General features: G+C 42.3%; 2 protein-coding genes across 6 annotated transcripts in view; both read right to left on the bottom strand.

Annotated features, from left to right (window-relative positions):
• STX17 (syntaxin 17) overlaps positions 1-1,534 on the bottom strand; it is a 62,450-nt gene extending 60,916 nt beyond the window's left edge. For all 5 annotated transcript variants that reach the window (XR_005835220.1, XR_005835219.1, XR_005835218.1 and 2 more), the window contains exon 1: positions 1,466-1,534. The gene's annotated coding sequence lies outside the window, so the exon portion shown is untranslated. The remainder of the gene's footprint in view (positions 1-1,465) is intronic.
• Positions 1,535-39,516: 37,982 nt separating this feature from the next.
• Positions 39,517-70,980, bottom strand: NR4A3 (nuclear receptor subfamily 4 group A member 3). The gene is made up of 7 exons (XM_040631663.1): positions 70,959-70,980; positions 68,690-69,684; positions 64,805-64,934; positions 64,168-64,340; positions 54,008-54,207; positions 51,795-51,973; positions 39,517-42,775 (listed from the first exon to the last, which is right to left on the bottom strand). Exons 2-7 carry the CDS (start codon positions 69,680-69,682, stop codon positions 42,528-42,530), a joined length of 1,923 nt encoding a protein of 640 aa, XP_040487597.1. The 5' UTR covers positions 69,683-69,684; positions 70,959-70,980; the 3' UTR covers positions 39,517-42,527.
• Between the last annotated feature and the right edge of the window lie 1,109 nt (positions 70,981-72,089).

The following is a 72,089-nucleotide window of genomic DNA, read 5'->3' as shown; positions in this document are numbered from 1 at the left end:
CCACCTTAACCAAGTGATCAGTAGTAATATCAAAAGCAATGTGTCATGAACCCCTCATATGATGAACTGAGAAGGGTACATCCACTTCTGTGGTATCAACAAAAAAAGGATAACCTTAATCTAATCACAAGAAAACATCAGAAAAAACCTAACTGAGGGACACACTACAAAATAATTGACCAGGATTCTTCTAAAGTGTCAAAGGTGAGATAAGAGAAGAAAAAACTAAGGAGCCATGCCAAATTAAATGCAAGGTGGGATCCTACATTGGATCCTGGAACAGAAAGAAAAGGACATCAGTATAAAAAATTAAGAAATCTGAAAAAAGGTGGTAGTTTACTTAATAGAATTGTAACACTGATACTTTAACTTTTGATAATTGTACTACAGTTATATAAGGTGTTAACATTAAAGGAAGCTGTAGAGAACTCTATTACCTTTGCAACTTCTCTGTAATTGTAAAATTATTTCAAAATAAAAAGGCTTTCTAAAAATGTCTGAACTGATGTTTCCCAGAAGACAGCTGAAACATTTTGAAGAACTGCACTAACACTTGCGCGGGCCGGGGTGCCAGGTGCTCTACAAACTACCTACCCTTCAGTGCTTACAACTACTATCAGCTGAGTACCATTAATACTCCCGGTTCCCCTGAGGAAAAGTACTGGGAGGTTCACTACATTACTTAGGTTACTTATAAATAAAAAGCCCCACTTCTCAGAAAAAGTCCAAAACAGCCAGCAACCTTCCACTCCCCCAAAAGCGATGAACAACACCATCCATTAGCCTAGAGACCCCGCAAGTCCTCCCAGTGGTGGCCCCGAATGTCCTCAGGCACGTCTCCCTGTGCTTCTCACTGGGGGACGGGGCACGGATTTTGGAAAGAAAAGTCATGGCCCCCGGTCCTCCCATATGGTCTCCTCTCTAAACCCTCCGATTCCTAATTTATCTAGGAGGGAGTCCAGATGCGGGACCTTCCAGACCCACCTCCCGGTCGGCCTGACTGGAGGCTCCGACCTCTGGCTCCCGGTCCTGCCCTCACTGCCCCCGAACTTCGCGTCACCCCTCGCAGTGTCGCCCACGGCGCCCCTGGGCCACAAGCACCAGACGCCCCCACCAGAGAACGGATGCACGGGCGGTCTCGGGACCAAGCGGCCGGGCGACCCTGACGCCCTAGGGCACACACAGCGTCACGGGCAGGGCAGGTGCAGGAAACTTTCCCACCCCGCGACCCTGGGAGGCCGCCGCGCTCGCCCTGTCGGCGGCCTCCCAGCACCCGCTTCGAAAAGGGCTTCCAAAAACGAAACCGTCACTTCTTGGAGCCGGTAGGAGCCCTCAAAGCGCTCGCACTCCGGACCTGATGCCGGGCTTCCCACCGGGCGCTTGTCCCGCGCGCGGGCTCAGCGCCCAGCCCACGAAGCCCGTCAGGGCCTGACGCCCCCGAGGCAACCTCCCGCAAACCCCTTACCTCCCGCCGGGGCGCTCGAGGCCGCTTGGTGTGCACGGCGCAGGCGCGGGCGCGACGGGGCGGGGCGTCATGAGGGGGCTGGCCGGACTGGACCACGCCCCCTCCCGGCCCTTTTGGGCCCTACGGGGTGTGGTACCGACGCTGTGACGGCTTCCCGCCGCGGGAATGATTTAAGAAAGTGGTCGTGGTTTGTGTTGTGGGGTTGCAACACTGGAGCTAGGAGGAGAGAGACCCACAAATACCTTTTAGGTCTCTGCGTTGTGTTTTCAGTACGACATAATTCACACATACATAGCTTTCTACGTTTTGCAAAGTTTTTCTGTCCATTTTTCTGTTTTAACAGGAATTTTATTGGCGGGCTGGCCATGTGTTCTAAGCTTTTTACACATGTAGAAACTGAAGCTCCAAAAGGTTGTGCTTTCTCCCATTCGTCCCCCAAAACCCTGTGAGGTGGACAGGACACAAGTCTTAGAACTGTAACAGGCACAGAAATATAAGCTCAGACAAGTTGTGATTTCCCTCCCCGCCAAAGCTGAGGGAGTCCTTCATGCCACTGTCTTTATCCCGATTTTATTGATAATGACGCTGAGGTTAAACAAAGAGTTTTAAGTGACTCACTGCAGTTCAGCCAGTTAGTAACAGAGTTGGAACTCCACTGGGTTTCCTAATTTCCCTCTCAAGCTCTTCCAGTTACCAGCTGCTACCAATGACCCAGCAGATGGCTGGCTTTGAAGCCCTGTCTGGGTCATATGACCTCATTTCCAGCCCCACCCTCTCTTATGTGTTTGTGAATGTGCAGATGACTTGTTTAGAATGTATCCCCTGACAATATTATCCTCAGAAATCATAAGGATGTTCAAGCCACAGCTCAGGAAACTCAGGTCTTAAGGTCTCCCAATGGAGTGGGAGTAGAGGTAGAAATTGTAGACAAAAGAAGACTAGGGGCCTGTGAGAATGTCTTGAAAAGCAAAAAGCAATTTCTAAACTAAAGCAAAAAAAAATCTAAGCAATTTGGAGATTCTTTGTGGGTATAATGAATGCTGATGTTTGTTTTACTCTAGGAATGAAAGGCTTGTAAATTTTTAATTTTAAGAAGAAATATTAAAGTATTAAGCCATACCATGGGAAAATGTTTTTCATGCAAGGGTCAGTTAAACAAGATCTTCTGAAATGAAGGTCATTCAAAGTAAGTTCTGAAAACCTGCCTCAACTACAATCGGGAGATGTGGCACTCAAGGACTCTAAATTTGAACCTAGCCTTCTGGGCTATTATCTGTATGTTTGCTATCATTTAGGTGTGTCAAGGTAGCAGGATAAAGCTTTTTAACGTAACAGTTTGTTAGCTTGATTTATAATCTCTAAATATTTAAACATACAGTGTGTGGAACTCTTTGTTTTCATGCCTGGGGGCCCTGAAGTTGTCAGGGCAGGCCTGCTGCTACCAGCCAACATTTTCCCCAGGTCCTAACTGAAATAGGAAGGCAAAACTAAATAAAACAGTAAATATATATATTTGAAAGAAAAAGAAGAAAAAATCTTTTCAGATATTAGGATTGCTTACTTGGAAAACCCAAAGGAATGAATTGAAACTGAAACGAGGTTCAATAAGGTAGCTAGAGAAATAGCTTTTCTAAATTGCCAATTTAAAAATGTAGTGGGAGAAAAGACCACATTCAAAAATAGTAGAATCAAGTTTGTGTTTATAAGGAATTACAGGACCTATTTGAAGAATTAAGAATAATAGCTAAATGGGGTGAGGGCAGAGGGAAGAATTATAAAGGGGCATGAGGAAATTTTGGGGGCGATGGATATGTTCATTATTTTTATTGTGGTACTAGTTGCATGGGTTTATGCATATACCAAAACTTACCAAATTGTACATTTTATTTTTTAATGCATTTTTTAAAGATTTGTTTATTTATTTGAGAGAGCAAGAGAGAATGCACGTGCAAGCAGGGGAGCAGAGGGAGAGGAAGAAAGAGAATTGTTAGGTTTTTTTCTCGTCGCCAATGAAATCAAGACAGCAAGGCAAACATGGTTCAAGGGATGAACTTTATTGCAAGCACCCTCGGGCAAGGTTCCACGACTCAGGAAAGAGTGCTGAGTCGGGGAAGTAGTGCCCAGGGCAAGGCAGTGAGGGTTTTTATTGGGTACTGCTGGGGGTGGGGAAAGTCGGTAGGATGGGTTTCGGCTTCCCGCCTAGGTTTTGGTTTAAATCTTGGCAGGAGAGTCGGTTATCTTGGCGGGAGAGTCGGCCATCTTGGGTGTCTTGGCCTCTTTTTCTCAGCCAGCCCAACAAGAATCTCAAGCAGACTCCTTACTGAGCATGGGGCTTGATCCCACAACCCTGAGATCAAGACCTGAGCCGAAACCAAGAGTCAGATGCTTAACCAACTGAGCCACCCAGGCACCCCCCGAATTGTACACTTTAAATATGTGTATATGTGTTTTTTGAACATCAGTCATACCTGAATAAAGCTGTTTCTTGAGAAAACGTATATATTATTATTTGCTTAGAATCTAGCACAATTCTTGGAACACGAAAACATTTAAAAGACCAAGAAAATAATAATATATTCACTATATGAATTAAGAAATACTTTTTTTAGTATCATAGAGCAAGTATATGGAGAACCTGAGAATCAAATTTAGATTTGGCACAATAATATAGACTTCTGAGGTTATCTTCCCAGCCTGGTCCTTTTCTGGGAACTGCCTCTCCCTGCCAGATCTGCGTGCTGTCAGTTATGAGCCTCTGGCAGCCATCTTGTACAAGCCTGAATGCATGCCCCTGACCATAGGATATTGGTCCAGGAGCAGACACCTGACTCAAACTGGAACAATAAGATACCTTTCCCAGTAATTTGGGATTGGGGCTAGGATTCTAGCCTCAGGCTGACTGGTTTTTTGAAGGGAGAAGATGCTCATAAGAGAGCTCTTAGTGACCCTGTTTTTCACTCCATAAACTGGTAGATCAGAGGAAGCCATGCTGCTCTTAGATCCTATTTGTAATTGTGGAGAGATGAGTATAGGTATGTCCTAGTTCATGGTGTTAAAACACCTTTTTTGTTTTTTTGGGGGGGAGGGTATTTTTTTTTTTTTTACTACAGGTTATGTTCAAAAAACATTTTTAAAAAGATTTTATTTATTTATTTAAGAGAGAGAGAGAAAGCCAGCACGAGTCTGGGAAGGGGCAGATGAGAGGAAGAAGCAGACTCGCTGCTGAGCAGGGAGCAAGATGCAGGGCTAGCCGGGATCATGACCTGAGCTGAAGGCAGATGCTTAACCTACTGAGCCACCCAGGTATCCGTCAAAAAACATTTAAAAGCCCCTATCCTCACTAGGTTCTTTCTTGATCCATGAATTATTAAAACATCTACTGCAGTTCTGAATGTATTCTATTTCTTTGTGCATTCTATCATTCCAACCATCTTGGGAACTGAGATGAAGAATGGTTAAAAATAAAGTGAAAATAGTGGTTACCTTTGGGATGGCATTAATTGGGAGAGGGCATAAAGGAGCTTTCTAGGGTGCTGGAAATGTTCTATATATTGACATGGTGTGATTACATATGTGAAAATTCATCAAGCTGTATACCTAAGACCTATATACTTTATCTCACAATAAAAAAGGAAAATAAAGAGCTAGCAATTCTTGATTTAAAACAAACAAAACCTCTTAGTAAATAAGGAAATAGATACTTCCTTAATATTATTTCTATTACCTTTCTCTGAGATAGTGGTGAATTAGCAACAGTAATCCCTACTCTTGTTAAAGCCCTTCATCCATTTGAAAATAAAATAGCCACGAAAGAGTTAGAGAGGGGAGGGAGGTGAAAATGTTTAGATGCACAAAAAAGAAAGAGTTTGGAGCACATTCAAATTCCTGGTTCCAGTTAACTTTAGTACCTCTCTACTTTCTGCGTTACTAACCCCTACCACCACCACCACCACCACCACACATGTGCACACACACACATACACACACACCACATCACCAGTTTATTCATGTATATTACAGTTTTAGAGACTTTGTATCAAACCAAAAGGAGTAAACTCTGTGGGCATACAGTAACTCTGGAATTCTCCACTCATCAACCATTCACCAATTAGGAATTTGATAATCATTTCACATGTAGAGTATCTTAAATGGCCAGACATCTACCTAGAAACTCCCCTACCCACACCACTTTCTGTTCTTTTAGTTACCTTAATTATTCTCAAAACTTGGTGTGACCAAGAATTATTGCATAAGACTTTAATTCCTCATAGCCACATCTCTCGCTCCAAAGATGCAAATTTCTATTGTAATGACAATGGTGATATCAATAGAGATGTTAAAAGGATTTAAGTTCCCTGGTTAGCTTTCTATAAAAGACCAACCCTAAAGGCCCTGTTGGGAACCCTGTCAGAACCTCTCTCACTCTAGAGCTTTTTCTGTATCTTCACTTAATAAACCAATATCGCTTTACTCATAAAAAAACAAAAAACAAACAAAAAACCTCAGTAAACATACTTAGCATTAGAATCATTAAATGTTATTTAAACTTTGGCAATTTGCAAGGCACCTGGAATTTTATAGTACTTTAGTTATTATTATCATGAATGTCGGTTAATATCACATGATAGATGGAATCCTTGAGTGGCTCAGTCCTTTAAGCATCTGACTCTTGATTTCAGCTCGGGTCATGATCTCAGGGTTGTGAGATTGAGCCCTGCGTGGGCTCTGCACTGGGTGTGGAGCCCGCTTAAGATTCTCTCTCTCTCTCTCTTCCCCCCTTCTACCCTTTCCTCCATCTCTCTCCCTCTCAGAAATAAATAAATAAATAAATAAATAAATAAATAAATAAATACCATATGACAGATATACAGATAAGCAAATTGATAGTAATTCGGCACAGGTGCAGCCTTGCCTTCTATCTCCCATTACTCCCCTTCACATCTGGTGCTCTAATCAAATTTAACTCCTTGGTATTCTTCATCCCAGTCCTTTCCCCAATCCTTTCATGTGTCTTTCATGTGAAGTATTCTCCACCAGTTGCCCCTCCTTCTTTGCACATCCAAATCCTACTCATCTTTACATGTTCACCCCAAATATGGCCTCTCCCCATATTTCTAGAATTTTTAAATTTAATGCCGGCCTCCTCCAAATACCTACCTTATAATCTGGTCTCTTTTTTTTGACACATCACTGTCTACATTTTATTACAGTAATTTAGTATCTGTCTTGTTACCATCCTCAATGCTTTTCAGCCTTTTCCTTGTTGTGGCACAAATAGAAAATGATGATATTTATAAAGCAAAACTAAGAAAGTTGCTCTTAGCTTCTGCCGCTTGGCCCCGCTGCGCTGGGAGCTGGGCAAGTTAATGCCTCTCCATGCCTCTAACACATTCAAGCACAGGGGTTGAGACATTGGCTTGTACTGTCCCATGTTAGGATATAAGCCCCCGGGTTCCACATTTGAGTGAAATCATTTGGTATTTGTCTCGGTTTGACTTATTTCACTTAGCACAATACCCTCTAGGTCTAAAACAAACGAATAAACAGACAGCCCTACAGAAATAGAGAACAAACTGACGTTTGCCAGAAGGAAAGGGAGGGTGGGGGATGGACGAAATGGGTGAAGAGGAGTGGGAGGTACAGAGTTCCAGGTACGGAATGAGTAAGCCACTGGGACAAAAAGCGCAGCATAGAGAATATAGTCAGTGACACCGCAGCAGTGCTGTATGGTGACAGATGGTAGCTGCACTGTGGTGAGCAGAGCATAATCTACAGAGATGTTGAATCACTGTGTTATGTACACCTGAAGCTAATGTAACATTGTGTGTCAACTATATTCATATTAAGATTTTTTTTCTTAAAGAATGTAAGCTCCCTGAGGGCAGGATCCATGTTTTGCTTATCTCTGTATCTACCCATAGATTCCAGTTCAATGCCTTGTACCTATAAGTGAAAAATTGAATGAATGACAGCGCTATTTGAGTTTGCTTTTACAGACTTCTGAGGGCTTCTAGTTTCAGCTCCATCATGTAAAGAACTTGAAAGTCATCACTTCCATCCTTACAACAAGAACAAAACGGAACAAACTTAAGCACCAGTGACTTTTCTTGGACCCATCAGGGAATTGAGGTTGCAGGGCAAACTGCCCTCCAAAATCTGGAGAGACAGGTCACTACGGAGAATCACAGCCACATCAGTTTACCTGAAACAGAGCCTCTGGAACATCTGAAGCTGGCAGGAACATCTAAATCGTAACTCTGACACGTTGTACGTAGTGACGTGTGGACTTGCGTGACAGTGAGAAACTCCTGGGGCTGCAGTCCTTGGGGGGACCCCACATTTCCATGGATTTTACCTCTATGAACCTCACCAAGCTCCGAAGCCAAGAAAAAACTCCTCATGTTTCTGGCAGAGGACAGGGAAAATAAACCATTTTGAAACACACCCAGGGCCTTCTCCATAACAAAGGCCACCTCTGCAAAGGAAAAGATTTAGCCAGAGATTTATGGAGGGGTGGGTGGAGATGAGAAGTTACCTAACTCTCCCCTCTTAACCTTCCTGTCTCTCCTAAGGGGGGAGGTAGGGGAAAGGTTGAGAAAAACTTGTGAAAGTCATAGCCCAAGGGCATACGCCCATCAGAAGACTGAAACTTAATCATGGGATTATAGGATGTTGCCTTTCCCCTACACTTTACCACCACCCTACCACTCCAATATAATCAGTGGATTATAGTTTAAAAGAGCTGCAGGGTGCAATACCTATATAAGAAGTTTTTAGGAAAATTTTAAAAACAAAAATACCAGAAAAAATTGAAGCCTCTGATACCTACTGGTACAGCAGACATTAAACATAGCTTAGTCCTAGGAGATTAACACTAAACTTCACAGTAAAAGCCTATTCCCCTCAGTTCCTACTACCTGATACATCATGTCTGGCTTTCATCAAAAAATTACAAGGGCTATTCATTGGCAAGAGAGAAACATAATCTATGGAGACAAAGCAAGGATCGGAACCAGACTCAGATATGACACAGATTCTGTAATGATCAGATAGGGAATTTAAAATAAGTATGATTAATATGGCAAGGGGCTTAATGGAAAAAGCTGACAACATGCAAGAACAGATGGGTAATGTAACCAGAGAGATGGAAACTCTAAGAAAGAATCAAAAGAAAATGCCAGGAATAAAAAACACTGCAATGAAGATGATGAATGCCTTTGATGGGCTTGTCAGTAGACTGGACATGGTCCCAAGGAAAGAATCAGTGAGTATGAAGATACATCAATAGAAACTTCCCAAACTGAAATGCAAAGAAAAAAACAGAAAAAAAAAAAAAAAAAGAACAGGATAAATCTGTGGGGCAATTTCAAAAGATGTAACATACGCTAGTTGAAATACCAGAAGAAAAAGAGAAAGAGGATGAAGCAGAAGAGATATTTGAAGTAATAATGGCTTTTTCCAAAATTAATGACAGACACCAAACCACAGATGCAGGAAGCTCAGAGAAAACCAAACAAAATAAATGCCAAAAAAAAATCTATACCTAGGTATATCATGGTCAAACTCGGAAAAAAAAAAAAAAAAGATAATGAAAAAATCTTGAAAGAAGCCAGAGCGAAAAAAACACGTGGCCTGTCGAAAACTATTCTGTGATATTCTGTGAAGGGGAGGTGTATGCAAAATGACCTCCAAAGGCAGAAGGAGCCTAAGACAAAAGAAAAAGGCCAAGTCCAGCGTCATGAAAAATGCTTTATTAAAGGGACTTAAAACAGAAGCCTGATTGGGTGCCCACAAGACAACTATATCTCTACAACTCCACCTCCCTTCAAACCTTGCAGAGCCCTACAGGCTGGGAGTCGAGTACTGTTGGAAACTACCCAAGGGGTGGACGTATAAGAATAAGTGTGTCCCGGACATCTGGGTGGCTCAGGCCGTTGAGCAGCCAACTGTTGATTCCGGCTCAGGTCATGATCTCAGGGTCATGGGATCAAGCCCTGAGTTGGGCTCTGCGCTCAGTGTGGAATCTGCTCGAGATTCTCTCTCTCCATCTCCTTCTGCCCCTCTCTCCAATTGCAATAAATAAATAAATAAATAAATAAATAAATAAATAAATAAAAAGAATAGGTGTGTGTTAAAGTCCTATCTCCAGGCTGTGGTTAAACAAAAAGAAAGAATATGTTGGGGGGTGGGGAGATTGTACTCCAGAAGGTTTCAGGGCACAGGACAGGCATCATGGAGGATTTGTACAAGATGCTGTTAGTCTGCTTCACACAAGGACCAAGGATAAGAATTACATCAGAATTCTCATCAAAAACCATGCAAGCAAGAAAAGAGTAGAGAGAAATATTTAAAATGTTGGAGAAAAAGAAAGAACCAATAAAGCACAAACCTAGAATTCGCTATTCAGCAAAATTATCCTTTACAAGTGAAGAAAAAATACTTTCTCAGATCCCCCCCATCAAAAAAAAAAAAAAGAGGGAATTCAGTTCCAGTAGATCCGCTCTGCAAGAAATGTTAAAAGAAGTTCTTCAGGGTGAAGGGGAATGATACAGATCTTAAATTTGGATCTACATAAAGAAAGAAGAGCCCAGGAGAAGGAATAAGTGAAATTAAAATAAAATCTTTTAGTTTTCTTATTCTTCATTGAGCTAATAGTTCAAAGTAAAAGTAATAATGTATTAGGTAAAATAAATGGTGGCACTAACTTAAGGGATAGGAGGGAGGAGTTGGGAAAAGGCCCGTTGGAAGCTGGCTGCACTACACATAAAGTGCATAGTGTTATTTGAAGGTATACTTAGGGGTGCCTGGCTGGCTCAGTTGGAAGAGCGTGTGCCTCTTGACCTCAGGGTCGTGAGTTCGAGACCCACGTGTGACCATGCGTTCAAGCCCCATGTGGGGCCATAGAGATTACTTTAAAAAATAAAACTTAAAAAAAAAATGAAACTCTATAAACTCTAGCATAATCACTAAAAAAATCTAAAAAGAAGTAGAATTGATATACTAGAGAAGGCAAAAAGGGGGTGGGGAGAAATAAGTGCAATAAATAGAAAATAGTTACAAACATAGTATGTGTTAAACCGACTGTATCAGTAACCACTTTAACGTGAATGCTCTGGCTACACCATTTTTTTGGTCAGCGTGATTATCAATGCGAACAAAAAACAAGACCCAAGTATATGTTTTCTACACAAAACCCATCTTAAAAATAAAGACACTGAAAGGTTAAAAGTAAAGGGATGGAGAAAGATAGACCATGCTAACATTAATCAAAAGAAAGCAGAAATGGCTGTATTAATTTTGGACAAAGCAGATTTCAGGACAAGGAAAATTAGTAGCAATAAAGAGGGGCACATTACATCATGATAAAGAGGTTAATTTTCCAAGAAGACATAACAATCCTTAATGCGTGCCCCTAACAACACAGCAGCAAAGCACGTGAGGCTAAACCTGATAGACCGCCAGGAGAAAGAGTGCCTTGCAAAGAGAGCATGAGAGCAACATGAGTTAAGTTCACGGAAGTTGCCATTTCTTCCAGGCGCAGCAGGGTCGTCATAGAAGAACTAAGAGAATTTAACAATAGGGCAAAATGATTTCCAAGATACCAAATATTTCTAGATTCCTGTTGGAGAAGCTGCCGGAGCTCTCTTTTACAGGATTATAGAATCTGTCTTCAATCCTTTGACAACTGACACTCTCCCCAGTAAACCTTTTAATCCCCCAACTAGTGAAATACATTTAAGGAATTGGAAATCGACAGAATTCACAAAGAGTCCCACCCTCCCTCTTCTCTACCCAGCAAGCCCCCAAATACCATTGTCATAGCCCTTAGGGGATTTTTTCTCTTCTGTAGGCCTCAATGGATTGCAGGGGCTTTTGAGTGGTATTTGTATTTCCTCTAGCCAAAGACACATTAACTTTAATATTTCTTTGACAGATTATTTCCAAAGAAAGAAATTTTGCTTCCCCCATGGAAATAAATTGATGGGTTCAGCAACTCATTTTGCTTGCATAAGTGAACACTTTGGAAGAGAAATGTTTAAAACCTGAGTGTATGGTTTTTTAAACATGGAAAAAATTTCCTGAATCCCTGTACTTCAACCTTAAAGGACATGATTGCTAAGATTTTCTTTCTTTATTCATTTAGGGAGAGAGGGGCGCATGCTTGAAGAGTGGGGAGGACAGAGGGGGAGGGAGAGTGGGAAGGGGAAGGAGAGAATCTCAAGAAGACTCCCCGCTGAGCGTGAGTAGGTGTGGGGCTTGACAGAGGGCTGGACGCAGGGCTCGACCTCACAACTCTGTGGTCATGACCTAGGCAGAAACCAAGAGTCCGGTGCTTAACTGACTGAGCCTCCCTGGTGCTCCCGTGATTGCTAAGTTTAAATCTTTCCAACACGTGGTTTAGTGCTTTTCCATTCATTTTTTCAGTCAATCTATAGGGCCAACAAGCCAGCTACTATGCCTAGTCCTGGTGATTGAGGGTTTAAAATTCCGTTCTTGTCTTCTAGGGGCTCATAGTCTGGAAGGAAAGACAGACATGTCAATAAATATAATTGACAAGCACTCTTGTTAGCTATCCTTAAAAAGTGCTATAGAAAGAAGCACAGAGATGATGACTTCAGAGTTTGGTCAATACATAGAAATTAACGACGAAGGGAGGAAAATGCATTCTGAACAGAAAGAACAATGTAAGAGACACAAAGAAGGCAACAGAGGTATATTCAGGTTTCCAGAGTAGTGGGGTCAGGTAAGCAGACAGAAGGTTGCCTAAGGGCAGGATGACTAACTTACCTCAGATGTATTTACCAAAATTCATGTTGACCATGTTCCTATTTGTTTCAGATCTGGTCATGGCACTATTTTTGAACCCATGTTGTGGTCCCTCCATCTAAGAAACACATCGTAGCAGATTCATACACCCCTACCAGTTCCTCCTGGGGGCTTCTGAGGCCTTCCAAAGTTTAAATTTCCAGCCACCTAGCCCACCATTTTCTGACGCTCTACCAGGTTCCTGTAATTCCCTAATATCTCATCCACTTTCTTGTTTCTGTGTCTTTGCTGAAGCTGTTCCCCCCTGTGGAATGCTTTCTGCCTCCTTTCTGTTGATCAAAATTTTACTCCTTCCCGAAGATCCATCCCAGATCCTTTCTCTCCCGCAAACCCTTCCCTTCTTTCCCCAGCCTGTGCTCCTACAGTATCTTCATTTAATTTTGCTCTGCCGTAGAGTTGTTCACATGTCTGTCTTTCCAACTAGAGCACAAGGTATTGAGGGCAGGGGCCTTGTGTTATTTATGGCGTGCTCACAGCTGGTGGCCTGGAATGTAGTGCTGGATAAATACTTGTTCTAGATGATGTCATTTGTGTCATTGGCTTTGCAATCCCATTGGTTTCTTTTCCAGTTTCACAACTGAGTTTCCCCAGCTGGGCACACCTTCTGAGGCTCAGTTTGTCAGTGAGGGTGAGGTCAGAGGAAAAATAAGAAAACCACCTGATGTGGGGTGCCTGGGTGGCTCAGTCGGTGGAGGGTCTGACTCTTCATTTCGGTTCAGGCGGTGATCTCAGGGTCATGAGATAGAGCCCTGCAGCAGGCTCCACACTCAGCGTGGAGTCTGCTTGTCCCTCTCCCTCCCCCTTAGCTCCTCCCCCTCTGCTGGCTTGCTCACATGTGTGCAAAGTACCTTTCTCTCTCTCAAATAAAGAAAATCTTAAAAAAAGAAAAAGAAGAAGAAACCACCTGATGCATAGATTCCCAACCCTGATGGCACAACAAAGCCACCTGGAGACCTTTAAAAATAGATAGTCGTCTGGGCTCCACCTTCAGAGATCCTGATTTAATTGTTCCTAAGAGAAAACCAGGCATTTAATTCTAAAGTGCAGTCCGTTTTAAGAGACACAGACCTAAAGGGGTAGAAAATACTCACCAGGCTCTATATATGAATTGGAATAATTTCAAATTCACTAACTCAAGAGGTGATGCTCTCCCCCAGGAAAACATAGATAAAACAATGGAAGCCACACAGTTTGGGTAAAATGGACCTTTTTTCCAGGGAAAGCTTTGCCACAAGGAGTCTGAGTTTTGCTGTGGGAGGAATTACACATTGGGCATGATGCTGGCCTTCATGTCCCTACTCAGCATGTCTAGAGAACCCCATTATGCTCCCTGCACCCCCACATCTTTGATAGAAAGTTATAGGAAGCCATAAAATGAGCTGAAATCACAGCACCAAGTGCCAAATCATCAAATGAGTTATGAAAGCATGAGAGTTCCCAATTCTCTTGAGGGTCTCCAACATGGGTATCCCTTATGGCACTCAGTGGAATGGAGGAAAGAGCCAGACACCAAGGGACGGACCCCATGTTGCACAACTCTAAGGGCACTATGTCCATTGTATTCCATGTGAAGCGTGCCCCTTGGAATTGTGTAATACTACATCTTGTTACAGGGATTTTCCTGTACTCAGACCAGGAGATTTCAGGTAGTGGCCTCCATCTTGGTTCTGTTCCCTAGCCACCTTCTGTCTTGATCTGTCACTCTGAGCCATGGTGAGGAATGAAAAGCCTCCTAGCCAAAATACCTCTCCTGGAGTCTTTTCCTACCTGATGAGGTCTTCATCAGAAATTCCTCTAACTGGCAGCTCTTGTCTAACCTATGTGTCATCCCATCCTGCTGAACTCCAGCCAAAATTGGTCCCTAAATCAGTCAGTGCAACAGAGTTTCAGAAAGAGTGTCAATTCCTTCTTAGCTTCTCCAGCCTTTTTCTTTTCCCTCATTAGTCAAAGTGTCCACAGAGAAGGAAAGTATATATTTTATTTCTAGATCTTGGCTGGGTTTTTTGTTTTTTATTTTTTGTTTTGGTGGGGGCAGGGAGGAAGGGAATTAAATTTAACAATCTAAAGGCAAAGGAAAGGTAAATTGAAGCAGTATTTTCTATAGAAAAGCATCCCAGCACGTGGCAGAGAGGAGGGATCTAAAAGTGATAGTTTGAATTGTTCTTGGAGGGTGGGGAAGTGAGTATGGTGGTGGTGATGGCTGGTGTAATCTACTGAACAGCTTTCATTTTTTACATTTTTAGGAAGTGTGGAGTGAGCAGCAGGGGCTTTAAGATCAGGAGATGATTATTTTTCTTTAAGTGAAATTGTTGTGAGAATGAGAAAGAAACAGGAATTTAGCATGAGAAAGTGTTTTATAAACTGTAATGCGCTATATACAATATACGGGGTTACTATGAAGTGTCACAAGAGATGTGCAAACAAGAACTCCCCCAGGATCTGAAGGAGAGGAAGAGACCACCTCTCACTGTAGAGATTGGGAGGAAATGGCATATACTACTCAATAAACATGCACATCTACAGGATTGGTTTCAGCATTGTAGAGGAGGGATTGTGATCCCTACTTGGACCACAAAGCAAGCTGGTTGTGAGGACAGTTTAAAATTGTTGTGTCTGCACTTCCTAGAGCACTATACAAATGCAAAGTAATGTTACTATAGTGTCTAAGAATAAGCATATAATATAATAAGTATATATGATTATATATAAAATAATAAGTATATAGAGTTATAATAGTGTGGCTATTGTGGGTGATGGAGATATTATTATTATTATTATTATTATTATTATCGACTTTGAAGATGTTGGTCAGCATTCAACAGGTAGAGCTGGCAGGGAAGGCCTTTCAAGAACAGAGATGAGGACTAGAGAGGTTTCCACCAACTTTCTTGCCTGATTGGGAGTTCCTCTGTATATTGTCTTTGAGCCTCTGTTAATACCCACTCTGTCACAAAGGCCTGTGACCATGCCGGTAACACAGTATTGAATAAGAAATGCTGTCTGCCTTCAGGGAGCTAGCCTGAAGCTCATTTGATTTTGAGGATGGCGCCCCCAAAATATCAGATCAAGAAGTTAATAGTTAATTGATAGGTAATGGCGAGCTCCTAAACTTTTCGGAGCAGAGGAGTGACATGGTCTGAATCGTATTTCAAGTACTCCTGGTAGATTACGTAATTCTACTTGTAACCAGCTCCATTTATCACCAGGAAATATTTTAGGTTAACTGCTCATTAAGCTCCTCCACCCTCAGGGATTAGAACATAGAATGTTGCCCCTCTCTAAGTAGACTTTTTTTTTTTTTTACTTTATGAACCTTGGAACTGATTGTTTCTTTTCATTGGCTGTTAGAAAGCCTAAGTCAAATTTAGCAAGTATACAGGACTTCAAAGCATGAATGTGAAAACTCACTTTATTTTTATTTTACTTTTTAAATAGATTTCACACCCAATGTGGGGCTTGAACTCACAACCTTGAGATCAAAAGTCACATGTTCTACCAACTGAGTTAGCCAGGCGCCCCGTGAAAGCTCACTTTAGTCCTGGCTTACTTTCCCCAAGTTCATTTTCTTTTTAATCTTTCCCTTGCTTTTAAAAACTCTCGTTGAATTATATATAGTTTTGTAAGTCATTTTTAATCCTTCCTGGATAAGGTTAAATTATAAAGAAACGTGATTTCTTATTTTAAAAAATTTCTTATTCAATTAACTTCTAGTGACAATTATTTGAAATGTCCCCTGGGAAAATTTGCATAGATAAGGCACATTGGGAAAGTAACATTACAGGAGTTACTTTCTGACACTGCTGATCTCCTAACTTTCAAAATTTGGGTAAAGTCATGTGTATCATTGTTATGAATATAATGTGAATCTATGGGTAACTGAAAATTTTTGCATTTAGAGTTGAACTTTGAATTTTGTTTTCAAAAGAATTTAAGCAGAGATACAAACTTAAAACTATCTAAATTTTTTTCCTATGTGTTTTAAAAATTCTATTTAAGTTTAAATAAAAGAACTAAGATTTATAGCCTATGAGAGCTTTGAAGATAAAATCTGTTATCCAATTTAAAAAATCGTACATATAAAAATACATTTGAAGTGGAATGAAATCTGTTCTGTTACTAAAAGATATCTGTAATGCTCAGGTTACAACGCTGTATCAGAAAAAAAGGAAAGTATAGAAAAGTCTATAGTCATCCTATATTCAATCTCCCTTATCATTTTATTTTTTTTATTTTATTATTTTTTAAAGATTTTATTTATTTATTCGACAGAGATAGAGGCAGCCAGTGAGAGAGGGAACACAAGCAGGAGGAGTGGGAGAGGAAGAAGCAGGCTCACAGCAGAGGAGCCTGATGTGGGGCTCGATCCCATAACGCCAGGATCACGCCCTGAGCTGAAGGCAGACACTTAACCGCTGTGCCACCCAGGCGCCCCTCCCTTATCATTTTAAACATGCATTTTTAAACATTGAAAGCAGGATGATCTTTAAGAATTTGAAAGTACTAAGGACATTTTCTTCTATTAAAAAATTCCTGTCTAAAGATTGCTTTCAGGTCCAATTTACAAGACGCCCAGCTTAATCAATTCCCTTGGTTTCTGTGTATACCCTCCCTCTTGACCTTCTTCACTTCCCTGCCCCCTCATCTAATTGACTAGGTGATCAAAGTCCATCCTTTTTTGTTTCCAATAGACTAGACCATTTCTGAAAAAGTTAAAAAACCATTCTCTAAAGGGGAGTGACTTCCTACCTGGTAAGACAGAAAGTAAACTTCAGAAGGGAATTCTGAAAGAGGAATTCGGAGGTAGAAGCAATCATGTTAGAACTAAAATGTTGCCTCTGAGGTGACTCTAGGAGGCAGAGTGGGTACATGGTCAAGGTAGACTCACTACAGAGTTTTACTACGACTTCTCACGAGGGGCACCTGTGTGGCTCAGGCAGTTGGGTGTCGGACTCTTGATTTCGGCTGGGGGCATGATCTCTAGGTTGCGAGATCGAGCCCTGAGTGGGGCTCTGCAACCTGCGTGGAGTCTGCTTGTCCCTCTCCCTCTGCTCCTCCCTCTGTGCTCTCTCTTTCTCTCTCTCTCATAAATAAATACAAAATCTTAAAAGAAAAAAAAAAGACTTCTCATGAACAAATAATTGCTACTACATTAACTGATTTGGAAAGTAGAAAGAAAATTAAATGCCATCCAGTTGATTTTACAATTTAAATTTGGATTTGTTTTCATTGATTTAAATATGATTTACATTTAAATCTGATAAACCAATAAACAAATATGCCTGCTAATAACCCAGCCTAGAAAATAAAGGATGAACCGGATGAATGGCAATTCATGTGTAGTGAATTCATGTTGCTTCCTAGGGATCACTTCATTCTTTGCAATGCTCAATAATCTGCCTAAACTTTTCCAGAGGTTTACATTAGACTTACTTACTTGCCCTTTCTTTTCAGGCTCAAATCATTTCTCAACTTAGAAATGTATAACAGGTACTTGTTTCTAGTGCGTAAGCATCTCTTCTCATTTCTGTGATGGCTCAAAATGTCCCAGAAGTTGACAAACAGAATCTGTGTTTCTTGTACATTATGGGACCGAATTTATCTGAGTCTAGAGATTTGAAGTCATGCAGAGTGGTTAAGGGCACTCTTTCTTCCTCATATATCTTGAGCCACAGTTCTCTACTGTGGTGCTTTGTCTGACCCTTTTGAGTTCCTGTTATGCTTCCATTTGCACCAGAAGAAAATGGAAATTAAGTTGAAATTGAATATAAAATGTGAGAACTAGGAAAGCTATTAGATCAAGTCCAGATAAAGGAACAAGTGCGGGATTTAATCTGTCTTGCTCCTTATGGAGATAAGTACATTGGGCTACGTCAAAGCAAATGTTATTGAACCCTTGAATCCTGTGCTAATTCCCCTAGTTCTGCGTCTATGCTTATGTGCAGCAGACTTTTGGTAATAATTTGGTTTTCTGTGTAGATCTGTCTATAGATGAAGAATATATTAGCCCCTAGATATAAGTTAGTAAATGGGCTTCCTAAAATAAAAAATACAAATAAATAAATAAATAAAGGAGATTTCTGGTTTATACACCAGAGCTTGTAAGTAGGTGTCCCTTTGAGAGAGTGATAGAGAGAGAGAGGAAGAGATCCACTCTCACCATATTGCTAAATCAGGTCCCAAAGGTGTAGTCAGTCTCTGAAACATGGAGATCACACCAGGAGTATGGCCCCTTTGGGGTCTCTCTGGGCACCTGGCAACTCTTCACCATGAGGTACTTTGATTTCATCTTGCTGCTAGCTGTCCAAAAACACCTGCTCTGTGAAGACAGTCTGCCTCTTGGTTTGTAAGGCCAGAAATAAACATAACTACTTCTCAAGAGGCAACTACTGACCAGAATAGGTCTTTTCTTCCTAAGAGCAAAAGCTGCAATCCTCCCACCTGTTCAAACACCTTCTGAAATGTTCTATGGAACAAATATTGTTGTTTTTCCTTTAGACATATGACATGAAAACCCATTTTTATAGCCATACAGTGAAACATGGAGTTGTATGGAAATCTTCTGGAATAAAGAAAGATTATAAAATATTCCCTTCCAAACCTTATGGCGATTCTTCAAATGATGGTGTCTCATCTGAGAGTTGGATACATGCTCCAAGGCCTGAACTGTGGGCCTTTGCAACAACTAAGAAGAAGAATTGAAAATGCCTGAAAGCTCTGACACCTGCTTTTAAAAAAGGCTTGCAAAATGTAATCATTGAAAAATACGATTTGGAACTTCATCATGATTAAGGGAGCCTCTGAAAAAAAGTTGCTTGGCAATTTTGAATTATCTGTTTAATGGACTTTAACATGATTTTGTATTTGACTTAAAATGTATGCACCTCTATCCGGTTTGACAGCTTAAGTACCAAGCCCCAGCCAGATCAAATCTGAAGTGACAAAGACAGTGCTTCTTAAATAAGAGCAACTCGGAACTGCCATCCCAAATCACTACCATCTCTCCTGGCAAGATTAGATATGTACCAACTCTCGTCTAATGAGCGAGTCACCTCAAGCTTGGAAACGACCAGTTTGGATCACCCATCAAGCACAAGGTAAAACCAGAAAAGGGTCCCAGAATTCTGTTCTTTGGCCGGCCCGGAGAGCTGGAGCATCTTATCGAGGTGATGTAGTCAACCCCTGGATACCTTCAAGAAGAGAGCATGGCTCTGGTTTCCTCTCTGTCTCTTTAGTCCAGCTCAAAATAACCAAGCATCTGACCTCTAAAGAGGAGCTTCTGTTCACGCTTCATACTTGCTTTTGCTTTGTATTTCTTCTTTGTCTCATTCAGGTCCCTGACTTTGGGTCTGCTTCTGGCCCTTTGGAAACTGGTATTTGAACTTGGTCTCTGTTGTTTTAGACCCTGGGTTTCCCGAACAGATGCCAGTTTGGTTTATTCCTCGGGCTCCCTGTGCTCTGGGCTACGCTAGTGCTCGCCCTTCCCGCATGGTATACTTGGCTGGCTGGCTGTTCTCTGTGTGTGCAGGGGTGTATGCGAGCGTATGGGGGCCGGGGATAGGGTATATCCGCAGTTTGGATAATCACTCACTAAAATGGGGGGGGGTAATCTAAATGGAGACAAGGGGAGCTGGGAAGTAATGCATTTGCTACTCCTGATTTACGATCCTGAGGTTTGACGTAAATTCTTAATTAGGTGTTTACTTTCCTGCCAAGAATTTTATCTCAGCTTTCAGATTTTGCTGCCACCTGGTGCTAAAATGTTCCAGGTAGTGATGACTAAATAGTTTGACAGACTCCAGAAAGTATAACCTAGATTCAGAGATAATGCAAATTAGGATACTGGATACTTAACATAATAAATAAAAGATACAGCATTAAAAAAACATAATATAATAAGAAGAGAATGTAGCATACCTGTTACAATAAATTTATAAGAAGTAATAATAGTAAAGTACTAAGTAGTTCTAAGATATCACCATCTCTTAGAAGTATGGTCCCCATTTGAGCTCTCATTCCTGAATGTGACAGAATACATATTAACAACAAATAATTTCTCTCAGTTAATGCTCCCGCCTCCCAATTGCCAACAGTTTGCTACCTACTCCTTATAAGTTAAGATTGGCTAATTCTGTCCAAGTTTTATTTATTTATTTTAAAAGTATTTTGTTTTTAAGTAATCTCTACACCCAACATGGGGCTTGAACTCAGAACTTTGAGATCAAGAGTTGCATGCTTTACTGACTGAGCCAGCCAAGTGCCCCATCTGAGGTTTATTTCTATTTCACAGAAAATATTTTTCCTTTTATGGTCTTCATCGGTCTGCTCTTTCTCCCTGTTCTTCATCCTGCCATTGATCTCCACTGGGTCTCCAAGCAGAATATGTTTCTATTGCTTCTGGCTTTTCCAAAATCATGTTTTGTCTGTATTCTTCCGCTCACTGGGTTGGAAGAGATTTTTCCTTCCAGGTGATAACACATCATACAGCCACTCTTTCCTAATCTGAACTTTTCAAGAAATTCTGTCCTAGTGGACTCCCACATGGAGCAAGACTTTGCTCGTTTAGCTTTGGAGTCTCAGGTGTAGAGGGTGTACGAAGAACTCCCCCAAACGCAGGCAAGAAGAGCAGTTCAGTAGTGCCATCCACATATGGCAGAATTTATTTTCCAAAGATGACCAAAACGATAACTCCCATCCCACCTGTTCTCCTTTACAACGTGACTTTGACACTCCTCCCATGGAGAAGTGGAATCTACGTTTCCTTCACTAGAAGCTGAGTGGGTTTGTGTCTTTGGAAGAAGTGACACCATGTGACTTCTAAGATTAGATTATAGAAAGTGATTAAGTCTCTGTCTGGTCCTCTTGGGATACTCACTTTTGGAACTCGGCCACTAAGAGGAGGAAGTGCCAGCTCTCCCCTGCAGAGATACCACATGGGGAGGTCACTTGTACTTTTTCCAGCGGTCAGCCCTAGTGAGGTCGCAGCCACATCCAGCATCAACTGTGAAGATACCGCCACATGATTCCAAATGCCTAGATGAGGCCCCAGACATCAGAGAGCAGAAACAAGCCATCCCTGCTATGCTCTGTCCAAATTCCTGACCCACAGATGCCATGAGCATAATACAATCGCTGTTTTTCTGCCGCTAAATTTGTGTGTGAGGCAGGCGGGAGTTGTTACGCAGCGATGCTGATGGAAACAGTAACCCATTCAGTGTGTTCCTCACAAGCGGTGAGCAAGTCCCCCGAGATGAGGGTAGACCCCAGCCCTCCTCTGTCTCATACGTTGAGTTGCTTGTCATCCTCAATGTCTCCCTCACCCAGAGCTGGACCAGACTTTCTCTCTTCTGGTTTTCAGAGTCTTGCTTCTGGCGTCTCAGTGACCTCCCCTTTAATTTCAGACACAGTTTCTCTAGTTCTTCCAGGAGATCTGGGACTTCATTGCAAATATTTCTGTCTCACTCATTTCTGGCACATTTCTCACATTGTCTGTTCTTGGTTCCTCGTTCCATCATCTACCCCTGTAACCCACAGATTCTTGGGTTGAGTAGCAGTGGGAATTATACACCTAAAGAGACTCCAACCTACTCATAGGAGTGTGGCCTCATCTGCTGGTTCCTACTAGCCAATGATATCATTGACGGCCCAATGTCAGCATTTCCTTGATTATTCGAAAATGTACTGTGTCATTACTATATGCCAAGCATTGTGCTAAACCCTCCACACACTTCTTTCAATCATCTCAACGACTTCATAGAGTAACAACTGTCATCCCTCCCATTTTAAAATAAAGAAAATGAAGAACAGAGAAGTTAGGTAATTTGTTGAAGGCAACACAGCCTATAAATGGGAGAGGGGATTCAGATGAAGGTGGTCTAATCCCAGACCCAGAGCCCAAGCACTTAACCACATGTTCCATGTACAGGAGATTAAACAACCGGTGTGCACCAAACCGAGCCCAACTTTTAAAAGACTATTCCAGGGGGAGGTGAAGATCTTGTTTACATGTCCCTCCTGCTTTTCTTTTCCTCACAGCTTCCCCTTTCTGCACATAAAGGCACGTACATCTCTACAAGAATAAGCAACTGTTTCTAGGTAAGGAACATCCAGCTTAATTCTATACAGAGAAAATAAACATGTCTCCCAAAGAAGCAACAAAGTCTGTAGATGCACAATTTGGGCTGCTAAAAGCTAGCCAGGACAGTTTGTATTATACCGTAGTCACTTGGGTTTCTTGGCTAAAATATCTGCATTCAGGTTACATTACGGGTCTTCCCAAGAACAGTAAGAGGAAACTTGTTTTATATTTGAGTAGCTAAAGGGCCAATTCAGGGCTTTATCCTCTGAAACAAAGGATAACCTGCCTCAAAGTGTCTTCTTGCAGGGCAGAAACCGCTTACAGCAATATAAGAACAGTGTTTTGCATTGGTTTTTTACCAATATAACAGGATTGTAGCAGGCTTCCTGGGAGCAGTCGTAGCTCTGGCTGGAGAACTGCTACTGAGATTGTACTCAGCATTTTGACACAGTCCTGGTATAGACCTACCTCTTCCGTGCATGGATGAGAAACAGATATTTTGCTGAGAATTTGTGTATTCAGGGGAGAGGCTTTGTATTGTAAAAACATATTTTAAGCCTTAATAAAATCCCCTTTCAAGATCTCTGTTCTTTTCCCAATTCTCCATCATGGCCAGCAATTTTCTTTACTCTTCAAAAAGCTTCCCCCTCCCTCCAGAATTGTTCTCCTAAATTCTTCAGCCTCTCATCCCAAGCCGGCACCTCACCCCCATGTCATAGCTCCTTCTCCAATTTGCATCCTTAGACTCATCTCAGCACTCAGAAAAGGAATCTCTTCTGTAGGAGAGGGAAGAGTGTGGCATACAAAAAGTGTAATTTTTCTCTGTCACAAATGATTTTTTTTACAAATATCCCTGTAACAAGAGCCTCTATACATCAATTTTTAAATTGGTTTTAACATCTTTTTTAAAATTATGAAGTAAACCACACATGCAAAAGAATAAACAAAGTATATATACATGTTAAAGAATAAAAAATAAGAACACTAATAAACCCCAGCATACTGGATTACGCTAGGTCAGCTTGGTTAAGCCGGGAACCATGTCCCAGTATTCCCTTTACTCTGTGACTCATGGTTAGAGTTGGCCTAAAGAGAAACTTGCACAAATATGGAAAGTGGAAGTGGAGGTGCAGGTCCGTTCTCTGAAGTCATTGTAGTCGGATGTGGTAATAGACAGAAGCATAGGTTCCCAGCGAGTCATAGCTTGCCCTTGCTCTCCTCCACTCTGCCAAGAGCTCTTCTTTCTAACTGCTTGCCCGGCTACAGTTCCAGATGTGGTTTCTTTGCTGAAGCAAAACAACATACACTCTGGCAGCTCTGGATATGACAAGTGCTTTTTTCTCAATGCCCGTTAGTAAAGACCACCGGAAGCTGTTGTCTGACTCAGCAGATCCAAAGGTTCTTGAAGTTCTTAACAGAGAGAGATGCATTGTAGAGCATTTGGCAAGACTTTGTGGGTGAATCATAGCACAGATCTTTAGAGATTTTGAAACAAAATTATGTCATCCTCTCCCAATTACTATTCTTTTGAGAAACAGCTTCTGGCGTAGTATCAGGCCCTACTGGAGACTCAACACGTAGCTATAGGATACCATGCAACCTGAGCTGCTCATCACAAAATGAGTGATGTCGGACCCAATAAGCTCTAACGTTGGGTGTGCACAGTATCACTTCATCATCAGGTGGGAGTGATATGTAAGAGATCAGGCTCAAGCAGGTCCCGGAGACATAAGAAATTGCATCCGTAAGTGGCCCAGATTCCCGAGGAACCCACTTTTGCTACATCGCCTCTCCTCTCTCAATGTACATCTATGGCCTCATGGGGGAGTTTTTAGGATCAGTTGATTGAGGAAGGAAAATATTGGTTTGGGTTTACAGATATTTCTACCAAAAATGCTAGCAGAAGTTGAAGTTGTGTGTCTGCAGCACTACAGCCCCACTCAGGTGTGGCCACGAAGGACGGTGTTGAAGAGAACTTCTTTAAATGGGCAAAACAGTGTACCTGGTTGATTAATTTGCCTGGAAGGAAAAAATGACCGAGGTATGGATCTGTATTAATTCATGAGCAAAGGCTATCAGTTTGGCTGATTGGTTATGGACTTGGAAGGAAGATGATGGAACAATCAGAGGCAATGAGTTTTGGAGAAGCGATATGAAGACAGACCTCTTTGAGTGAATTTAGAATATGATATGTGTGTCCCAGGTGAATGCTCAGGAAAGGCCAATCTTACCAGAGAAGGATCTTAATAATCAAGTAGACAGGATGACCTGTGTTATGGATGTCAGAAAGAATCTTTTCCCGTCACTTCTGTCCTTGCCCAGTGCTCTCATAAATAAAGTGGTCGTAGTTGCAGGGATAGAGGTCATCCAGAAATATGGACTTTCTGTCACCAAAGCCAGTATGGTTATTTCCATTCCTGAGTCCCCACCTGCCTACAACAAAGACCAATACCAACTGGTGATATGGCACTATTTCTCAGGTCACCCAGCATCAGGCTGATTTCATTGGACCATTTCCACCATAGAAGAGAAATGTGTTGTTCTTACTAGAATACTTACTTTGGATATGGATTTGCCTTCCCTTTCTGCAGTGTTTCTTCCAAAACCACTCATCTATGGACTTGCAGAATGCTTTATTCACCATAATGGTATCCTATCAGCCTTGGTTCTGACCAGGAAACTCATTTTACAGAGAATGAATGCAGTACTAGTCTTCCCATCGCCTTGGAAGCAAGTGACCTGGTTGAATTATGTAATAGCTTTTTCAAGGCTCAGTTTAGTGCTGGATGGGTGACAAAACTTTGCTCCTCAGATAGATGAAGTAGACCTTTGTGTACCCTTTTATTAGGAGAAGGTCAACAAGTTTTCGGTTGTATGAAGGATAATTTAATCATGTTATGCAAAAGCATGGTCTTGTTGCTGTTTTTATCTGGAAATTAATACAGTTAAAGAAGTTTGTGTGGATATCAAGTTGATGGGACTGTGCTGGAAAGTGATATGTCAACTTGGCCAAACTGAGAACCGTATTTCCTAGAATTTCATTTTTTGTATGATTCTGAGTTGGCCAAGCGAAGAACCTGTGCTAGGTTTCAAAGGCAGAAGTGAAGTCGTGACCAGTACTCTCTGAGGGTTATTGGGGTCAGGTGTGGTGATGGACACATACAGAGGTGCTTAGTGAGCCCACCTTGTTCTTTCTCATTGGCATTTAAACATGTCTTTGCCATCTTCAACAATCTCTCTGTTGACCTCATGTCCCCTTCCACACTAACCCCTCTTTACTGCTGGCTGTATCCATTTTTACCATTCTCCTCAATTCTCTGCCACTGGTCTGGCAGATCCTTCTCCTTAAAACTTTCACTGTTCTTCTCCCTATACTCATTCTTGCCGGATTTCTATTACTATTATATGCTGATGGTGCTCAAGAATATACCTATCAAGATGTCTCCTCTGAGTTTCATATCTGCATACCCAGTGGTCTACTCAGCACCGCCACCTGGACGATAGACAGGCATCTACAAGTCAGGATGCCCATAACTAAACTTACCACAGTTCCCCTCAGAACTATACCTGCTCCATTTCTCAGTGAAAAGCACCATCACTCTGGTGTCCAAGCCAGAAACCTGGTTCGAAAGCTTCCCACTTTCCTCCTTCCTTCTGCCACTCTCGTTGTTTGGGTTTCCTTTATCTTTTGCCTGGATTACTGCAATAGTCATTCTTCTTGAAGTTGTCTTCACAACTTCTAATTAAATTACACAACTAGAATGTACCATCTACATGCTAGGGTTTATCTTCAGTGTAGAGCCATATTAACCCTGAAAATGTGGGGCAATAAATCCATTTATGAGAGGCTGTAGCCAATAGTGAGCTAAGGTGGACAAAAGGAAAACTTGCTTATACAACAGTGGACATCTTCAGTGTGTTAGATGTGGTGGAAATGTTGTTCATTCCATAAATAATTACTAACTTTTTACCATGGCCAGGAACGTGGAGGAAACTGCAGGAAAAGGAGGAAACTGCTAGGAAACTGCAGGAGAAGTTCCCAAGGCATTGATTCATTGTAGCCTTTTCCTAGGTCCTATGCTATGTGACTTGCAGGGAATACAAAGATGAACAAGTCATAGGCCCTGTTCTTAAGGGACTCTCAAGTTCCTCTAGTCACTATTGATGTCAAATGATATCTCAAACGGCCCCATCTACTGCTGAGCTCCTCTCACAGACAGTGTTGCAGTAAAGTTCCTTCCAGGATCTGTTATTTTTCAGAGAATAGATTGAGTCCAGAAGAAAACAAAAAGTCAGTATAGAGACATATGTAGACTGTTGTCTAGATGCAAGGACTCTTTTCTGGTGACACATAGGGACCACCACCTTGGGATCTGAATTAAATTGTGAGCGATCTCAGTAATGAATTCAGTCTTGTGATCATCCCATTCCCAGAACCTCTGGCTTAATTATGAGAAGAAAACCTATTTATTCAGGGACATCACCACTTTGGGACAAATTCCTGGAAGTCATCAGAAAAGCAAAGGAAAGATCTTTCTCAGAGTCTCTTCTCTGGATTTCTCAGAAAGAAATGTTTCATGTTTGGCCTGTCAAGTGCTTTTAATTTCAGCCCATGGATTTGCCCTCTATTTAATCGTCTTTGAATTTAGGTCTCCCTGTCCATCCAGGGGCGCAAGTCTTCCATGGAAGAGTAAGTCAACCTTTGTCATGTCTTCCTCAGATATCATCTTTCCTGAGTGTGTTCTTCATATTGTTAGCTACAAAATCATAAAAATAATAATGCATTTATTTTACATTTTATAAAACTCTTAATGGGTTTTAGTCCACTTAATTCTAGTAGCAATCCAGAGAGGCAGAGCAATGAGGAATCCAAGGCTAAGAGAAAAGTCACTTATCAAAGATCACACAGCTGTTAGACCACACACCTCACATTCTTTTTTTTTTTTTAAGATATTATTTATTTATTTGACAGAGAGAGAGATAGCCAGTGAGAGAGAGAACACAAGCCGGGGGAGTGGGAGAGAAAGAAGCAGGCTCCCAGTGGAGCACGGAGCCTGATGTGGGGCTCAATCCCAGGACCCTGGGATCACGCCCTGAGGCGAAGGCAGGTGCTTAATGACTGAGTCACCCAGGCACCCCAGGGACCCAGATATTCTAACTCATAATCTCTTTTCACTGCTGCTCTTATATCCACCCAGTAGCTGAAGTCATTTCTAGCTCTGCTCCATTTCAAAATTATTTTTAATAAAACTGCATTGATATAGGAGCCAAGTAACAGTGAGGTCCCTTCTGGAGACTAGCTTTGCTGTGGGGATGGGTCCAGCCCCCCGCCACCCTAAGCCAGGGCCCTGGGGGTCTACCAAGAGCAAGGAAATGCAGGAGAAAGTCACCTGAGGCAGAGTCCTCAACCTTAGCTACACATAGAAAACACCTGGGGAGCTTTAAAAAATACTGAAACCTGGGTTTTAGCCCCAGAGACTTTTATTTAATTGGTCTTGGGGGCAGCCTGGCAACTGAGATGTTTAAAAAACTCCCCAGGTGATACTAATATGCAGCTAAGCTCGAGAACTATTGCCTGAGGGCTTCCTCAGATTTCCTTGTTCCTTATAGGGCTTGTGGACGCATTCTCTCTTTCCTAAATGCTTATCGTGCCAATCATATATAGTCCTCAGATAAAATCTAGAAACTACAGACTAATCTTTGGATTAGTATCACAATTATTTAACAGAGAAAAAAATACTGTTAATAATTTGCTGTGTATCTTTCCAGACTTTTTTCTACGTGGAGACAAATACTCCTTATTCTTTTTGTAAAAATCAAAATGTCATACATACAGACTGCTGTCATTTTTTTCATATTAATAAATTCAAATCTATACCATTTCCATAGGATGTATAGCATTCCATCATTTGGTGGTGCCTCATTTAGTGTTTAAGAACAAATGGAAGTTTTCTTTTTATCTCCATATCCCTTTCCTTTCAGACAAGGTGACATTTGAAATCTTAGAGCATCATAAGAATGATCAAATTTTCTTGGTTCTTTTGGCTTCTGAGTCAACTCCAATTTATCTGGAAGAATTACAATTAATCAAATAGTCTGCCAACATGGAAAAGTTTTTTTGGAGGGATGCTTGGAAATGATTATTAACACTTAAGCCCCAATAATCTTAAAGAAACTCTGCACTCTACAAACCCCCAAGTTCTGTCACGTCTTCAGTTGTTTGGGGTCTTTTCTCGTATTGTGAAAGCCTAGCCGACTATCTGGGTAAGCTTGGGGAGGAGTCTATGAAATAATGCTAAAAATAATTACAACTAGCATTTGTCTAGCACTTTAGAGTGGCTAATTCTAACATTAAAATAAGAACTAATTACCATTTGTTGAATATCCTTATTGACAGTCAATGAGCCAGGCACTGGACTAGACACTTAATATAGTCTTCTGTTTGATAGACATCTTCTATTTCTTGTGAGGTCTAGACAGTGACATCATTATCTCCATTTTACAGATAAGACATCTAAGTTTCAATGGATTGCCTGAGTTCACATTTTATTTATTTATTTATTTTTTAAATAATGATTTTTTATTATATTATGTTAGTCACCATACAGTACATCCCCGGTTTTCGATGTAAGGCTCGATGATTCATTAGTTGTGTATAACACCCAGTGCACCGTGCAATATGTGCCCTCCTTACTACCCATCACCGGCCTATCCCATTCCCCCACCCCCCTCCCCTCTGTAGCCCTCAGTTTGTTTCTCATAGTCCATAGTCTCTCATGTTTCATTCCCCCTTCTGATTACCCCCCCTTTCTTTATCCCTTTCTTCCCCTACTGATCATTCTAGTTCTTATGTTCCATAGATGAGAGAAATCATATGATAGTTGTCTTTCTCTGCTTGACTTATTTCACTTAGCATTATCTCCTCCAGTGCCGTCCATGTTGTAGCAAATGTTGAGAACTCGTTCTTTCTGATTGCTGAGTAATATTCCACTGTATATATGGACCACAACTTCTTAATCCAGTCATCTGTTGAAGGGCATCTCGGCTCCTTCCACGATTTAGCTATTGTGGACATTGCTGCTATGAACATTGGGGTGCATATGGCCACATTTTAAAACTTCACTGTGTCTGAGATATCACCTCACACCTCTTAGAATGGCTAAAATTAACAACACAGGAACCAAGAGGTGTTGGTGAGGATGTGGAGAAAGGGGAACCCTCTTGCACTGTTGATGGGAATGCAAATTGGTGCAGCCACTCTGGAAAACAGTATGGAGTTTCCTCAAAACAAAACAAAAACAAAACAAAAAGTTAAAAATAGAACTACCCTATGACCCAGCAATTGCACAACCAGATATTTACCCGAAGGACACAAAAATACTAATTTTGAAGGGATACATGCACCCCGATGTTTATAGCAGCATTATCAACAATAGCCAAATTATGGAAACAGCCTAAGCATCCATCGACCGATGAATGGATAAAGAAGACGCGGTGTGTATATAAGAAATAAAATCATCATATCATGGTTTTACTCAGCATTATATCTCAGAGCCTATCTCAGTGCCTTGCACTGTGCCTAGCGGAGAGCAGGACCTCAGTACATAGCTGATGGATGAAGGAATCACATGCTGTTTCAATATATCTTTTTATTTATTTATTTATTTATTTATTTATTTATTTTATGTTCAGTTAGCCAACATATAACACATCATCAGTTTTTTGGTTTTTTTGTTGTTTTTTAAAGATTTTATTTATCCATCTGAGAGAAAGAGAGCAAGATCACAAGAAGGGGGGAGGGGTAGAGGGAGAAGCAAGCACCACTGAGCAGGGAGCTCGATGCAGGACTCAATTCCAGGACCCTCGGATCATGACCTGAGCTGAAGGCAGACACCCAACCCACTGAACCACCAGGCGCCCAGTACATCATTAGTTTTTGATGTAGTGTTCATACTGCTTCTGACTAATGCAGAAATGCTCTCCCCGGAGGAGATTTTCTTTCTTTTTATTTTTCTTCCAAGTTTTTATTTAAATTCTAGTTAGTTAACATAAAATATAATATTAGTTTCAGGTGTCAGATTTACTGATTCATCACTTACATACAACACCCAGTGCTCATCACAAGTGCCCTCCTTAATACCCATCATCCATTTAACTCACTCCCCCCAGCAACCCTCAGTTTGTTCCCTATAGTTAAGAGTCTGTTTTATTGTTTGCCTCTTTTATCCTCCACTATGTTCAACATTTTGTTTCTTAAATTCCATATATGAGTGAAATCATACACTATTTGTTTTTCTCTGACTTATTTTGCCTAGCATAAATACTCTCTAGCTTCATCCACGTCGTTGCAAATGGCAAAATTTCATTCCTTTTTGCAGCTGAGTAATATTCCATTGCATATATACCACAACTTCTTTATCCATTCATCAGTTGATGGACATTTGGGCTCTTTCCATAATTGGGCTATTGTAAATAATGCTGCTATAAACATTGGGGTGCAGGTATCCCTTCGGATCAGTATTTTTGTATCCTTTGGGTAAACAGAGGAGATTTTCTTCCTGGGCTTTCATTCTCCAGCAATGATTCCTCACATAGTGATTTGGTAGATCATAGAAATGTGCCTGCATTCTTGTCATTCTCTAGGGCAATTGTTCTCAAAGTGTGGTCCCTAGACCAATAGCATTGGTGTCACAGATCCCCACTCCAGACTGCTGAATCAGAATTTCTGGACACAAGTCTCAGGAAACTGTGTTTTAATCAGATTTCCAGATGATTCCAATGAGCACTGAAGATGAACATTAAATTTTGAGAATCTTGGAGAAGAAATGAATCCTTTCCTGTTTTGAGACTCACAATACTAGTTTATCTTGGATGATTGCATGGATGGAGGAGCGATTTATAGAGATTGGGAAGACAGGAAGGGCATGTTTGCTTGGAAATCATGAGCTTGAGTTTGTTAAATTTGAAATACTTGTGAGATATCCAAGAAAAGATATCTGGAGGCATCTGGAGCCTCCAGGTCTGGAGCTCATGGGGAAGGACTGAGTTAGACATATAGATTTGGGAGTGGTAGTTGAGGTATGAATAGAACCACTCAAAATAGTGCGAGACATTAGAGAAGAGGGGGATGTTCTGAGGAATAGCATTATTTAAGGAGAGTAGGGGAGAGGTGCTCAGACAAAGAAGAATCTGAAGACGTTCTTCCTTGTGAGTGACTTGCATTGGACCATTTGTCTCATCTTCCCCTCTGAATTACAAGCTCTTTAAAAGCAAGGACTGTGTAAACTTTAATAGGTCCCTCAAACAAAAGTACATTGCTGCACAGCCCGTGAATAATTAGTAAATTCCTACCAGGATTCCGCTTTGCAGTAATCCAATGTGATCAGAGTCTCCAGCAAGATGTTTCCCCCAAAAGCACTTATATAATTTCCCAATGGACAGTGTGGCAGATTAAAAATAAGTGAATAAATAAAGGGCATCACGCGTAATCCACTGATATCCATGCTAATCACATTAATCAGAGTGAATTAATTACACCTGAAAACAGATGCAAAGTTAAATTCCTTAGAAAATCAATTCATTAAACTCATATTGGAATGCACAGTCAACAACCCCCATGTTTAGAAACTATTCAGCATGATTTGTGGCAACTTCTGATTTACTAACAAAACTGCTTAAAACATTTTTAAAGGCAATTACAATTACTGTCTGGTATTTGATGGAAAGAAATCTAGTCAGCATTGTCCCTCGTGTGTCAACTGTCACAATTTTCTAAAAATTTTGGGGCAAAAAATAGGCAGGCTCTACTATTTGCTAGCCTCGATTAGGGTTAATTCAATGTGTGTCTGCAAATAATAGTGTTTAATGTAATCTCTCTAATTACAGATAAAATGCATTTTCAGTCATGCTCATCACTGACAGTATTTTGGGATAAGTTAAACTGACAGCTGCTTTCTAAAGGAAAGGAAAAAATAAACCTTCCCCAGGATTGTGTTGATTTTCTCTCTGTCTTTTTTTTTTTTTTTTTTTACATCGAAGTTCAGAAAAATATGAAACTAGACCTTTGGCTCTAGATACCAACTTTGAAATGGCATATGGAATTTGGGAATTTGATATGTTTTCCATCTCTCACTCCCATCAATGAATATCTACTTGAATTCACTCAAGAAGCATTTTCTAAGGGTTCTAGGGAGCCAGACATTGTGCTAGGCACTAAGGAGATCAAGAAGGAATGATTCTACCAAAGCTGTCTCCACAACTGGGCCCATTAGCCAAGTCAAGCTTCCTACTATACTAGCCATGATAGTCGCAGTGCCACTATGTTCACAGCTCCTTCAGAGTGAGACTATTCGAGTCACAGTATTTTCTTTTTTTTTTTTTAAGATCTATTTATTTATTTTAGAGAGAGAGAGCAAGAGAGAAAGCAGGTGGGGGGGAGGGGGCAAAAGGAGAGGGAGAGAGAGAATCTCCAGCAGACTCCTTACTGAGTGAGGAGCCCATCAGGGGGCTCTATCCCACGACCCTGAGATCATGACCTGAGCAGAAATTAAGAGTCGGACACTTAACTGACTGAGCCACCCAGGCACCCCAAGTCACAATATTTTCTGAAGGGTCAATGCATGTTCTTCTTCAACCATAGCTGATTGGACCAGAGATGTCTAGAGGGCACCTAATTCATAGATTGTTCAGGGACTTACAGTTGGCCTAGAAAGAAAAGTTGAACTAAATCTATCAGATTTTCTCTCTTAGGAAATAGGAATTGGAAAATGCTGAATAAGATGGTTAGTGGCAAAAGTGAAATTAGAAGGTGGTAAGAGAGAAGCCATAAGAAAAAAGAATTAAGACTACGGGGGGTGGGGGGGCGCCTGGGTGGCGCAGTCATTAAGCGTCTGCCTTCAGTTCAGGGCGTGATCCCGGCGTTATGGGATCGAGCCCCACATCAGGCTCCTCTGCTATGAGCCTGCTTCTTCCTCTCCCACTCCCCCTGCTTGTGTTCCCTCTCTCACTGGCTATCTCTGTCAAATAAATAAATAAAATCTTAAAAAAAAAAAAAAGACTACGATGGGGCAGGCAGCATTAGGTCTACAAGGTTATGGAGAACTAGCAACACAGGACCTAGTTCAAAGCTGAATGAATCAAGGAATTAATAAATAAATAAGTAATCGTGACCTGAGATATCTTTAGCTTATTTGGTAGCCTCAAAACATGAATGATTCATTTTGAGTCACTATCCTTAATACTCCTGACTTTTTTTTTTTTTTTTTTAGCCTATGCTGCAGATGAACTATGTTTCTTGCATCTTATATGTCTTAGTTGGGATATAGGTCCGCTTTGAGTAATGAAAAAACTCAAAGTAACAGTGGTTTAAACAAGGAACTTATTTCTCTTTTATACAAAGTTTAGAAACAAGCAACCCAGAACTGAGAGGGTGTCTCTTCTCAAAAACAAAACAGAACAAAACAAAACAAAAACAACCCTCTGAGATCCTTATTCCTTCCAACTTACTTTTCTCCAATCCCTAAGACGTACCCTTATCTCCATAGTCTAAGGTAGCATCCATGCTCCAGATGGAAGGTCGAGAGAGGAATAAACCAGGGGTAAAAGATACCAGCTGTTGCTTAAGATAGGTTTCTAGAACCTGGGGAAGTCCTGTATGTGATATTGGCGTGGGAAGTAGGGAAAACATCTAAGTTCCGCTTCAAGAGCAACATCAGAAATAGGGATGATACCCAAGGTACAGCGAGACAGTCCATTAGCAGAGCTGAATAGATGTGGGACCCCAAAGCTAGAACTAATGTAAAAATTGGCAGAATTTGCAGATATCTCCACGAAGTCTTTGGATTTTTCTCTTTGTGGATTAGCGAGTTCGAAACAATCTCTTCTAGATCCTAGGTAGAAGGGGCCCCAGCAAACATGTGGGTTACAATACACATCAGCTCTATTCCAAGGCCAGCAGTCTGTATAAGCCATCCTAAAATATCACCTATCATGATACTACTCTTGATTCTTCTCCAACTTCAAATTTCCACCCATAGAGCCACTTTCTGGGGCCAGACAAGAATAATGTTGTCTCTAGAAGGCCACTGTCAAGTGCCATCTGGAAGGAGAGAGTGACACATAGGAGATAGTAACCAGATGACCCTTTCAGTTACATCCATTGACTTACATCCGCTTACCTGGGCCAAGAGCATGCCTCACTGTGGAAGTCTGGAAAATGGGTTTATCCTGAACAACCACGTGCCTGGTTAGATATTCTAGTCCTGCGTAGCAAGATTTGGCAGCTTCTTATAAGCTTAAACCTACCCCGTAATTCCACTCCTAGGTTTTTACTCTAGAGAAATAAAACATGTTCACACAAAGACCTGTCAATAAATCCTGATGGCAATTCTATTCATACTTGTACAAAACACAACAAGATGCTATATTATAACCAATGGATTAGCTAAAACAAAAAATGCTGATGAATCCAAGTGTGGAGGAAGATCTAGAACAGTAGGCATTCTCATACATTGTTGTTGAGGGTGTAAACTGGTATAAACCCATTTGAAGCAAACTGGTGTATCTAGTAAAGGAGAAGGTGTATACCCTGTGGCCTTGCAGCTCTACTTCTTGGTAAGCCCAAGGCAGGGATTCAAACTTTCGTATACACCATGATCACGTGGAGGGCTTGTTAAAACACAGATCGTTGGGCCCCACCCCTAGAATTTCTGATTCAGTACCTATGGGGTGGGGCCTGAACATTTGCATTTCATTTTTTTTAAAGATTTTATTTATTTATTTGAGAGAGAGCAAGAGTGAGAGAGATCGCAGAGGGAGAGGGAGAAGCAGCCTCCCCGCTGAGTAGGGAGCCTGATGCGGGGCTCGATCCCAGGACCCCGGGATCAGGACCTGAGCCAAAGGCAAGTGCTTAACTGACTTAGCCACCCAGGCGCCCCTGAAAATCTGCATTTCTAGCCAGTTCCAGGAGATGCTGATGCTATTCGTCCTGGGACCACACTTTGAAAACCACTAATCTAGAGTGATTCTTGCCTGTGTTTATCTGAAGATGTGTACAAAAATAGCTTGCAATAGCAAGAATATAGAAACAATTTAGATATCTACTGACAGGAAAATGAATAAAGAAATTACAATGTACTAAAAGGAGTGCTAAAAATGAAAATTAATAAATTAATAAATTAGAGCTATATGACGTCATAGATAAATCCCAATGTAATTTTGAGCAAAGAAACAAGTTGCAGAAGAGTATATACTTTATGATACTGCTAATATAAACTTTTAAAAATGTAACTCTAAACAATAAGCTGTTTAAGAATGTATACATATGCAATGATAACTGAAATTCAGGCTAATGGGGAGAAGAGGGGAATACAACTGGGGAAGCACAGAGACGCCAACAGTTCTTGCATTGGATGGTATGTTCATAGATGTTTGTTTTATTATTGTTTTATACGTTTAAATCATTTTATAATTTATAATACTAAGCAAACTAAGTCAGAGAGAGACAAATACCATATGATCTCACTCATATGTGGAGTTTAAGAAACGAAACAAATGAACATAAGGGGGAAAGAAAGAGAGAGACAAACCAAGAAACAAACTCAATGATAGAGAACAAACTGATGGTTACCAGAGGGGAGGTGGGTCCAGGGGTGGGAAAATAGGGGATGAACATTTTTGTACACATCTCCTGATAAACATAGGCAAGAATCTCTCTAGACTAGTGGTTTTGGTTTTTTTTTAGATTTTATTTATTTATATGACAGAGATAGAGACAGCCAGCGAGAGAGGGAACACAAGCAGGGAGAGTGGGAGAGGAAGAAGCAGGCTCACAGCGGAGGAGCCTGATGTGGGGCTCGATCCCATAACGCCGGGATCACGCCCTGAGCCGAAGGCAGACGCTTAACTGCTGTGCCACCCAGGCGCCCCTAGACTAGTGGTTTTTAAAGCGTGGTCCCAGGACCACAGTATCAGCATCACCTGGGAACTTGCTAGAAATGCAACTTATCATGTTGAAAAAAAGAAATAAACAAAATGATTTTAAAAAAGAGGCAATAAAATAAAAACAGTGACCTTAAAATCATTTTTATAATTATTTTTTGGTTTTAAATCACTTCTGCTTTTTGTGCATATATTTTACTTTGTTCTTTTTAATCAGTTTTATTTTTCCAATTTTATGTTATTTTAATTTCACATGGAATCTTGGCAACGTGGAAAGCAAAAATACAAATGTAAAGTATGTACTCTTTATTTTTTAAAATTAAAAAAACCCTAAGTATGTATAAATGGACAATGAAACATATGCATGCAGCTTTGTTAGCTAGTATACTCACATGTGTGTTTTTTTCTATATACTTAGAAACATCGGGGCACATGGGTGGCTCAGTTGGTTAAGTGACTGCCTTCGGCTGAGGTCACGATCCCAGGGTCCTGGGATGGAGCCCCACGTCTGGCTCCCTGCTCAGCAAGGAGTCTGCTTTTCCCTCTCCGTCTGCAGCTCTCCCTGCTTGTACTCTCTTGCAAGTGTTCTCTTTCTCTCTCTGTCAAATAAAATAAAATCCTAAAAAAAAAAGAAGACTCTTTGGGTATAAGCCTGGTGAGGGACAGAGTTAGAGACCTAGAGACAAAATGGTGGGGGCCTTGAGTCAGAGAGTCTGAGGGATGAGGAGGACAGGTGATAAGCTTGACGGGAAGGGAAATGAGGTTGAGTCTGTGTGTAGGATGGTAGCCCCGGTGCCTGGGCAAAATTCCTCAGCTCTTGCTAATGAGCAGGGAACTGAGGGCAAATGATCCCTGTGCTCCAGGGGAGCAGGAGTCTAAGGACTAAGCTGCAGGAAGGCATCCAGGGGTCCTAGAGACATACTGACATGTGTTCAAATCTAATAGGATCTTGGGCAAGGTACTTCCCGGCCTCTTTCCCCATTTTCAGACTGGGATGACAACACCATCTCAGAAGTAGTAAGTATTAAATGAGATCATGTATGCAAGTATTTACCAGAGGGTCTGACACACACGATAGATGTCTAATAAATACTAGATCGCTCTTCTCTTCCCCTGAATCAAATGCCCTTAGAAGCCCCGCATGAGAGATGGCCAGCATCACAGCAGGTAATCGGAGAAGGGGCCAATGTTCCTTGGGCTCACTGATGGGACCATGAGATGGGCGAGACAAAGGAAAAATAAAACAGGAATGAAACTGTCCGTGCAACGCTAGCAAAACAGAACACACAAAAAATGTAGTCTGGGTCACAGTGCAACTCAGAGATAGCCCTGAGGAAGAATTTTCTGAAGTATTTTTTGAAGAATTTTGTTCATGGTGAAGGGTGTCAGATAATACAAGGTGCAAAACCCTCTCTGAAATTTGATGGGATTCTCAACCCCTTGGGCAAAGTATGGAATTTTTCAAAAAGTGTTTGGACAAGATGATGGACCATTTAATGCTCTTAGATTTTAGCTCTTTCCATTTTTAGCCGAGTCTTAGAACAAAGGTTTACAAACAGCTTGCTCATGGAATAAACTCAGGTACCTTCTGAGAGAGAAAAATGGGGAAGGTCTGATCTCAGGGCCTGAGGCAAAAAATCACTTATAATCAAGATTATCCTTGACAAGCATTGATATCATCCTTAAGCTCAAACGTCAACAGTTAGCCAAGAGAATTGAAAGCAGGGTCCTGCAAAGGTATCTGCACACCCATGTTCATAGCAGCATTACTCACAATAGCCAAAAGGAGGAAACCACCCAAGTGTCCACTGACACATGAATGGATAAGCAAAATGTAGTATATACAAACAATGGTATATTATTCAGCCTTAAAAAGGACACATACCATAATATGAATATTGAGGCCATCAGGCTAAGTGAAATAAGCCAGACACAAAAGGACAAATACCGTATGATTTCACTCCGATGAGGTTCCTACAGTTGTCAAACTCATAGGGACAGAGAGAATGGTGGTTACCAGAGCTGCAGGAGGAGTGAATGGGGAGTTATTTTTTAATGGCTATAGAGTTTCAGTTGTGTAAGAGGAAAAGAGTTCTGGCTATTGGTTAAACAACAGTGCACATGTACTTAACATCACTGAACTGTGCACTTAAAAATGGTTAAGAATGTAAGTTTTATGTGTATTTTACCCCAGTTTTTTTAAAAAAAGTCAACAATTAGCTTCTTGTGTTGTTTTTGTGCATTTAACTTATGGAAATTTCAACTACAGGCATCTGCCCCATATTTAGTCCTGAACTTCCCACGTCCCTCCTCGTTCAAACCAGCCTTTTGCCTCTGGCGTCTCCTTTGGCTAAGCACCTATATTTAAATTCATTTGCAAGATGGAGCTCCACCATATCTCTCATTCTTTTCTTACTCATCACACTGTACAGTTGAGGGAATGAAGGCACTGCTAAGAAGCAAGAAGGGTTGGCCCCTAGACTAAACACAGCACTTAGATGCCACAGAAAATTCTTTGTGTATGAACTGATGAACTAAACTGTGCAGCTCTACATTTCTTTTTTACAGCCGTCAATGCACACACAAAATACGTTTGCCCTAATCCAGAATATATGATGTCTGGGGTAGAGTTGAATGAAAGTTGCATTTGCATTGCCCACTGAGAGGGGTTTCTAGGCAATATAGAGTAGTGGTGTCAGCAAAAAGACAAAGAGTGCTGATCCATCTTGGAGAACTCTAATCCTGATTCTTGTAAATTCTGGTTCATAAACAATTGATATCCCATCATCTTGGTATAGAAATAAATCCTTCATACCCTTAAAGAATATTTTTAGGCAATAAATTACTAGCTCTACTTGATATATATATATATGTATATATTTGATATAGTTATGTATATCAAATATATATGATCTATCTGCCTATATATAGTTGAAAGAAAATAGCTTCAAACATTGTGCATGTTTGTATCTCCTCAAAGCACGCAGCAGGGCTTTGTCCACAGGAAGTAGTCAATACATGGTTATTGAATTTAGAATGTCCTTCTTCCCAATCAGTGAGGTTTAATATATTTCCAATTCAGGATGCCTATTAATTTTTCAGCATTAGTAAGCCTTTAAAAAATCCATTTGGGGATGTGTTTAAGCAAATACTATTATATACATGATGAAGAGAATACTGTTAAATGAAGCATGCTTATTCAACACATCGGTAGCCATTGATAAAATGTAATTTAATTTAATCATTTCAATTTACATTGTTAATGTACAAGAGCATTTCTTTCAAACCACAGGTTAACACACACTAAAGAGCAATGCTGTTAGAAGAGCAGAGAAACTTTGGAAAACTCTGCTGTCTGAAATGAAAGCAAGGCACTCTCCATTAACAGCTGGTGGATTCCTGATTTCCGCCCACAGAAGGCATGTTCACACTGAGAGAGCTCTCCCACAGGGGAAGAATCACCTGCTTTAATTCTTGCTGTCCTCTTCTGAGCTAGTTTGGTCATCCACTCTGTATAAACTTGTGTGTCAACATTAAGACAAAAGAAGAGAGTTGAATTGATGGATTACGTGGGAGGCTCTCATAGTTCTTAACAACTATGGAAGACAGAAGAACACTGGCTATAACCTTTATTTTCAACACTAGTGTCTGGACCTATAACTAAAAACCTTCATTCCTTCCAACCAATCACGACTAAAAAGTCTTTTCCTTAAATCTGATGGGTTTAAAAATAAAAAGTAACAGCATGTCTCCAGGGCTCTGGTTTTTCTGTTTGTTTTGTTTTTCTATTATGGACATGACAAAAAACAAGGATTAACTTTCCAATACTAATGGTGCACAACAGGGTTATGTATGCACAGTATTTCTAATTTATTCAAATTCAATTTGAATTTGGTCTGAAGCTACCTTGTACGAAATGTTAGCTTTCCTGATATTTAATAATGTTTATTATGTTTGCATATAAGCTCAAAAAAATTAATGCAAAAGTACTACTTTACTCACGGTTATCAGGTAAAATGTAAATATTAGTGGTTATTTTTAAAAGCCTGTTCTCCTATAGATGCAAGAAGTTGAGTAAAAACACCGTGGAAAGGAGAATTAGGTCCTAGTCTTGACTCTGGTACTAGCCTATTGGACCTTGGGCAATTTTTACTTTTGCTGGGCCCCAGTTGTCTCCTCTATGAGTTTCGAAGGGGCGGGGGACAAGCTGACAAGTCTAATGTTCCAAGAGCCTAACATTGCAGACCCTATCACCTGGATATAAAAATAATAATCTTTCATGAAAGCTCACACAAACATAATACATGATCAAATATCAGAATGACTCTTGGGGAAAAAAAAAAAACCATATATGCTTTGCAATCTGGGTTACCCTTTGCAGCAATTAGGCAATTCATTTGGCATGTGTTTGATTGTATAATTTAATGACAATATAAACAGCATAGTTTTGTTATTTTTTTCTTTAAAAAGACTAAAGCAAAAATGATTTAAAGCTAACAAAAACTACTGTGACATCAGTTTGACATTCAAAGTTTGTTTCTTAGCAAAATGGCCAAAGATATTTTGACTTGATACAGAGTATATAATATAAAGACTTTTAGACCTAAAAATCTTCAAACATTATTCGAATTTAGCAAAACATAAGCAAAATTTTAATATCAAAGTGCTAAACAGTACTGCCTTAAAAGTCACTGCAAATGAATCATAAAATAACTGCATGGGAAGTAACATTTATTGTACAAATGGTTAATAAAAAGACACATTATAAATATATATATATGTAACCTGCTATATTTATATATATATTTGTTTATTTAATTTCTAATTGGTGTATCCAAGTCACTGTGAACACCCCATTTAAGTACTCTGTAACTCAGCTTCCAGGAGCTGGTGGTCTTGCAATAAATACAGGCAAAGCTATTACAAGAGAACGTGCATACAAATGTTTATACAAATAAGGACACTATGCAACAAATTATCTCATAGTAATATGGCATCGACAGTATAAACATACAAAAGGGAGTACGAACACGGAATGTTGAAACGCAGCCCACTAATCCTGTCTAGTAGTCACATTCATACTATTATTTTTTTAAATAAGACTCACTTGCTCTCCAAAATTGTCTTTGTAACCAATAACAAAAGTTAAATTATATCTATTTAAAAAATCTTATCACCTCTGGTGTTTACCCTGTACGATCAGTTCCTACTTATTTGTGTGTTCTTATTTAGGGATCAAACACTTGAGACTCACTGAATGCTCCCGGGGCTTCTGAATGAGTCAGTCAGTTGCTATTATCTGAAGCAAATTTAGGGAACTCTGTCTGGGTTAATAGAACACAACCGAAACAGCTGTAGGCAATCCCTTTTATAATCTGAGCCCCCTTCAGGACAGCTGGACAGTCAGGGCAGAGATCTGGATCCATTAAGAAGGACCTAAAATCTTGGGTGGACTGTCCCTCAGAAGGGTTCTACATGGCAGGTGGACAAAGCCTCTGCTAGGAAAATTAACGTGTCATTTGCCAACATGACTGCCTCCTTTTTTTTTTCAATATAAAATAAAGGAGAGTTAATAAACAAGACTTAGTAAGACAGCACTTTAAAAATTGCACTTGTATATGGAAGCGAAGAGCCATTATCATTTTGCTATGTCTGATTTATAGGTAATCCTCATCTTTCACCATTCGTTAAAATAAAATAAAGGAAGAGAGAAATTAAGAAGAGAGAATTTCTGCCTTGTTTGCACCACAGATACACCCTTGATACAGGAAGTATATTCTAGAGATCAACCTCAAGACACGTCCTACCCTGGCGAACAACCCTTGGCTGTTCTTGTTTTTAAATACAAAGCAACTATAATTGTATTCCCCAGAAAGAGTTTTAAAACAGTTATATTATCCTTTTTTTTTTCCTGCTGGGATAGCATCATCCAAAAGTGCTTTGTTAGCAATTTCTTAGAAAACCCTCACGAACTATACCCTCCCCTCCCACACCAACCCCAAAGCCTAAATATAAAACACAACCCCAACACAATACTCTGCGAGTTTTCTGGCTTTAGGTTGTAAGGAAAAGTGCCAGAAAAAAAAAAAAAAGTCTTTTCTACAGGAGCTGCTTTTTCTCTTAAGGAAGGACAGAAAATGGTAGGTGTCCAGACCCATTCCTCTGCTGCTTAGCAAGCAGGTGCTAGCCACCGAGGCGGCTCCCCGCTCCGGCTGCTCCCGTTCAGAAAGGCAGGGTGTCCAGGAAGAGCTTGTCAATGATGGAAGGTGGCGACACCAAGTCTTCCAGCTTCAGGTAGAAGATGCGCTGGAGGCCCAGGGTGCAGATCTTGCGCAGTTCTACCAGGGCGCCCAGGACCTTGGGCTCGCTGGGCTCCAGAGCCTGTCCCTTGCTCTGGTGGTCTTTCAAGCTGCTTGTGATCTTGTTGCATAGCTCCTCCACTCTCTTTGGTTCTTTTAACCCATGTCGTTCTGCAGAGGGATAGAAGAGGGCAACTTAGGAGTCAGTTACATCTTAAGAGACTTTGTTTTTTTCTGTTTTTTCTTTTTTTGTAAGGTAGGCTCCATGCCCAACATGGGGCTTGAACTCATGACCCTGAGATCAAGAGTCGATGCTCTACCGACTGAGCCAACCAGGCACCCCCATCTTATTTATTTATTTATTTACTTGAGAGAGAGAGAGAGAGAAAGGGAGGGAGAGAGCATGAGTGGGGGTGGGGGGGCAGAGAGAGAAGCAGACTCCCCACTGAGCAGGGAGCTGTATGTAGGCCTCAATCCCAGGACCTGAGCCAGCCAGGTGCCCCAGGCACCCCCATCTTAAGAGACTTGGAATCCCGAATTGAGGCCTGTGCCTTCTTGCACCAGTTGGGATGGCATTTTACAATCCAAGTGCCCCTGTCTTAGAGGTCACTCATGGCCTTTGGTATCAAATGGGACCAGGGTTTGAGTCCCAGTCCCGCCACTTCCTCGCTGTGTGTCCCTGAGTTAGCCCCTTAATTTCTGAGCCCCAGTTTCCTTGTAAAATGAAGGTGATGATCGTCCCTAATTTAGGGTTTCTGGGAGGACCAACTTAGGGGAAGCACACCGTTCCTGGCACACAGCCACACTGAATGAAGGACAGAGTGGTAATTATTTTGCAGACATTATCCTACAAAAGCCTGGTCAGGAAGCAATACTTTTTCAGTGTGACAAAGAAACACATCCAGGCAAATGAATTCACGTTCCCATCTTAACAGGTGGGCAAAGGGGGGTCTGTAAGTTCCATCTGCTAATGCAGGGGCTGCCCCACGAGACCCAGCACAAAGCACATTTCTTGTGTTTTCATGCTAACCAGCACTGAGAAGAATCCAGCTTTCTTTTCCTGGTTTTTGGCCCCCCTTGAAACACCTATTGACCTACACCTGGCGCTCGGTACAAAATACACATGTCTCCCTGCTGTGGCGATGGAAAAGTCGAAGAGAAGGGAAGAGGCCCAGAAAGAGGCACTGCAGGCATTTTACAAGGTAGCAAGACATGAACACCTGTATCTCGTATTTTATGGAACAGTACAGAAAGGGATCCCCGTGTTAAATATTATGATCTCCTATTTTATTTTAAGGTTAAGGGATTTTCCCCAAGTCCCAAAGATTTTGTCCTCCTGCCCCAGAGCAATGTTGCATCTCTAATCAGAAAAGAGCCTCACGTCCAGTACAAATCGCTTAGTTCTCTCTCAGCATTTAGACACCAAAGTCTCTTTCCTGAGAGAAGAGCTTGTCCCTGGTTATCTCAGTCACGGTTTTTCTAATCTCTAAGTATATTTACATGTAGAACAATAATTCTTGTGAGATGGAAGACATCCTTCCAAAAGGAAATCAAACAATAGCGTCTAGTTTTTCCTACGTTTATTTTTTCAGTTGGGGATATATTTTTAAAAAATTTTTTTAGATTCCGGAATAATTAACCTACAGTGCTGTAATAGTTTCAGGTGTACAAAAGTGTTCAGTGATTCAACAATTCTATACATTACTGAGTGGTCATCAAGATAAGTATACTCTTAATCCTCAGTTGGGGATATTTTTGTTAGGGGAGTTATTTCCTTAAAACAAAAACAAAAACAGCCAATTAGCAAAATGAAGCAATATCCAGGCATTTCTTTCTTCTCTTGCCCTAAATCAAAGGAGGCCCAGGGACCAGGAGATCTGCATTCTTCCCTAGGTTGGCTAGTTGTGTATGACTTGGGTGAGTTCCTCCCTCTTTAAGGCTTATCTTAAAAGGAGGAGGTTGGACTTAATGACCCCTAAGGTCCCTTCCAGCTCTGATGTGTTATAATTACATTAAACTACAACCGTGAAAATTGCTAGCAGCATCTTGGTTGGATTGTAACTTGCAGGCGTCTCATCTCCGTGCACCATAATATAGAGCAAAGGGCACTGGATGTGCAGCCAGACAGAGCTGGGTTCCATTTCTGGTTCTGTTACTTTCTAGCCATGTGACCTCATCTCTTTGAGGCTCAATGTCCTTCTAGGAAAATGGGGATTACAGGGTGGTAGATATACAAGTCTTTATTGTGTTCTTTGTTCCTTTCTGTGTGTCTCTTATTTCAAGATTTTATTTTATTTTATTTTATTTTATTTTATTTTATTTTATTTTATTTTATTTTAAAGAGAGTGTGCAGGTGCATATGTGCACAGGCGTGTGAGAATGGGGGTGGGGAGGCTGGTAGGGAAGGGGCAGAGGGGGAGAAAGAATCTTAAGCAGGCTCCATGCCCAGTGCTAAGTCTGACTCAGGGGCTCGATCTCACAACCCTGAGATCACAACCTGAGCTGAAATCAAGAGTCGAACACTTAACTGACTAAGCCACCCAGGCCCCCCAAGACTTTATTTTTTAGGTAATCTGTACACCCAATGTAGGGCTCAAACTCACAACCCTGAATCAAGAGTTGCATACTCTACAGACTGAGCCAGCCAGGCACTCCCTTTTCTGTGTGCCCTAAATATTACACAATAAATTGAAAGAAAAAGCACAATTACAATAAAACCTACTTCCGTGGGTTATTGTGAGGCTTAACTACGATGCTGCTACAGGAAAGCCTTCTGCCAGCGGCGTAGTGCTACATGCACGGTGCTGTCAGCCCCTGCAACAGTGCCTGCCGCGTGGCAGACGGTTGGCAACCGCAGGGTCAAACAAAACGCTGAAGTCCCCCACTTCCCAAGCTTTGCAGCGCATGATTTTGCTTTTTCCAGGAAACTATTAGCTAATCAGCCCAGGTGCAAACCTGTCCTCTATGTTTACCCTTACTGCATACACAATCCCTTTGTTCAGCCTCAAAAGACGCACCCAGGAGGGAACTTTAAGAGAAATTCTGCCTGCAACGGTGTTCTTCCTAAAGTTTTATTCCCCGCCCCTCCTCCTGCCCCAAGAAAAAAGCAGACTGCAAGTTTGGCAGTAACTTCAAGAGCTGTAAAATGCTCATAGCCTCTGACCAAGTAACCCCACTCTTGGGAATTTATCTGAAGGAAAAATTCAGTAGAAGACAAACTGTATGCACGAAGACATGGGGGCAGCGGTATCTATTAAAAAACTGGGAAAAGAGAAGGGGTGGAAGAATAGGGAAACTGCTAAATGGTGTATGCACATAATGGAAGATTCTGTAGACATCAGAAAGGACAAATAGGAAGACTATAAAGCAACATGGAAAAATATGTAATATCACATTAAAGAAAACAGAATATAAAATGGTATCTAGGCGGTGATGACATCTATGCAAAATTTACTTCTGCATATGGAGAAGGGTGCAAGGAAACAGAAAAGTGAGAATATTTATGAGATTGTCAGCTCACTCTTTTCCTTCCTTTTAAAATTTCCAAGTTAGCAGTATTTGTATATTAAACTGTTAACATACAACAATCTGGGATTTGGTTTCTCTAGCAGCCCTAACATGATCAAACAGTCGTCTTGCTGATAGTAAATTCCATTAATACCACACTACATCAAATTAGGTTCACAACCCAGGGGGAGAGGCTTTAGCCAGAATAAAACACCAATCCACTGATTTAAACTTTGCCTTCCTTTCAGTGGCCCGTGTCTGGCATTATATTCACGATCCCATATTCGTCTTCGGGATAAAGAAATGGAGCAAGGTGTTGGCTGGATTTGGGGAGGGGGTCGATTATGGAACCTTGTAACTAGACTTTCTCATGGCCAAACTCACAGAAGGTGCCTCAGAGTTTTCCCTGCTCTCCAACCAGTTGTGATTGCGCCATAACTATGGCAACCATTATTTATTCAGTGAACTCAAGTGGAGATCGATACCTCCCTGCCAGCTGGATCAACCCTAGGCCTGGAATTCCTTGAGGAATTCAGAGACGCTCCTGTTAGAAGCCAAAGGCACCTTCTTTGTTGTGTCGAACAGCCACCGGATTTGTGGTTTCTTTACTTTTTCAAAAGGGCTGAGATAAGATTCAGTCTCCATGCAAACGGGCGGCCAGCAGCTAGCAAGATTCCCAAATCACCAGGGAGACACTAAGTGTCGGGCACCTTCCTAGTAATCAGAAATTCCTTAAAACCCCAATCACTGATGTTTTATAGTTTAAGGGACCTCTTTTCTTTTTGGTGCCGGGTAAACACGGCTGCAGTGCTGACAGACAGAGACTTCCTCAATCTGGGGGAAGTCGGACACGTGGATTTCCCCCTTCCTAGAGAATCACACACGGTGTTTAGTGTAAGATCTTTGTCACCGTTAAACAAAATAAGCTCTTCTGGCATTTCTTGCTCTCTGATCTACATCATTTTTACCCAGTATTTCCTTATGTTAACTCAGATTTTTGTATCCAAAACTTTAAGACGCGTCTTATAGAAACGGTTAAGCACCGGATTTATGTGTCGCGATCGTAGTACATAGGAGCTGGAAAGGGTCTGAGTCATTTAGTTCACACTCCCACCCAAGACAGGAGTCCCTACGGAGATGTCACAAAGACAGTGCCCGGCACGAGCTGGGTAATAACAATATACCTAGTAGCCCCTTCTATTATACTCTTTTACTTAGATTATTTTATCACGCCCTCTCAACATCCTTGTGAAACAGGCAGGGCAAAGATGATCTTTATTTAATAGATAAGAAGGCTCAGGCTCGCAGAGTTAAGTGACTTGCTCACAGTCAAATTTAGCAAGTGGCTAATTTTTTTGCTCCAAGTCCAGACATGTTTCTATTACCAGGATGCCTTGAACATTATATTAGAATGTTCTTCATCCTGAGATGAATTCAGCCTCCCTGTAACTCCTTCCTACTTTCTGTGTACCTAACTGACTAATTGATTAATTACTTCTTCCAACAAATACGGACGTATGGAGTGCCTATTTTGTGCCCAGCACTGTTATAGCCATTGGGGTAGAGCAGTGAACAAAACAGACAGACAATAGATCATATTCCTGACCTGTGTGGTGTTAGTATCTAAAGAAACTGTTGGATTCCTATGCAATTTCAGCTATCCATGCTGAGACAGGAAGGGAGGCAGGTGGGGGAGGAGACAGAGGAGGGAGGGAGGGAGGGGGAAAAGGAAGGAATATGAGAGAGAAAAGAGGGAGAGAGAGGGAGAGGGAGGGAGAGATGGAGTAATATAATAGAGCTAGTAAGGTCTGTGCTCATGGCTTTCCCTTTTCACCCAGTTAAGATCTACTCATCGTGTAGACTGCAGATCAAATACTTCTTCAAGGGAACTCGCCTTGTTGCTCCCCGTTTAGGTCATATTCTCCTACAGCATTCTATTTTTTCCCCTTGAAGGATATAACAGGGCGAAATCAGCTATTTGTCTATTTATCTGCCTCCTCCATTAAATGTAAGCTCCATGGGGGCATGGACTGTGTTTTCCTACCATTAGGAAACTACCTGCAACACCAAGCTTACTACATAGGAGACACAAGTAACTATCTGTTCAATGAATATGTACATGGGGGAACAATGGCCTGTAAAATATGATTAAATGATACTAAACACGTGGGCTGCTGAGAATAAATATAAAGTTGGAAGTTAATGAGCAGCACACAATGGTAAAGAACTCCACAAGCTCTAAAACCTAGCACAAAGAAGCTTTGGAGCCAGATTTGCTGGATGTAAAACCTAGCTCTGCCACTTATATGCCCAGTGACCTTGGGTCTGTTTCCATGTTTGTAAAATAGGGCTGATGAGGGTACCTGCCTTGTGGGTTGTGGTGAGAATTAAATGAATGAATACATGTGAAGTGTGTGGGACAATGCCAGCATACAGTTAAGTACTTAAAAAATATTAGCAAGTATCCTCTATGCCTAAAACTCAACTCATTAACATCCTCTTCAAATCAGCCACTTCTCTTGAGTTTGCCTAGGAAGGATTTCACCGTCCTCCCCATCGCTCTCACCACCATGTCTAATGATTCCTCTCCCTGGCCATCATAGTTAATCAACTGATTATTATCTCCGTGATGTTTTTTGCATCTAGCTCCTCCTCTCAATCTCACTGCCTCTGAGCTAGGTCTGCAGTAACTACTACCTACATTGTTTCCATAGCTCTTGGCTGGTCCCTCTGCTTCCCATCTCTGCTGTAATCCATCCCAGATCTTTCCAGATCTACTTACTAAACAACATTCAACAAAAGAGCATGTGTAAAGCCCTCGGCACAGTACCTGGCACTGGGTATTTAAAAATGGTAGCTATTATTAATTTCATGGAATCCTAATTACCAATAGCTTTCATTGTTCCTTGCTACTCAAGTGTGGTCCCTGCACCAGCAGCACCAACATCACCTGGGCGCTTGCTAGAAATGCAGAGTCTCAGGCCCTGCCCTGGACCTGCCTCATCAGAATGTGCAATTTAACAAGATGCTTAGTGAGTTCATGCACAGGAAAGCTGGGGAAGGCTCTGCCCTAGCCACTCCTGGCCCCCACGACATGCCTGAGCCAGTCTGCACCATGCTACCTCCTTGGGAAGCCATTCATGACCAGCACAGCACATGAGCAGTAATCCGGACTCCCCCTGCACCGAATCTCTTGCTTTTAAGGACCCGGACACTAACCGCCACACATCAAGTTCACTGCATCCTAATCGCGTATGACTTCCTAGAAGGCTATACATACCCTTTCTGATGGTAGAACTAATGCATGGCTCATCTTGGCATCCTGAGAGACTGACACCCAAGCCTGGCACATAGTAGGCCCTCAATATTTATTTAATGAGTGGATACTTCTAACACGGTAATTCCACACTAACTTTCTGTTTGGGGTCTTCCTATGGATGAAACATAATTAACTGTTCCCAGACCTCACGTCACCGGTACCCTGTCAGAAGCAAAGCGTTGCTGTTGCTCCCATGTCAGGGATGGGGCACCGGTGAAAGAAGACAGGGCAGATAAACTGGGGACTTAAAAACATTTGACAACCACAACTGTGGGGAATGAGAGCGATCTAAAAGAAACCATTTCCTGCCCCACCTCACCACCTAGTTTTTCAGAAGGAGGCCTAGAGACAGGTGGAAGAAGCAGAAAAAAAGAAGTAGAAAATAAAAGCCATGTGCGTGCCAACTTCTAATACTGCCCAGATTCTTCATAATTTTCCTGGAAAAGAGATTGGTTAAGCTTCTAACAGCTCGTTTCCTTTTCATGAGTTCTTCCCTGTGGTGTAGGAGAAGACGATTTTGGGATGAGTGTTCTGATGGCAGAAGCCCAACTGACCGCAGCCCCACAATCACCCTGGACCATCAGTGGAGATTATTCCGAAGACAGGATTTCCTGGGAGCCCACACTCACAGGGAAATGACTACCTGCGACAAGGCTCACACCACTGTTTTCCAGACATCACCCTTTGTGCCATTTCCTGATGCTTGCTTATATTTCAAAGCCCCTCCCAACCAGCAAACCGCAAAGTACTGCAAGGTGCAGAAATGAGAGAAGAGTTATTTTTCCTGTGGGTATTAACCACAGCACCTAGGACAGCTCTGCACAGGCTGGCAGGACCGAGGGCAGGAACCGGGACTACCCCATGAAGGACAGGGCCCCCTGTGTCCGAGCGCTGGGCAAGTGCAGCTTCATTTCTTCAACACCAGTGTCCTCCTTTGAGCCTCTCAAGCATCCAAGGAGAGATTCGCCAACATAACACCTCCTAAAGCCACCACCAGCTTCCTCATGCCACCGAGTTTGGTTTTGGACTCCCTAGGGTTTATAAGGGGCAGGGGCAGGCACGTGCCTACTTTGAGGGGGTCCCTGTTACTGTCACTCCAGGATGGACAGTAGGTGGGTCGAATGCCTATTCTGAATCCAGTTTGGCTACATCACAAACCAACTTTCCTGTAATCCTTACTGCTGCTTCATAGAATAAGTGTTGCCATCCCCATTTTACAGATGGGCAAACTGCAGTCCAGAGAAATGAAATGCATTACTGAATAGCACACACTTATTAAATACAGGGCCCCAGATTACAACCTGGGGGTGCTGGATTCCATAGTCCATGCTTCCTCCCTGAGCAAATCTCCACATTAAGGACAGTGGGCCGGGCAGCTGTAACTGTAGGACACACGGCGGGCTGGAGGCAGAGGTGGGACCCACACCACCTTCTCCTAATTCCTTCTCTGTATTCTCTGCACTGAGCTGGCCAATATCTCCAGGTGGGGACTGCCTGGCCCTCACGTGTCCCGGGCTCATCATCATCTAGTAATTTCTACTTAACAAGTACAACAAACACACCGAGTGGGCTCTCCTCTTAAACCACAGCTCCTATACCTGGACTGGCCTTTTCCCTCTTATTGGTGCTCAAAACCAGCTGTCGGGGTAGCTCTTTCTAAAATGCAACACTGGCTCTGATGCTCCCCTGGTCAACACGTTCCATGGATCCCCACTGCTCCCGGAATGATCTCGGACCTCCTCACTAATGTGTGAAAGGCTCCTCGTGTCTCACCAAACCCTTCCCTGTCAGGCCAGTCTCACTTCCCAGCCCTCTATTTTTTTTACTCATTTCCTTCCTGAAACTTATGACAGCCATATACTCAATGGGTCTAGCAAATTTTTATGCATCCCTAGCATTCTCAGTCCTTCTATTTTAGCCTGGAGATATACTGTGCTTTTATCAAGGACTATCCACGCTTCTAACATGTTACCTCTTTTGAGAAGAACACCTCCACCTTCGATGTCTCGGCACTTTGTACCCACTCCCACAGCCCCACCATGGCACAGCACCCTGTCTCACATGCATTCATGTGCACGTTCCAGCCCCTCTAGGGATGTGTGCTATCACCTCCGAAAACCCACTGACGTGAGCAGAGTGCCGAGATCAGTGAACACTTGTTGATTCACTAGACTCAACACTCATTTCCAAAAGGGTGTGGCAATGTGCTCGTTTTATTTACTGCGAGCCAAGGCTGGCTCTAAGTGGGGGTCATTTTCCTAATTTTCCAGTGTATGTGTGACAGCCAAAGCCGGAATCCACCTTTAACACAAGAAAGGAGAGGAAGGGGGACACAGTCACTTTGGTAACCAGGGTGGTGCTTACCTGTGACCATGCTCAGTGCTGACAGGCATGCTAAGGCTTGGATATCAAGGTTCAGGCTCTGCAAGCTTAAGGAAAAGTCTTTAATGGAGTCGAGCCACTCCCCAAATCCACGAAGGCACTGAAGTCGATGCAGGACAAGTCCATTGCAGAACACAAACTTATCTTCAGCTGTGTTCGACCTATAAGACAAAGTCATGGGGGGTGGGAGATAGAGACACATCAAACAGGTGTTCAGTCTGTCCAACATCAGAACACAAAGGCGCCTAAACAGCCAGGGGGCAGCGTTCAGAACCTAGCATGGTGCGGTGGAACCTGCCCAGATACTCTGATGGACAAGACTGTGCTCCTGACATCAACAACCACCACCACTTGTCTGCGCCACCTTTCTTGGTGAGCGTCAGCCCTGGGGAGCAGGGGGCGGGGGGAGGGGTGGTGGAGGCAGCACTCCCGGAGAGTGGAAGTGAAGCCCCAGGCTCCGCCTCTTTCTGTAGTGAACTAGAGCCTGTTCCCTTCAGGGCTCCTTGGCCAGGACTTCTCCCTCTTATTCTTAAATGTCAAAAACCGATAAGACCCGAGACTAGACACTACAATTCCACTAGGCAGACTCTTAGAACACCAAGTCCTTGCAACTGCCAGAAGTCAATCACAGAAGGAAAAAGTGACCCACTATCAAAGGAGTGGTTGTTTTCTGTCTCCTTCGGTACTTTTAACCGTGGGGCTGCGCAGGGCTTTTTCTTAATCTGCCTGATAGTTTATATTATGTCCTTTATCATCTCGTTCCTCTCTCCTGAAAGGTGCCCTGGAACACCCAGATGTCACCACTTAGCCGTGGGGCCTGGGGCACTCTTCCCTTTCCCTTCTCTATAAAACAGGAATTCTGATGGCTACCTCCTAAGATTGTTGTGGGAATTAAATAAAGGATTTGAAAGCCCACGCACAGGGCCTGGTACACAAGAGGAGCTCAACGAGTATGAGGTGGAACTAATTCTGATTCCTCTATGGTCCTTACTCGAACCTTCCCTTTCTTTTAACTTTCCAGTCTCTTGCTACGTATTTCTCTCTTTCAGTCTATTGCACTAACAAGTTAATATCTCCTGATTTGGGATTCTTGGATGGGTAGCTTTATTCATTCATTCACTTAACAATTATGTCCTTAGGCATGTGCCATTCCGGGAACCAGGCACTGGAGAAAATTTGGTGAACAGTATGTACATGGCACCTGCCCGCATGCAGCTTTTCCCTTAATCCTTTGCTGCCTGCCTAACAGAGGACAGTCCCATTGCTGGCTTGGCTCCTGTGCACACCAGACTGGCTGTAATTACGCTCATGACTGACTCCCGAGATGTAACTCCGGCTCTGACTCTCCTACGGATCCTGCCACAGAGGCACACGCGGGCCGGAATGGTTCAGTCTCAGAGTTTAAAACCTGGACCTCGGGCCACTCGCATCAGAATCCCGGGAGCATGAGTTAAAAATGCAGATTTCTGGACTTCTTCCAGAGTAGCTCCAAACCAAAATAGCTGGGAACGAGGCACGGGAATCTGCACTTCAAACCAGAGTTTCTGGTAACACAGTATGAAAAGCTTAGAGAGAAGCTTAGATCCCAGGTTCCAGCTTTTTGGAAAATCACTGCCTCTGTCTTTGGTGTCACTGAGTAGGATAGATTGGACCAAATCTTTTGATCCAGAAGCTATTCTCTTGGAGTAAACACTGGGGGTTGAGAAGCTGTGGGAACTCTTTAGAGCCCCATCTGGTGTACTAGAACAGTCACTTGTTAAATAGAAACCCATGAGGTAAATGCAATGTTCAAAACAAATACTAGCCTGCCAGGAAATACCTTATGCACCATGAGAGAATCTTCCTAGAATCATAGAATGTTGGAACCGCCATGGGCTTCAGAGACCAATAGATCTAACCTCCACATTTCACAAAGTGAAGTGAATTTCAAGCGAGGCCAGTGACCGGACCAGGGTCTTACAGCAAGTCCATGTTGGAACCGAGACTAGAACCCAGGGGTCCTGGCACAGGCCAGTGCTCTCACCCACGGCCCCGTTTCATTAATGCCTCATCATATTTCCTATTTCCTTCCTGAGCAAGCTTTTCATCGATGACTCCGTTACAAACACAGCAGGCTTCCAACTTCTTCAAAGCAAGGGGAAAACTAAAAAAAAAAAAAAAAGAAAGAAAAGAAAAGATAAAATCATCGTCATTACCTGATGGAAAGTCTGAGAACAAACAGCTCCAAAAAGGCTGACTCTATAAGTAATGTCTGATCTTCTTTGGGGAGATCAATAAATCCGGGGATCTTCTCTGCCCAGCTTCTGGACACATCGATGGACGCTGTCAGGAGGTTGTAGAACTGTTGCACGTGCTCCGCGTCGGTGCCCGCCGCGGCCTGTTCGGTGGGACAGTACTAGAAGGCAAACCGCAGAGAGCGCGTTAGCGCAGTTCAACGGGGACCCCAGCGCCATTTGCAAAATTGGCTTTTCCGAGACTCTCAGTGCCTATATCCTTACTTTTAGGTCCCATGGTTATGAAAGGTTTGTTTTTGTTTTTGTTTTTTTGTTTTTGTTTTGTTTTGTTTTGCATTTAGTCTCATCTGATTCTCACAATGTAAACAGCAAATTTTGTTACCTCTTCACAGACAAAAGGAATCTGATGACGTCCCACTAGTGCAGTGGTTTTCAATCCCGATGCAAGATTGAAATCAAGTTTAAAAAACACTGTGTCTAGCTCATCCGTACAGCGATTTCAATTTAACTGGTCTGGGGTGGGGACTGGGCATCAGGAACTTCAAAGGCTCCCCAGGTGATTCCAAAGAGCAGCCGTTGTTGAGAAGCATTACCCCAGAGGTCTGTGTCGGAGGAGGCCTCCAGGGTCTACTGATTCCACTAAAGCACAGCTGTCTCGAAGATGCTAACTAAGCCGCAGTTCTCAAAGTGCAGTCCCCCGACCGGCAGCACCAGCAACACCTGGGAATGTGCCAGAAATGAGCACCTTGGGCCCTGACCCAGACCTACGGAAGCAGAAACTCTGAGGATAGGTGAGACTGTTTTATGGAGTTCTCCAGCTGGTTCTCATGCACACTGGAGTCTTGGAACCACAGAATTAACCAATAGGAGAAGAGAATGATTTTTGCTTGCTGCAGGTGGACTTCTGTGAGGTAAAACAAACCAGGCAGGGGAGGGGGTATGTGTCTCCTTAACAGGGCCCAGGCAGTCATGTGCCATCAGTGAGTCTGATAGACTTGTGCCTACTTAAATTCATGAAAATGAAATAAAATACAAAGCCCAGTTTCTCAGCCTCACTGGCCATATTTCAAGCGCTCCAAAGCCATGTGTGGTGTAGAACATTTCCATCACTGCAGAATATTCTATTGAATGGCACTGATCTCAAGGGAGAAGAAAGATTCAAGAAAAGTCCCTGTCCAGCTTTTGGATAGTCTCGTAGAGTCCTGGTTTTGCTTGAGTCACTGGAGGAAAAAGTCTTTCCTGCTTTCGGCAGGAAGACTGATACAGCAAGATAATAATCAAGGGACAACCAACAACAGACTTGAGAGATCTGCCGAAATACTCATGTCGATATGCACCCTAACACAGCCTTGTGTGTGTTTCTGTCCTTTCTCTCAGGTCCTCCTGGGGTGTGGATTTTAATCCGTATTTTATAGATGAGAAAAATGAGGCTCAGAGGGCCTCAGGGAGGCTTGGAGACTTTCCCGAGGTACACAACCAACAGAGGTCCAGCCAAGACTTAAACATGGCCCTGCGATTTCCACTCCTACTCTTCCTGGCTGTTAATATGTCTGAGGTTTCTAGCTGGTAGCCTGTGGCATCGTGTTAAAAAGCATTTTGCTTTGCTCTAATTGGAGGTCTCCGCGTGTGTATTTGGTCCCATGTTTTGTCAGCAGCACAGTGACAGGCACATAATTGACCCCCAGTAAGTTGTCGTTGAATATTATTCCATGAAAGAAGAGTCAGGGGACTGCCTACGTTCGTCGCAGTGCCCTACCCTGGCTGGCGGGGGAACAGCCAATAAGCACCAGGTGCTGACTGAGGAACTACTTAGATAGGAGGGAATGAGGCACTTGTCTTAGTTGGGTCTCTTTTTTTCTTTCCCTTTGTACTTTCCCAAGAGGCATCACGAAATAACAAAAGACACCATCAGACAAGGGGCCCAGTTGCTTTAATCCTAGATTTGTCCAGGCCCCTAATTTGTGAAAGAATGTAGTTACCTGGGATAAATGACTTCACTTTTCTGAGCCTCGGTTTTCTCCTCTGTCAAATGGGGATGATACACTCCTCAGTTCTGTTGTAAGGATTATATATGATGATATGCTTGAAGGGCCCGACATAAGGAAGATATTTAACAAATGATGACGGCGATGATATTGATAACGATTAAGATACTTGGAACTAACACTGTCCCTTCACCTCCATATTTATAAAATGGGGAAAAGGATTGAACTGGAAGGTTTCTAATTCTCAGCACTGACTTTCTAGGATCCTATAAATAACATCAGGTCCAGTTCAGAGGCTGGCTCCTCTGTTCTCAATAATCCCACCCAGAGCTTGGATTCTATGAAGCCCTGGATGTTTCTGTGCTGTGATGGGACTCCTTGGGAGCAAAGTCCAGGAGAAGGAAGCAGTCCTCCTTCCCAAAGATAGTCAAGGATGGCGGCGTGATCCTGGTGTCACAACACTTCCTCCCATCTCCTTTCAGCACAGATACTACTAACTGGAGGAGAGTGGAAAACGGATTTGATTTAACTTTTTTTTTTTTTTTTTACTTTCTCTTCTTATATGAATCTAATTCCATATATTTTCCAAGGACAGGAGGAAAATTAGAGCAGAACCCCCTTTAGAAAGCCGACAGCACTACATGCGAAACTCCCGAGCGGTATCTGGAGTACAGAAAAGAATGTCGGAGCAGGTAGCAGATCATGGGGTCCTCCTCCAGGCTCTGGCATTGACCTGCTGTTCAGCCCTAGCCAAGTAACTAAACTTCTCTGGAGAAGAAAGTGAGCGGGCTACCTGATTTTTAAGACTCCTTCTGGCTTTCGCATTCAGCTATCTTTCTGTTATTGATTTCTAGTTTAGTTCCACTGTGGTTTGATGGCAGACATTGTTTTCAATTCTTTTAAATTTGTTAAGGTGTGTTTTATGGCCCAGACTATCCGCTATCCTGGCCAATGTTCCATAGGATGGCTCTGGTATTCGATGATTCTAAACGTTGCTAATCAGACCAGGTATGATGTTACTGCCTAGAATTTGACACTGATTCAGCATTATTTTGTCTTAAAATAGTGTGTTAAATGGAGAGAAAAAGACCAAAGGTTGTAAACTTTTTCCTGGGAATGGGACCTAATCGCTCCCTCCTACACTGACCTCCATGGCTCACAACTCAATAATCTCTCTGCTTTCAATATTTGCTCAGAATCCTCCAGAGTGCTTAGCTTCCACCCAGCATCCTCTGCCGGCCTCCGTCCCTGCTGGGCTCACATTTCATGCATCCTGCACACAGGGGGGCTCAGATCCTGCCTACCCTGCGTGTGCAGTTGTGTCTGATGGAGTCCCGCAAGGAGAAAAGCCAGCCGGCCCAGCAGGCCAGACTCCAGCCAGACCCTCTGGGCTTCACCTGCAGGGATACTGGTCCAGGTTCCAGAATTCTGGGGCCAAACTGGATTCAGCCTGAGCCACCAGTAACTTGGGGGTGACTGGTGGGTCAGCACCCAATGCTAGGGGAAAAGACAGACAAAGCGTCCTCTCTGCTGAACATAAGATTTAAAGAAACAGAACAAAACATTTTGGATCCTTTCTCACCTGGCCTGGCAGTTTTTATCAAACCTTGCTGAGGAATACTAGATCTGGAGTTGGAAGAATCAGATCCCCATTCTCTGCTTCTGGGCTCCCCTACATCACTCTGTCTCTGGCCTAGGCAGGTTTGGGGTTCACCAGAGAAAATCTGGAAATATTTGCTTATCGATCATTCCCGTCTAATTTAGGTCAAATAGAGAAAGACTTTATAAAAAGTCTTTCCTGTTTAGGCTTTTTTCCTGTTTAGGCTTTTTATTTCGGCCTATGTGAATAATCGATCCATCCAAAATCTGGCTTTCCCTCTAGTGAGAGACACAGTATTACGTTTACTAACTGTTTAGAAGAGGCTACAGGTAACGTCTGATGGAAGTTTTTCTGAATAACCTAGAAGGAGAATCTAGAGCTGAAAATAGCAACAGAAGTTACTTAAATGAGTCTCCATTTTGCATATGGCAACACTATGGCTATTGAGGTCAGACTTCATCAACAACCCAGGCCTAAAATAAGTTGTTTGAATGGGAATTAAGTGAGACCCGCAGGGAATGCCAGCCCTAGCACACTAGCAATGTGATGTTTTCAGAGCAGAACGGAATCTGATATTTACTGTATCTCACTGCCAGTCCAGGCTGAATATGTAAAATGTCCTGAGAACATTTTATCTCCTCTCAGAATGTTCTGCCTCTTTCTATTTCTTTGTATGTTTTAGACGTGATCATTACATGAGCCAAACTCTGTAGACATATTCCTAGGTTCTTACAGTTTAAAAACTGACACTTAAAAAACAAAACAAAATAAAACTGGCAACAAATATGTTTTCCCCCCATTTTTTTCTTTTTTAACTGCCTTCCCTGCTAAAAAACAAAACAAACAAACAAAAACCCTCTCCTCCTCCCACTAATGGCATCACCACAGTGATACCTTTGCTTACTTTCTCTCTCCCTCCTGCCACATCAGCGGCGGCAGGAGCTTCTCTTCAACAACGTGTCCACTGCTAAAAAGCAGTGCCTGACACCCAGCAGCCATTCGATAAGTTATTTGTTACATGACTTGGTTACTTTCTGAAAATTTATAAGTCTATCGCTCATTCCTTCGGAGCCTCAAAAAAAAAAAAAAAGTTGGGAAACAGGAGATTTGAGGTAAAACTGGATTGTTTTTATTAAACTATATTGGTGGTTCTCAAACCTTCGTGTGGCAACAACTTGCCCAGCGCGCTTGTTAAAATGCGGATTCCTGTTTGCCTCCTCCCCCTCTCCCAGTTCTGATTCGGTAGGTCTGGGTGTGGCCCAGGAATCTGAATTTTTAAGCAAACACCCTGGGTCTTTCTGGGCACCACACTTGGGGAAATGCTGAGCTCTACCCACAGTGGGATTAGAGCAGGTGTGATGCTCAGAGGGTCAGAGAATGAGAAGGCTGGGAGGGAGCATGGCCGTGCATTGAGTCCCATCTCCTCACCGGTCAGACGAGGAAGCTGAGGCCCGCTGTGGCACAGGAAGTGGCCTGAAATCACCTAGTGCGTTCCTGGCAATTTGAGAGGGTCTTCTGAGTAGCTTCATGCAACCATTCTCTTTGTGGAGTCTTTATACTGTTTACTTTGTAGTCTAACATGTGTTCTCCACGTTGTTTCTCAGGCTATCTTGTCAACATATTTAAATGCCATTTGCGGGTGCCTGGTTTTATTTGAGCAGCGTCTCTTGTATTTGGAGTCTGTTACTACCCTGAGTGACACCAATTACCAAGAAACATCCCAGTTTGCGGAAAAATACTTGGAATGACCAACTAATGAGGACGTTAAGTATATTTACTCATTAGTAATTATGCAGGGTCTGAAGCCAAGCCCGGTATCTATATATACTTGTATTGCTAAATTAAAAGCAACTGTGGGGCAAAGAATAGCTACATTTCGAGGAGAAACAAATCAAATGTGACATGTTTTGACTGCACTGATATACAATGATCTGAGCTCACTTTTGAAGGAGAGAAGTTTGGCCCAAAGGAGAAGTGAAGGTCCCAGAGCCAGGAACACTTCAGAGTGAGGAGCTCTCTTTCTGGCCTCTCACACATGCATGCCTTCCCCTTTGTGGCTTGGAACGCAACTCCTCCGCCTCCCTGTCCCACAAATGAGGAAAACCACTCACTCACAACCTTAGAGGCACACATGCCGGAACAAGGTTAGAACATACCTATCTGGCAAACATTGTCTCATTTCTCGATTCGCCCTATTCATGGGGGAAACTGGCATCGTCAACAAATTGTCTTGGTCAGATCAACTGTCTGACTCAAATCCGGAGGACAAATTCTTATTTAAAACGTAATAAATTATGGACACACACTTAAATATTAATATTTGTTACCACTGAAGAGTGGGATTAGTCAGGAATAAATGAAGATGAGACTTTCATGTTTCACTTTGTCTTCTTCTAAATGGTTTGCCTTTTAAAAAAAAAACCAATGGATATGTATTACTATTATTGTAATTTTTAAAAACCTAATGAAGCTTCTATTAAAAAAAAAAAAACCTAGTAAAATTTCATTACACAGACCTGGCAGTATGGTGAAATAGGAACTTAAAACCTTGAGTGTTGAGATTCAGATCTAGCCCTAGCTCTGGCCCTGACCTCAGGGAAGACGCGTAAGCCCTGGAAGTCTCTACTTACTCCTCTGAAAATATCGTGGTTAGATTAGACGATCTCAAAGTCACCTCCAGTTCTATACATTTGCATATATAACAGCAGAAGGTACTATGAAAACTGAGTTTCAAGGAATGACATTCCTAAAAAAATGACGGAAACCACAAATTATAGCACAGAAAGCTGAGGCTTAAGTGAAATGATGTAAGGACATATGTGATGGCGCCTAGCTCAAAGCAGGCACTCAATAAATTCATTTTGCTTCATTCATTTTATGGTAATGTTTTGTAGAGAACAAAGCAAGTTCAATTTTGTTAAATAACAAGTTACTTAACATATATTCTCTCTCACACACACACACATATCTAAAATCACATAAATATAAAATCACTTGCATTTAGGGATAATAAGGTAAACCCCAGAATCATAAAATCTTCGAGTTGGAAGGAATTCAATATTCAAAATAACTTCTCTGCTTGTGAGAAATCCTGTTATGTGTTCTCCTTAGTTACTTCGTGTGTTGACGAACTCATGCTTCCACAGCAGCTCTTGTAGTTAAGAGAGCTCATCCTTATCTTCAGAATGAGCTGGAAGGGGCCCCCCTTCTTCTTTCTCTAGATCTACCTTTGGGGGGAACAGTCCTCTTTCCATAGGGTAAAAGAGTAACCTAATCCTGCCAAACCTCCCTTCCTATCTAGATATTTTCATTTCCTCCAACCATCCCTTACAAGTTTCCAGAAATAGTGTGTCCACATCCCTCTTAAACTCCAGTTTGGGAATGGACTTAACCCTTGAAGTGTGGTCTCATAGGACAGAGCCTGTGGGACCACCACTAGCTTGATGCTGGTCCTATATTCCTACTACTGCAACCTAAGGTAATTCAGCATCCCTTCCTTCCAGCACACATACTCTTTGTTGGTTCATATTGAGAGTGTATGGAATAAAGTCCCAAGATCTTCTTAACGTGAACTACTGATGGGCCAAGGCTCTCCCATGTTTTGAAATTCTAAATGCTGAGCTTCACATTTATTTTTGTTAACTTTCTTCGTGATGGCTTCAGCCCATCCTGTTCCAACCTGTCGAAATCACTCTGAATGTTGATACTGACATCCATCATATTAGCGATCCCTCCCAGATTTCTGTCATCTGCAAATGTGATCAGCATGCCTTCTGTGCCTTCATCCAAGTTTTTGATGAAAACTCACTGTATTTTTAAAAAGCCTTTTAATTTAATTGATTTTGGTCCAAGTTTTGATAATTTTGTAAAGCTATCTAAAAGCAGGAGAATCCAAGTTATGAGGTTCAACCTGATTCCAAAACAATGCAATTAAAATAAATATGCTTTACAAAATTGAGCAAGGCCCCAAAGGTAGTATTAACGTGACCCAGACTCTGGCATGGTCAATCTGCTATTTTGGACAAAGCTAACAATTAAAGTGGGTAAATGTTTGTTGATGAGGATGATGACTCCAGTCTAACACACTGAATAGTGCAGAGGCAAGCAAACACACTGGATTGATTTTTCAGTGTGGAGACAGTTCCCAGCTGGGACAACTCAAAGTGCTGGGGAGAGTTTGCCACTGCATGACTAATTAGGCCATGTAGACCAATAATTGGATAATTTGGGGCCAAAAAATCACTCTGGGGGCCTAAGTTCTCTGGACTGACCATCGGTAGTGACTTCCAATGCCCTGGAACAACGTCAGACCGTTCTACAGGCTCAGCATAGGCAGTGTGGAACAGCTTCATTAATTCAGACAAATTGCATATGGGGAGGTCCAAAGTTGCTTCAGGGAGAAAATGTCTTTACTCTCGAATGCTTTTCTAGCACCCACTCTCATGGAAACCAAAGACACAGTGAAGCCTGGTATTTAGGAGCACAGACTTTGGGGTCCAACACACTTGGCTTCTAATCCTCTCTCTGATAAATATCAGCTATGTGACTTTGGGCACCTCACTCCTTTAACCTTTCCCAGTTTTCATCTCCTCGTCTGTGAAATAGATGATAACACTTACCTTAACGGTATTGCTACATGGCCCATGACACATGTAGTGTTCATACATTCAACAAACGGTAACTGAAGAAAAGTTGGTCAGGGAGATAACGTACAGGGCACTACGCTAAAGCTTTGACAAATATCATCTTATTGCATCTTCTTCACAGACCACCCCAGGAAGTAGATACTATTGTTATTTCTCCATAACACAGATGAGGAAACCGAGGCATTACGAGGCTTAATCAGTTGCTCAAGGTCACCCATCTATTAAATGGCGGTGTTGGGATTTTCAGGAGGCCTGCATGGTTCCACAGCCTAAGCCCTTAACCACAGCATTATTCTGCTAGACTATTATTTGAGACTTGACTTTAGTTAAGAGATGCTACTTGTAATCAGAATAAGAGTCCTCAACCTTTGGTGTGAAGGGTCTACCATGCTTCTCATCCAAAGTCTTGTGATTAGGTGTGGAGAGGAGGCGTCAGAGCCTATAATGACAGTGCAGCACCGTCAGGGTCATTTGTTAAGGCATTTAGAGATCCAGCAAGGCAAAAATGATTTGGTGCAATGGATGCCCCAGAATTGCTAAATGAAGTGAGAAATATAGGGAAAGGTATGAAAACTGTTTAGTCCAGTGCCAGGCGCAAACTCATTTAATCAACTCATGTTACTAGCCTTACAGGCTGTGAAGACTATAAAGATGAGGGATGGAGGATCACAGCAGGTATACCAATCACCCCTTCATTTCTGTCAACACTGCAACCCACAAGGAGGGCACATAGCAGACACACACACACGCTCTTTGCCAGCTCTTCCATCAGAAGGCTGAAATACTGATTAGACTTGGGGAGGGCAATCTGGTAGCAGCTGCCAAGCCAGCTCAACCAATTGGAGATCCCTGGACTGGTCTTTCTCTCTCATCTGTGCGCAAACTGTGTTTCTAAATTTTCTTGTATTAGAGAGGGGGTAACTATCCTCACAGTTCACAGCTCTTTAAATGGTGAAATGACACAACAGACTGCAATGTCTAGCATGCAGAAATAACTCAGTAATTGTGGTCTTTTTCCTTTCTTTCCCTCTCTGGTGAGACCCTGTCTTATTAGAAGTTTGCTTCTAATGTTTACACATTTGCTCAGAAAAATCGCTTCTCATGGTTCTCCTCTGTGTTATCCAAATTTCTGGGAATTTTTGGAGTTCAGACTGATGATGTTTCACCACATCTCGTAAGAAATAAAAATACTGATATGCTTTGGTTGACTTAAATAATAATACTGGTACTCATTTATGGTTTTCAAAACCATCATTCCTGTGGGACTGATGTACCAAACATCCCTCTGGGGTTAAATATTATAATCATCTCCACTGTAGGGATGAGAAAGCTAAGAGTAGAAGTCAGGTGACACTGGCAGGAAGCAGCAGAGGCAGCATTCCATCCCGGTCCCCCTGATACCTCCCAATGTCAAGGCCAGAGCTCGCTCCTCTCCATCAGTGGTCTAATCCCTCCGAATAAGCAGCAGGTAAACCAGTGCCGATGCAATCGGGTAAACTGCTGAAGGATGACTTGAGGCTCACCCAAATGGTTTGATCACAATATGAAAAAAGCGGTAGTCACTTCCTCTAAACCACAAAAGAAATCTACACATTGTAATTCACCTGTGCAGATTTTCATTGGCAAAACCACCAGGAATCCTGCAACAATGGTACGACAGGTGCAGCACTGTCAGGGTCATTTGTTAAGGCATTTAGAGATCCAATAAAGCAAAAATGATTTGGTGCAATGGATGCCCCAGAATTGCTAAATGAAGTGAGAAATATAGGAAAGGTATGAAAACTGTTAAGTCCAGTGCCAGGCGCATAGTCATTCAATCAACTCATGTTACTAGTATCATGAACAGAGACCTGATCGTTCATTTGAAAAGCAGGACATCATAAAACTTACTCTGGAGTAATCGAGATCTCTGGGTGTTGAGTCTGTTAAAGCTCGGACAAGGGCATTCATCATACAGATCGGAGGAGAAGGTGGAGAGGGCTGAGAAGGTTCCTGCTGTAATGGGCTCTTTGGTTTGGAAGGCAGCCGACCTCTCCTCCCTTTCAGACTATCTGTACGGACAACTGATGCCAAGAGAAAGAAAGAAAAAAATGTCTTCAAAGATATCCATGAAGAGCCATAAATCACAAAAAGGAATCAAAACACATTACAGTTGAGCAATCATTAACGAGACCAACCATTTAAAAGTGGCAGTAAGTTTGGAATTATAGCCACACAATGATTTAATGAGAGTTGAAACAAGCAGCATGAAAGTCACCCATACTTACATCTGGTAATGAATTAGCCCTAAAAGTCTCCTTCTTAAATAGAACAGAGATGTATGTACACAAGCTCTCTATTGATTTTGAGAAATTAGAATAAGTAGGCTGCAGCTATTTTTAAATGGTAGTACACACCAGAAAAGTAAAATGTTGGAAAGAAAGGGAAACTAGGAAAATTCACCATCCCAACGTCAATATTAACAGTTTTTTCAGTGGTATCTGAGAATACGTATGAGCATGCTGAATAAAAAGCATTATATTCATACCTTCTTTAACCATGCCGACACTGAGACACTTCTGAAATCGACAGTACTGACATCGGTTTCGACGTCTCTTGTCTACAGGGCAGTTTTTATTTGCCAGGCAAACATATTTTGCATTTTTCTGAACCGTTCTCTGAGAAAACACAATACAGAGATAGTCAACTAATAGTTTCTGGAAAGAGGTAGGACCTGACAAGATGTATTTTAATTACAATGTGAAAAGCGACAGTGCAATTCGTATAATTAGATAAATTTAATTTCCTAACACGCTAGCCTGCAGGAAAAACAATTTTATTAGTGTTAGCTGCTGACAATGAAAATCATCTCGGATTGTTCTGAAGCAAGTCTCAGGAGACACCCAAGTCTGAATGATAAAATCATATCTGAAATTACCAGGTCAACATATCATACCTTGGAGGATTAGATTATCTCCACTTTTAATATCCCTTTGGGAACAATTTTCTACTTGTTCCACTCCCCTGATTATTGCTGACCTTATTAAAATAAAATCAAAATTATCTGGGATGTACTTTGTTGGCTATCACTATTGTAAGTCAAATATCACAGTAACTGGCTTTGTTCCCCAATAGAGATGAAATCATAAAAAGCAAAATCAGGACTTGACTAGTTAAAACATATAGGAAATGTTTTTATGCAAAAAAAATCACTATCACTTAACCTGCCTATATCATTTATTTTATCTTTAAGATATTAAGATAATACATATTAAGAGAATATTCTCTTAAGAGGCTCTGTATGGTAAACTGGTTATTTTTGATTTTTGAAAGCAAAATCTTAAAATTGTTTACTGAAAACCACTATCACATCTGAAAGGAAAAACAAAAAGAGTAAAAAAAAAAAGGAGGAAATATGAGAGCCATAAATTTTCAATAGAAATTCCTATTAATAAGTTATTTCATAAATGACTATTGACAAAGACATCAAAATAGCCATATCATAAGCAACACATCATAAACCTTGGGCTTGGATATAAAATGATGTTTTATTCTTCAGAATCACATATAATTTTAAAATGACACATGGAGAAATAATGAAGCATATTTTATGCTCCAGATTTTTAAAAAATGATTGATTTAAAAAAAAATTAAAAACATTTGTGCAAGTGGATGTATATTTACCACCTAGGGCAAAATTATTCAGAAATTACCTGGATCTATACAATTCCAAATAGAGCAGAAAGTTGGAATTTATTTGGTAAGCCTGGGCTGCATGAAAAAAAAAAATAGAAAGAAAGAGAAAGAAAGAAAGATAGAAAGAAAGAAATCCAGATAATTTGAGATCGGTGATCTATTTTGGGACCAAAATTCTAGATTTACTTTTAACCTTTTCCTTTTAGCGATTCTCAACCCCCATGTATTAGTTTTCACCCTATCACCTTTAAATTTCATTTCAGGGAATGGTTTCTAAACTGCTTCTGTGACTTTAAAAATCTACCAAAGCCAGATCCATTTAGTTTAAAATGCAAAATTCCAAAACACAAACATATCTCTGAGTTTCCAGCATTTAAATTCTCAACAGTCTGTAAGGGTAGGAAACTTATGTTTCCTGAATGAAGCTCTCTTTCATTGGACATGCAGTAATTTCTAAAACTATGTTTCTTGCCATCATCCTCAAGGCTATATGCCAATTTGAGTGCTGGTGGCATTTTGCTTCAGGTATACATCTTCCCAATAACCTGAAACCTTCCGCACATTTGTGTTTGCCTGCACAGTTTAAGGACAGGGAGAGATCGTTATGGTTCAATCACTGAATTCCCATCATTAACTGCACCTCATGTCACATTTTTAAAGAATTCAATTTAATGGTAGAAAGCCACTGGGTAAAACCTGCTCCTGTTCCTTTAATTAACAGATCTGTGGGGTGGTTCTCCCCCATCCTACCCCCACCCTTTCAAGTATAGATTTGTTTTCAAGGCATTGCTGCAGAAAAGGGACGCTGTTGGGGAACACTTAATTGACATTTCTAGACTAGGAATGTATTACCACTCCTGTATTTTGGTTAACTCTCAATTATTCAGAGGTGATTATATTTGTGGGTTAATCGTACTTCTCTTAATTGTTTTTCTTTCTTTTACCCTTTTTGGCTGCCTGTTTCAATGCCCTTCAGCAATTTCACTGAAATACTGTGAAAATGAAATCTGCTACAGGAATGTGGTTAACTTGGAAAGAACCCTGGTAAAGCATGAGCAGTTCAGACAGAAAAAAAATGGCTAAACTGAGGGTTCTACATTTAAAACATACTTCTGCATACCTCCTATATGGCACTAGACATATTGCAAAGTCTTCCCACAAACATTTTCTCATTTATCTGCATAATTTAATTAATCTCATGACGCCTAACCCCAGATCAAAAATAACTGTTGCTTGCTGGTGGTTATACCAATCCACATACATGTGCATTTTAATAAATACTTTGTAGTTTTCATTTAATGATGAACTGTTTTATGGCCCTTTAAAGATGATAAAATGTGTTCATATCTGCTTTAGCTAATTTAATACTCATAGCTCTTCTCTGAATTTTATTCACCTGATTGGAAAATGGAAGCCTAGAAAGACATATCATGTTCAACATCATAGATTGGTAGGTGACAGATCAAGGACTCCTGTTTGAGTGTTCTGACTCCTATTTTAACACACTCCCAGTTATATGCTATTGGCCTCCCAAATACCAGTTACCCAATCAGCATCTGGTTTCCCTTTTCCCTCCACCCTGCCCAGCACTGGAGTCCAGGGAGTGGTTTTTGTGGCAGAGCATTTGTGGGTTTGCAAATGCCTGACATAATGGCCAAGGGAGTGGGGAGGGTGGCACAGAATTAAGTGTCTGAAGAAGTCTGGGAGTCAACAGCAAGAGTAGGGCGGCAAGAGGACAAGGCCTCTTCCCCCTCAACAGTAGGAAGAGCACTGACCTCAAGCGTTGAAAGAAACCAGCTGGAACTGCCAAGCATGCCACTAAATCACCATTTATAGAATGAGCAAGGCTTCTCTTTCTAGGCTTCAGCTTACTCAGGGGTGAGATATGGGGGAGGATGAAGACCCTTCCACTGTAAGATTCTCCTGTGGGTCTATGGGGTCATGAACAGTGTCTACACCTGGCACTGTGTGTGGCACAGAGCTGGAGAGGACTGGTGAGACCCCAGCTTCTATCTTCTACAGAGCCAGCTGCCCCAAACTGCAACCAGCTCATTGCTCCTGTCTATTCTGCTGTGGCAGATCTGCAAAGAGGGTGTATACTTTGGGAACATGCAAGCATGAATTGGCATCCTGCCTCCATCTCACTCTGAGTGTGTGTCTTGGGGTAACTTGAATAACCTCTCTGAGCCCCCACTTCCTCATCTGTGAAGCAAGGATAATTAATACCTACCCTCAAGATACTGTTAATAAAAATAGCTAGTGGGTGGTCAGAATTCAATCTCAGGTCTGTCTGATTCTAGAGTCCCAGCTCTTATATGAGAATTAAATGAGATACAAATGTCCAGGGCCTGGCACACAGACCCCATCCCCTCAGATACCCTGCATGGACAGAGGAGGAATATAATGAGGCTTTTGCATTTTTTTTTTTTTTTTTAAGGCCAGGGATCCTTTTGAGGTCTGCTAAAGGCTCTCTCCAGAAAAATGCTCATAAGGTAAAGCAAAGTCAGGAGGTTCACCGCCCCCTGGAATCCATCCAGGTCTGCCTCCGGTAATGGACCTCAAGTTACAACCCCCTGAGAGAGTGTGTGTGAAGGTGCTAGGAAGGGCTACAGGAACGCACAGGGTAACAATGCCACTTCTCCAAGAGGAAAGGACCCTCTTGGACGCTCACTTGAGGGGGTGGCAGAGGAGGCTGGCTGCAGAGGGGAGGGGGCGCCAGGAGGAGGCGAGCGCTCACCTTGAAGAAGCCCTTGCAGCCCTCGCAGGTGCGCACCCCGTAGTGCTGGCAGGCGGCGTTGTCGCCACACACGGCGCACGTGCCCTCGCCCGACGACGAGCTCCTGTTGGGCGGCGACGGCAGGCTGGGGCTCTCGCCCAGCAGGCTGGACGCGGTGGGAGAGGCCGTGAGGCCGAGCGGCGGGAAGGCCAGCGCGGCCGCCCTCTTGGCCAGCGGCAGCCCGTACGGGTGGCCCTCGAGCGCGGCGGCCTGGCTGCTGGCGGCTGCGGCGGCGGCGGCGGCTCCCAGCGGCAGGCTGAGCGCGGCGGCGGCCGTCGGGTCGTACCCCAGGTGGTGGCCGCCGGCCGGGCTGGGCGCGGGCGGGTGCGGCGGCGAGGGCTTGAAGTGGAAGAGCGGGAAGCGGGCGCCGGCCACGGTGGGCACGGCCTTCATCGGCGGGTCGAGCAGCGGGCCGGGAGCGATGCAACTCTGAGCCGAGGGCAGCGCGTCGTCCCACAGCGCCGCCGCCTGCGGGGGGAAGCCCGGCGTGGTGGGGGTGGATGGCGGGGACTGCTTGAAGTACATGGAGGTGCTGGGCAGCACCTCGTCCTCCGGGCCGGACGGGGGCGGAATGGATGGCTGCTGCTGCTGCTGTTGCTGCTGCTGCTGCTGCTGCTGGTGGTGGTGGTGGTGGTGGTGGTGGTGGTGATGGTGGTGGTGGTAGTCGTGCGCGCGGCCCTCCTCCATCTTGATCAAGGGCCGCGGCCCGGACGGCTGCATTTGGTACAGGCAGGAGGGTTTGAGTTCGTAGTTGCTCGAGTAGCCTTCCATGAAGGTACTGAAGCTGGGCAGGGACGTGGTGGCGGTGGCCGTGATCTCAGTGCTGCCAAGGTCCATGGTCAGCTTGGCGTAGTCAGGGTTCATAATCTCCGTGGTGTATTCCGAGCCATAGGTCTGCACTGCATAACTGGAACCTGGAGGCGAAGGGCTATACTGGGCTTGCACGCAGGGCATATCTGCGGGACAGGGAAAAAGGTCTTTCAGAAGCAAGTCAGCACTCTCTCCTAGCTGGCAGGTAGCACCGGATTCATTGCTCTCTAATCTGGGAAACGGGAGAGGGAGTGCCATCCTTTTCTCCTTCTGCTAGCATAGATTTAAAGCTTCATGCTTACTTTCTTCCCTGGGAAGAAAGCAGACTCCCTGACAGACTGTCAAAGGGGCCACAGGATGCCAAAACCAGGCCTCCTGGGGACCTCTGCCCATCTTCCCTCCCTTGCCCTTGTTCTCCACCAGATCTGGGAAACTTGATTCCTTCCTTCATACGCCCAGTGATATTTTGACAAAGTGGTTTTGAGCCCTATTAACTAGTTGGGGATGGTCTGAGCCACAAGTCGGGAGGACAAAAAAAAAGCCAGTGAATGCTCTGTTGGTTTATTTTTGGGGAAAGAGGCCACTAGTCCCCAAAGTCACACACATTGATTTAGAAATCTATGAGTTAGTTAAAAAAAAGAAAAAAGGTGTCCTACGTGGGACTTACTGGCCAAGGGAGACTGACATCCTAACATTTTATGAGTGCCAATTGAGCCTACCCACACGCATTGTGGTCGCTTTCTCCCACCCCCTCCCCATTTCTCCAAACACAGCTAACAGCCTACACAAACTGGACCCCTGTTGATGACTTCAGCCAGCTAGGTGGAGAGGTGGGAACATAGGCCCAGGAAATGGACTCGGGGGAGTTTGTGCCATCTGCAAAGAAAAAGATCAGCAGCTGCAACAAAACACCCACCAAACATGCTCTCTGCCATATACAGTGTATATATATATATATATATATATTCCAATTCTGACTAATAAAATGTATCAGTGGGGTTTTAAGACAACGGTTTACAGCTACTGTAATAGGTGAATTAGCCTACAAATTTTCTTATGACAGAAGAATTCGTACCTCTGCAAAAGAGAGCAGTTCCTTAGTAGGTTCAGTTTCTCTGCCAGCTGACTGTGTTGAGCCCCCAAAGGCACTAGTATCCAGTATGCTTATTATTGTTCAGAGAGGGTGACCTGGATGCGAAGGCCTTGAGAATTATTGGATCTAGTGGGTGATTTTCTAATCTAATTATTTCTCTTTCTCTATGGCTAACTAGAAATGATAAAATGGGCAGTTTCTGGTGGTTGGTTTTTCTTAACCAAAGGAAAAGCAGGTGCTTCACCTCTGTTTGGAGTCTATGGTATAGAAGTTGTGACTAATAAAAAAAGTGAGTACTTCACATTTCCTTTGACATCTTTCTCTTACCCACATTTCCAAATCTGATTGAGTCATGCGTGTATGGGATGAAATCTTGACTTGAAAAAAGGTGACGAGGGCCTGTTGGAAGAAGCAGTGATAAGGAGAGGCCAGTTCAAGCCTTCATTTTCCAAGAAGGGCCTTAAAAACACTCACTAGTTTGAAGTTCAAGGATTACTTATCCTGGTGTCTTGTTGTTGGGGTGAAATGAAAGGCTAATGATTTAAAAGCAAGAACACTGCCCGATGTTCCATTTGTTCTTCCTTCAGCACCTCTAGGATTTCCCCATTAGTCTTCTGTCATCTTTCCTTGCCAATCCCTATGCATTGCTCTTCTTTGTGTCTGAGGTTTCCAGCTAGAATATGAGTTTGCTTGGTACTAAGTTCTATTTATCTGCATATCTTTGGTGATTACACAGTCCAGGCACCTGGTATGTCCTTAACAAATGCATGAAAAGGTGTTACAAGCCAAACCTGAAATCCTTTCCTTTGGCCAATTCAAATTTACTCCTTGGTTTTCAGCTCGAATGCTTTTTCTCTTTTCCTCTGAGTTTTAATAATCCAAACTTTTGCATCAGATGATTTGGGTTTTATACAAACATAAATGTTCTGTATTGCTCAAAGAGAGCCCATAACTTTTACATGCATAAACTGGATATAAAAGGAGAGCAAAAATGGAGACATTAAAATGTATAAAACGATCCTAATCTATTGGTGTATGACATTTTTCTTAGGAAAAATATTTTTGAGAAATGCAACGCTTAATTTAATCTGGCTGCTCCACTAGGTAGCAACAGGGCGTGGTATCCAGAGGAGCTTCGTGCAAGGAAGCCACCTGTGCTGTGAAATGCGTGGCCAGCAGTCACTGTCCTGGCGCTGGGCAAGATGAACAGCCTGCCTGCGGGGTGTGTGGCTCCCCGCACCCCCACCTCTCCCAACCTGGGAGGAATAAGGGGTCATGCCTTCAGACCTACCTGGAGGATATCTTGCGCGCTGAATGGTGGGGCTGTGGGTCTCTCCAGCGGAGGCTGAGAGGGTAGGAGGCGGGGACGTCCGGCGAGGCGAAGCGGTGGCAGTGCTGCCTGGCTCCGCTGAGGGTCCAGGCTCAGGGCTGGGGCTTGCCGGACTGCGCTCTTCCGCA

Source organism: Ursus maritimus, unplaced genomic scaffold, assembly GCF_017311325.1.
Source record: "Ursus maritimus isolate PB19 unplaced genomic scaffold, ASM1731132v1 scaffold_17, whole genome shotgun sequence".
Lineage (NCBI taxonomy): Eukaryota > Metazoa > Chordata > Mammalia > Carnivora > Ursidae > Ursus > Ursus maritimus.
Note: the sequence above shows the minus strand (reverse complement) of the source record. Positions and strands in the feature narration are given on the sequence as shown.

What these genes read in the sequence shown, in the direction of transcription:
- NR4A3 (XM_040631663.1), bottom strand. Translation starts at nt 69,682, where the DNA reads ATGCCCTGCGTGCAAGCCCAGTATAGCCCTTCGCCTCCAGGTTCCAGT. An exon ending in GCTGCAAGGGCTTCTTCAAG is followed by an intron (nt 64,935 to 68,689) that starts GTGAGCGCTCGC and finishes GTGTTTTCTCAG; the next exon opens with AGAACGGTTCAGAAAAATGC. An exon ending in TGTCGGCATGGTTAAAGAAG is followed by an intron (nt 64,341 to 64,804) that starts GTATGAATATAA and finishes TCTTGGCATCAG; the next exon opens with TTGTCCGTACAGATAGTCTG.